Below are 60948 nucleotides of genomic sequence, written 5' to 3' on the forward strand. Positions count from 1 at the left end.
ACAGTTTAGCAGAATTGGCAGCAACCGAACAAATTTACTTTCAACCAAAAGACAAAACAAAGACAAATACTATTTCACAGTGTTAAAGAATACACAGTTTAGCAGAATTGGCAGCAACCGAATAAATTTACTAAGCAATCTAAGTGAAATGGCTAATCTAAGTGAAATTACGAGTAAATTTATCATTAAGTTAAATATGGAAAATCTTAAACTTACCTCGTTGCGTAGAGTATGAACCTCATTCTGCAACGATACTATCATCTCACGTAGAGCGGCAACCTCACCACGTAAAGTTGACACCTCCACACGCCATGCACCATCGTTATCGCGTAGAGTACCGATCTCCTCACGCAAGGCATTGACCTCATCACGTAACTCCCTTGACTCATCCCGTTGAGGTGGAGGTGGAGAACAGGGAGATAGGAGTCGTGGCATCTTTGCCGGTCGCCTATCATGAGGTGATGGTGGAGAAGAGGCTCGATGATGTGACGGGATAGGTGATGGCTCTCGTTCTAGAGATGTATAGTCGGGTCGATCGGGTGATGGCTCTAGGTGAGGTGATGGCTCTCGAATTGGAGGAAGTGGATGCTGCTCATCATCCGTGCCATCAAAAAAATTCTGACTAGCTTGCCACCAATCAGTGGCAAGCTCTTCCTCCGTGGGTGTCAGTCTTTGTAATGGAATGTTGGCCTCCTAAAATATAAAAACTCAAACAATGTTAAACGTCTACTATTAATAACTTGTTTATATATTATATGAAAGTATTTGTGTTAACTTACATTATTTATTGTGGCATATGGTATTAAGTCTTCCCAATCCAACAGAGTTTTCCTCTTCCAGGAAATAGCCCTGGGAATATCATTTGACGTTTTTATTGCATATGTACGCATGCTGGGGAAAGCCTCGAATATCCAAATCTACAAACAATATAATAACAAAATTAGTAATTGTTAAATAATTAATTATAATTTTAGAAACATTATATAGAAATTCTTACCTTAAAGGCCCAAACAAAGCCTGACAAAGTGTATTTGGACCCATCGCCCCGCAAACTTTTGCGGTCATCAAAGGCAGACGACAACTTAGTCCAGGTAGCTTTCCATATATACGAACCCCACGGAAACAGATTCCATGCATTCAGGTCCTCTACCAATATTATTAGCTCCCGATGAATAGGTTGTCTGGCCTCTCTACCTAAAAAGCCGGCATACACAAGTAGTAGAAGGCATACTCGGACAACATCGACGTCTTCCATCCGAGTGAAACCAGCTTTCTTATTAAATAATTTCTTCAGGTCGTCGACATGTAGGTTCGGCTTCTCCATTGACTCATCCGGAAAAACCCGGGATAACCATGATGGGCGGGCGATATGACGAGTGTACCGGCCTACATCATCGTGTCCGAATCGTAGACCAGTGATTAAGCAGAACTCCTTCCGCCCAAAGCAAGTATACGCTGGTGGAAAATGAAACCATATCTCTTCCTCACCACGTTGTATACTGTCGGGTAGATTTGATGTCATGGTCTGAAGCCACAAATGGGTCAAATTAGCATCTCCACCCGGATGCTGTACTCTCAGCCATGGCCCGAAGCAGGTTTCCTCAAACAATTGTCTTTGAGCAGGTGAAAGCTTCTTTGCAATTGTAGTGGCCAGGCTGACTTTATTTCTCAAGGTCAATTGAGCCGAAAAAAATTTCTACAAAAACAATAAACATACCAAGTTAGATATACCAAAAACTACACTGTGAAGATATACCAAAAACAATAAACATAAAAAGTAGTAGTTTATTCTTGAAACTAAAATTTGCAACACTGTTTTGTCTTTTGGTTGAAATGAAAATCGCAACGAGAGAATCGCAACGCGAGATGACAATCGCAACGAGAGAATCGCAACGCGAAATTAAAATCGCAACGAGAGAATCGCAACGCGAAATGAAAATCGCAATGCGATTTTGGTTTCGCGTTGCGATTCTCTCGTTGCGATTTTCATTTCGCGTTGCGATTCTCTCGTTGCGACAGTCATTCTCTCGTTGCGATTTTCATTTATCTCGTTGCGACTCTTCTGCAAATTGAAACTTGAATGGATTGCATTACTTCAACCAAAAGACAGAACAAAGACAAAGACAAATACTAACTTGAAAATCGCAACGAGAGAATAGCAACGCGAAATGAAAATCGCAACGACAGAATCGTAACGCGAAATGAAATCTAAGTGAAATGGTTAATCTATTATTGAAATGACCAGTAAACTTATCATCAGTTTCAATATGAAAAACCTACAATAATGCAAACATTTCAAAATAAAAATAATTAAAAAAACTAACCCTCGGAGGTTGATTTTCCATTTCTGAATATTGTGAGGGATTTCTGACCGTGAATGGTTGTGAGGGATTTCGCCGGAGATGGGGACGGAAATCTTCGGAGATGGGGACGGATTTCTTCGCCGTAGAGAGTGAGAGATGGAGATGGGACTGAGTTGTGATTTTAGGTTTTAGGTTATGAGTTGCGATTACGGGATTTTGTCTTAATATTCTTTTTGTAATTTGAAAATAAAATACGCGTAGCGATTATAATGGCGCTTTAAATATCGCGTTGCGATTTACGGATACGCGTTGCGATTTTATGTATTATCGTTGCGATTTACGGATACGCGTTGCGATATACGGATACGCATTGCGATTTACCCATACGCGTTGCGATTTACGGATACACGTTGCGATTTACGGATACGCGTTGCGATTTATGTGTTCGCGTTGCGATTTTCATATTCGCGTTGCGATTATGGAAAATCGCAATGCGAATTTGTACTATCGCATCGCGATTTTCAAGAATCGCGTTGCGATTTTGGAAACTGATTTGCGATTCTGGAAACTGATTTGCGATTCTGGGGATCGCGTTGCGATTTTTATTTCGCGTTGCGATTTTGTTGGTCATTTTGGCAAATCCAAAAAAAGTTGGTTAAAATCGTATATTATAACTTTTTTTTGGTCACTGAGGCGATTTTCTCTTAAAAAAATCCAGCTTCGGATCTAGTCAAAATTTTAAGGGACGACTTTGGATCGAGTCGGGTTCAGATAGAAGGTGAAAAAACTCCGACATGAGGATAATAATATAATTTTCTTAAAAATTTTATTATTTTTAATTAAATTCTTAATTTGTACCAAGTCGGGTTATGTTGGGTCGGATTTATATTCTAAAAAATAAGATTGGATCGGAGTTATTTAGAGAATATATATTTTCAGGTAAGATCAGATCGTATGTAGGATATAAAATTTTTAGACCAAGTCAAGTCGGGTTGAACAAAAAACCAACTCTAACCCGACCCGTTACCATCCATAAACTAAACCCAAAATGTAAAAAATAAAAATAAAAACACATATTTCTTATGCATATGTATCAATGTGATTTTAATTTTTTCTAAATATTATCTTAAAGATGCGCAAATCATGTTAGAAGTGTAAGCATTTAATATTAAGATGAGATTGAGAATTTTTAAACATATATTACTTTATACTTATTCTAAATTAATTGAAAAAAACATCATCTTAAAGATAAATTTTAAATTAGCATCTATTGCAGATAAATTTAGAATTGATTTTTTAATTTATTTTGTGATCATTATGATATTAGGTAGAAAATATGGCTTATAATACCTATATCTAAAAAACGTGTTTAATGTAATATTTTTTTATCTTAGTGTCACAAAATAATATCAATTTGAAAAATAATCTTAAATGGATATTAATGTAAAAAAAAATTAAGATGATGTTTTAATTAAAAAAATCATAATTTTAGTAATATTTGGATTAGAATTAATAAAAAAATATTTTTAAATTTGATTATTTTTAAATGATTTTTTATTGATAAAATCATAACGCGATTGTATTTTTTTTCTATGTTTATTGATATATTATCGTTTTAAGTTTATTTATTTCATAAATAAATTGTTATATTTATTTTATACGAAAAATGATTGGAATAGTTTACTTTTATAAATGTATATAATTAAATTAAAATTTTGTATCAAATTAAAGCTCACTTGTCATACTACACATGCACATAGATCAAGATTTATATATAATTATAAAGTTTCTTTTTCAATATATAAATAAATATCCATAATTATTTTTTATATAACTCAAACCTAAAATAATCATCATATTGTTTAGGTCCGACAAAATCCATTGGTCATCTTACATAGTCACAATGCATTACATCTTTTTAATTAACCAAGCCATCATTCTCGTTTTGACTTTATGCCGGCCGCCGCCGCCGTCACTGTCTCCGGCAACCAACGTTCGGCCATGTACGGTAGCTATTAAGCACTTTCCGCCACAAATAAATTATTTAAAAATAACATATAATGATTATCTCTTGACTAATTTATTTAACTTAAAAAGTTGTTTAACCTACGTTGGATCTTGTATTCAATTCTTAAATAATATATTTTTTAATTTTTTATTAACTATTATTTAAATAATAATAATAATAATAATAATAATAATAACATAAATAATACAAATTTAGGCTTTGAATATCATAATGTGTAATTTTTTCTATTTATATATTAAGAAGTAGGGGTGTTCATAATTAAGTTAGAACTGAATTAATCGATTGAATCGAAGTTTTAGTAGATTAATCGATAAGTTAATTTTAGGTTTGACCGATTAACGATTAAAAAAATTTTTAAACTTCGATTATCGGTTAATTCAATTCGAAATTAGTTACTTAACCGAATTTAGTTAACCGATCCATTAACCAAACTTAGTACAGTTCAATTAAAAAAATTGAAAAAAATTATATTTGATTAACGGTTAGAGAAAAAAATTTAGTTAATGAATTTTGGGTAATAAAATTAAATCAAATTAATCGGCTGAACACCCTTTTAAGAAAGGGTGCAATTAGAATTTCGTCCCTCGAGTAATTCTTTTCTTTTGGTCAATATTCAGAAGTAAAAGTCGTCTTTCTTAACAGTATCGTTTGAAAATAAATCTCTTCCTATGAGTGTAATGTGCCCCTTGAATAAATGATACAATTACCAACTCTAGTCCCCACGAGATACTTAAAATTTAGTTTAATCTCTTTTACCTCTTCACTAAACGAAACTTTTCAATTGGCCCCCTTTCATGAATTAGGAAAAAAAATCAATTTGAGTCATAATAATAATAATGTTATAGTTTTAGCTCTCAAAATTGTTATTTTATGTGGACTCTCATCACAAAATCCATCGCTTTGCCCGGTTCTTACATGTCCACAAATAAGATTAAAGAAATGAGTAATTAAAAGGATAAAATATTAACTATTTAAAACTTGAAACTATCGATTGACTACTAATTCAATTGGGTCCTTAATTTAAAAGAAATAATGGGGCAAGGTGCATGAACCATTTGTACGTAACTTAGTTGAAAAAAACGCATTCAAACCAAAAGGATTTTGCATACGTTTGACATGCTAAGATTTGATGGCTACAATTTTTTTTTTTCAAGTTCATCACAATGTCACGTTCTAATTAACTATTTTATTAAGTTCAATATTTAAATTTACGTAAATATATGATTAGTTGTTTGATATATTAAAAGTTAAGGTTTACATAAATTTAAATAATCCAAACTTATATTCGAATATAAACATAGAGGCAGGTGTAGATTATACTCGGGGTAAACAAGTGCATACCCTGAAATCTATTTTTTTTTTCCGCTAGTTAAATATTTTACTGATTGAGTCCGCTTTGAGAGTTTATTTATGCCTAATCGTTTTGTATTGTTAATACATATGGGTTCACCTTAAAAAATAGTTTCGATCAAAGATGATCAAACATAGATATCAAACATAAATACTTTGAATAAAATAAGTTCTCTGAGCTAGAGAAGGTAAGCACCAAGTGACTCAAAAAAAATCTATGTATATTGAGATGTTTTAAATTTACAGTTGAAGTAGGATTGTCTTACTATGAAGTGTGAACAAACCTCAAAAATAAATAAATATTTATTAAAAAATGAAGTAAAATGAGACTAAAAAATCACCCACTTTTGAAACCTAGTCACACAGTGCTTCAAAAAATATACCACAAATGCAACCCTTGCCACAGCAATGAAAAATAAATTACTTTTACAGTTTTACTCCCATCTAGCAGTGTTACTTGGACTTGAGAGTGAGATATATGAGTATATATCCGACACGATATGCTCAACTTTTCAGAGTTTTTTTTTTGTTCCCATATAATTGGAGGTCCAAGCCCCGACATCCATATTCGAAGAAGTGTCGCACAAATATCGAATGTGGATACTTTAAACGAAATAAAGAGTCGGGATAACATAAGTGGCAAGTGCATAAAACCTGATCCGTGTATTTAACAATTTCGTGGTAAGCTGAGATCCTGCAATGCTGCAACTTTTGAATCAAACTTCATGCATTGCTGGCCACTTTATCCTCAATGTGGATGCATCTGAAATATTAATGTCATATTCAGTCAATCATGAGCAAAGGACTAAAGCTTTAGGATGTCACAGAAATAAAACTTGATAAACTAAGTAGAGCAAGGCATTAAATCTATGTTACTCAGATTGGATACGAGTGTGTTCAAGTTTCCTAGATGCTTTAAGGGTCATATCCACGTTTCGATGTCTAGATATACATCGGACATGGGGTAATTCAAGAAAAAACATAGAGTTGGAACAACATAGCATTGGAGTAAATGCTTAATGAATTCAACAGCATGGTAATGGAGTTACAAACAAATATGGCAAATATTATGATCAGCTTAAGCACATTTGGACATGATAATGCAAAACCAGACTTTCTTACTAATGGTAAAATAGATGCAGTTGTGCAGACACTTCCAGTTATCTCTCAAATGCCTATTTTCATTGCTTCCTATTTTCTTTTCTTAATCCTACAAAACTCGCATTCCACATCTGTAGATCCATGACCTTACAGCATTGGTTTTTATGAAACCGGAAAGAAAATATCAGCTTGAAGTGGAAGCAATTTACATGAAACAAAACAAACACAAGGCATCGTTAAACATCAAGAAGCATAATAGCAGTTTCCACCAGCAGTCAGTCGAGGAATGCAAATTTATAACAGATGTGCAGGATCTCCATCAAGAAGAGATTATTTTCTTCAGAGAGACGTTTAAATGCCAATATGCCAAGTAAAAAGAACCAATTTAGAGTGGTCCTATGTCGTTAGCATGCTTACCGTGTAATGATACACATAAACCTCATGAAAGAGACATGTTCCTACTCCTTAACCCAAGTTTCCTCAATTCTCTTAACTCCTGAAGTATCCCTTGAATAAAAATCCGTCCCTCATTTCCATCTTGAAGAGATTTTAGACAATCCTCAAGAAATTTACAGTCGGCCACTAGTGCTTCCAACTTCTCATGAAGGTCGGAAATTTCGTTTTGAAGACTGACCAAATCATTTTCGTTGCAATCCTCAGAACCCTTCAGTCCATTGGAAACAAAATGATTGTTTCCCTTACTAACCACTTGATCTTTGCTTATTGAAGTACTTGACTGTTCCTGAGAAGGAACGCTTCCATTAGACACTGATGAAGCTTTTTCAACCTCAGGATTTGCATGTTTATCCTTTTCATCAATGAACTCTTGCGGATGTTGGTCTCCGTTTGCTGCTTTATCAAAATATTCCCCATCAGAAAAGTGTGGTGAAGTCACGTGATGAGCAAACCTGATAACTCTCATCTCCAAATCTCGCAGACGTTCATAGATGTACAACTTCTCTTCTTCAAGTTGTGACCATGCAGATTTGGCTATAGGATTATCATCCTTTACGGAAGATGTAGTCGTACTATACACAGAAGCCTGTCTATTGATTAAGTTGATGCTTGCCTCGGGTAAAATCTCCATCAGTGCTTCATCTGTTATGTTTAATCTGTAAAATTCAAGCTCTGATTCTAGATCTTGTATTTCTTTTTCCTTTTCTGACAGAAGATCATTAGCTTTATCCAGGGCATCTCCATCGTGATCCGCTTGCTCATCCATCATCCTTAGGTAATGCACGGTCTCCATCTGGAGAGCCGACTTTTCTTCTTGCAACCTTGTAATCATAGCCATAGCCTGATTGGCAGCTATCGCAGAGGCATTTCTTTCTTCCTCCAATTCCTTGTATAAGTCATTCACACACTTCCTATAATGCTCATTTTGCCGCTTCAGCCTTTCGATTGGATCTTCACCTTCAATTTCATTGAAAGTGATTTCATGCAAAGATTCGAGGCTGCCAAAATCACTTCTTTGAGTGAAGTAGTTATCAAAACTCTGAACCCCATAAGGATTGGATTCATCAGTTGCCTCAAAGTCATCATCACTATGACCTCGTAAATGAATTCCTTCTCCAGAAGAATTCTGAGCTGGCAATGACTGCTCTTTGTTAACGCCAAGGCTACCAAATTCACTTGTTTCCGTAAGGTAGTTATCAAAACTATGGACCCCATAAGGATTGGATTCATTAGTCTCCTCATCAAAGTCGTCACTATTATCTTGCAATTCGGGACAATTGTTAAATGATAATTGAATCCCTTCTGCAGAAGAATTCTGAACTGGCAATGACCGATCTTTGTTAACTCCATTATTATATGTGGGCATAGGTTCTCCCGTAACAAACATAGGTTCACTTTTTTCTTCACCACAGACAGGTGGCGTATACACAACACGAGGATGTACCAAAGCAATATCATCTACAAATCGATCAGTTTCAAAATCAGCTCCAGATGATTTGCTTATCAACTTCAGGGCTCTGTCCTTGTTGATAGAAATATTTTCATTTTTACTTGCTTCAGTAACATCTGCCACTACAAATTTCCGATATTAAGCCATATAAGATAAGGCCAACACATAAATAAACATATACACGTAGAGAAAGGGAGATAACTTACACTTTCTCGATGATGTTTCGTAAGGATTTTCTGTATCATCGACTGACATGGGCTTATCAACTTTCTCAAGGCAGGATGATGCAGGAATATCATCTAGAGAAATAACCTCTGGCAAAACTGAACGATTGGATCTCTGATCAGCCAGCTGCTCGTTACTGTCACAGACATCATTGTCGCTGAGGACATCAGGAGGAAAACATCTTACATCATAGTGCTCACTAGCATCAGACTGTTTTCTTTTAGCCGAATCACTGTACAGTCTTTTAGATGGAGCTTCCAGAGCAGAGTGAACTAGATATTCTTTTTGAATCTTATACATATCAGGAACCATACAACTGCTAACCTCGTCTTCAGAAAATGGAATCTCATGCTCCGATTCAGAAGTGATCTTCAGCTCAGTGTATCCATCATGAGACGGAGGATCAAATCCAGTTTTTCTAAAACAAGTCTCCGCTGGTGCAGAAGGCTTCTCCTTTATCTTCTTCGCATCACTTCGATGTCTTAAGTGACGTGGCAAATTAATGTTTGGCTTTTCAACCGCAATGCCACGTGATTTTATGAGGGGTAGTCCTTGGGCGTTTTGTCCCGGAGTCCAGGTTTCATTACAACATAAACACACATAATAGCCAAAACCTGCAGGATCAATCCCCAAGTTTCCTAAAGAAACCCTATGCATGTATGAGTTGGATTTGGTATCCTCAAAGTGTGATGAGAGACAATTCTCACACACACTACGACCATCAACCAGCTTCCCATGAATGCTGCAGGCAATCAACGATGAAATCTCTGATCTATGCTTGCTGCAAAATAGATTCCAATAATATCCGGGTTCTTCACTTCTGAAAACATGATCAAGCCTAGAGCATACAATGCAAGGCGATTGCAGTCCACAATAATGCGCAAATCTGGTCAGCAGGTAAGATAAGGAAGCATCAACAAACAGCAGAACGATCAGAAAACATTCACAAGCAGCGGACTTGAGGACGGTTGCAAACCCCTTCAAAATCCTTTGAATGTGTGAAGTATCGCCTACTGCCATTTCCCCAATAATTTCTCTAGGATACCACAAGGTTCATAACTCGATGAATACCATTAAGTCTTGATCGATGCATAAATCAGTTCTTAACCTTGCAATAAAAAGCTGACAATCCCATCCCCGATTCAATGCGGCAAGCTTTGATAACAAGATAAAGAAACAATCAATCAAGTCAGCAATAACCCCACTTGACAAAATGAACAAATATCAGATGCAAAACAAAGTTTCCAAGCTATCAAAAATGTACAAAGAAATAAAAATGAAAAACACACCCACAAATGCATATACTTGAACACACGAGACGATTGCCATAACGGTGTATTTCGCTTCAATTCATTCGACACAAATAAAGATAACAAACAAAACTCATTCTAAGAATGTAAGAATTTGCAACCATATCAAATTCAAACCTTCAAAGGCAATAACAATCAAGTGAAATAAATCCTTTAAAGGGTAAAAAAATCAAAATGTTTTAAAAGGAAAATGTGAATTTCTTGATAACCAACAATTAAAGAGGACAATGGAGACAGTTTAGAATTGAATCAAACAGTAAACTGCAATCAATTGACATGTGCAGTATAATGATTGGGATCATCAACCAACAATGACAGCAATTAAATTAAAATCAAAGACTTGAAACCTACCCTATTAATGTAAATAAACAAAAAAGAAAGAAAACCCAATAATCAGATCCATTGAAACAGCCAAAACAACACATAGGGAAGCTTTATAATCCAAAACCCAATATAAAAATGAAATTTCAACCACATATTTTTCATGATGAAAAGCTTGAATCCAATAAAAAAAATGAGAAAATGATACCTTATGGGGGAATTGAGATGGACGATGATGGTGAGGACTAGGAGGAGGAAGAAGGAAGGAGAAAAAGAAAGGAAAAAAAGAGGAAATGGAAAGCTCTTAATTTTTTCCCGAGAAAAGGACTGACCGTTGAATCCAACTGTTATGATTAATTCAGGAAAAGCTCTAAAATTTTACATTTTGGTTTCTCTATAACTATTATAAGCTTCTGCCTAATTAATCATACAAAAAAAACCATAACTCTGCTTTCTGCTCTTTTCTTTTCTTCTCCTTCTCTCTTCTTTTTTATAGGGGTAATGTAAACCAATGCCAATCATATGCGTTCATGGATGAGTCAAATCGAACTGTAACTCATCCGAATTTAACCCATTTTTACTGTCAAAATTAATAGGGTAAATTACAACAATCATCACTAAACGCTACTATCTCTCTAATTTCATTCATTACTTTAAATCTGTTCAATTTTCTCACTGAATTTAATACAATTAGTATTTTTTGTCATTCGACCGTTAAATATTTAATGAAATTAAAACGATACTGTTTTAGAAAAATAAAATTTTCACCAAAGCGACAACATTTTGCATCTATATAACAACTCATATATAACATCGTTTAATGAGAAAACGGTTGAGTTACAAAAAATGCTAATTGTATTAAATTCAGTGAAAAAATTGAATGGGTTTAAAGTACAAAGAATCAAATAGGAGAGAGAATAAAGTTCAGTGATGATCACTGTCATTTACCCAAAATAATAATAAGAGTTAATCATATCGTGTCCTCAAACTATAGTTTTAATTTTATATTGATCTTTAAATTTTAAGATATTCTAGTTACATCCTAAAACTATAAGTCTATAACAACTTGGAATAATTTAGGTATTTTGAAGAAATATATAAAAGATCAATAATTTTTTGAATAGTTTACATCCTAAAAAAATTTTCCTAAATGGAGACCTTGATGAAGAAATAAATATACACGAAATAATTTTTTGAATAGTTTAGATTATTTCGTGTATATTTTTTAAATAGTTTAGATACATCCTAAATATTTTTTGAATAGTTTAGATTATTTCGTGTATATTTATTTCTTCATCAAGGTCTCCATTTAGGAAAATTGTTTTAACATCTATTTGATGTAATTCTAGATTTTGCACAGCGGCAATTGCAAGTATTATTCTTATGAGTGTTATTATTGAAACAATAGAGTATGTATCAAAATAGTCAAGACATTCCTTTTGTTGGATACCATACACTTTATATTGTGTATATGACAATCCATTCAGGATGTAGTTCGGCATAAGAAGTCAGAATGCTCTCAAACTTTAATAATAGCAAATGTGGTAATCCTCTCTAATAATAGGACGATCATCAAATATTTGGCCAAATATGACTAAATAGAATATCTTATGTTGTCGTATCTTAAACTTCTATCCATACAATTTCATAAGCTTTTCGTTGTGGCTCATGACCATTGACGCCGTTGATTTTTAATCCAAAATATGAGAAAAAACAACACTCCATATTGCGAGTTTGATGAACCGATAGGATTATCCATTGCTTCGTTTAAGACGTTAAATTATAATTAATAATACTTATAACAATAAATCGAAATTAAAATTTGATTTATTCTACCAAAAAAATTAGATAGAAAACTAAAATTTTGAAACAAATCAATAGCAAAGTTGTTCAATCGACTTCTATTTTAAATAATAATCCGTTAAAATCTTGATTGCTTTTAAACATAGAATAAAAAATTATAATAAACATAAAATTAATTCTCGTTTATTTTTTAATTTTTTATCGAACATAATCAATGTTATGAAACAAAATAGTAACCAAAGTTGCTTTCACGATAATTTCTGTTAAACAGATTTATCCACTTTGAGATTTTAGCAAACTCGTTAAGATGGCTAAAAAAATCCCGAAATAAATTTTCATTATCTTGATTTTCTCATAATTTTCGAATCATCTCGGATTAAGAAAGATAGAAGACCAATTCCTTACGAAATGGAACCTGAAAAAATAAAATAAAATAAATTATTCTTTTTAAAAATAAATAATAAATATATAAAAATAAAAATACTCCTTTTTATTTTTGGTCTTTTGACCGAAAATAATTGAGGTATGTCGCTACACAGTTTTCTTATGACAAATTTTTAACCGCTCTTTTAGTGCTTGAGTTTGTTGGTTGTCTATCTCTCAGGATACAACAACTAGATAAGAAATTATAGTAGCACATCTATAGAGATCATGTACTATGTCATCGCCTTTATCTATCACCGAAAATTAATGGAAGAGTTATTTTTTCTTTCTTTTTCTTGAATTTTGAGATATCAATTATAAGAGATTTCAAAGAAAAATTTAATCAAATCAGATATATTTTAATATTTAAATTTAAATATATAATAATATCTTTTAATTTAAAATATTCAAAAAATATACACACCTTCTATTATTCAAACTAAAATAGATATTATTTTAGTTTAGAATATTTAAAAAAATAAAATCTATCTTTAATATTGAAATTTAATAAACAATAAATACCTTTTAATTTAATATATTTAATGATTAATACTAATATTCAAATTAATATATCATTTAAATACAAAATAATATAAATTTAATTTAAATATCAAATCGGTCGATAAAATTCATTAAGAGATGTATCATCACAGGAATGGAAAATTGAGAGCTCCAATATCATCTCATTCTTATCCTACAATCAGACTCTATACTAAAAGTCAGTATTTTTATCCTACAACTGAAAATACTTGATTCTCTCATTCCACGATCATTTAAAAAGAAAAGAAACAATTCGGAGCTCCAATTTCAACTTAAAAACACGTCTAAAAATAACTTCAACACGAACTTAAGGTTTAATATCCGACGCTTTTTTCTTCGCCCTACGTGGTCATCCTCTTGTTCTCTCATCTCTTTCCCCTCTTAGTCGTTGCTTTCTTCGCCGGTGACTTCACCGCCTTGGACTTCACACTCTTCGACGGAGCCTTCTTTGGAACTGATTTAGGAGTAGGAGTAGGAGCAGGAGCAGCCTTCTTTCCAGGAGACGTCCTTGTTGAGGTCCTCGCAGCCTTAGCCGGCTTGGCCTTCGGCTTTGCTGCAGATTTTGATTTCGTAGCTGCAGCAGCAGCCACCGGCTTCGTCTTTTTTGTAGTAGACTTAACCTTAGGAGCGGGCTTTGTTGATTTAGCCGCCGGTTTAGTCTTCGCCTTCGGAGCATCTTTTGTCTTCGCCGGAGCTTTGATGGCTTTCTTCGTACTCTTCACTTCCTTAGGCTTCGAAGCAGGCTTAGCCTTGGCTTTAGTCGCCGTTGGCTTCTTCGCAGGAGCAGAGGCATTTGCGGCCGGCTTCGATGACTTAGCCGGCGGAAGTTTAAACGAATTCTTAACCTTAACCAGTTTCCCGGCGGCCACAAGCTTCTTCAAATGAACGAGCAAAAGCTTCTTGAAATTCGCTGGAAGATTCTTCTGTTTCTCTTCATTGAATTTAGTGATGGCGTACTGACTCGAACCGGTCCTCTCTTTCAAACTTACGATCGCATCCTTGATCATCTATAACAGAAAAATCAAACATCAACACATGAACAGATTAAAGTTTAAAGGTTAAAAAATACATTAAACTACTATTCAAGCTATGAATTACCTCTTCGTACGACGGATGAGACGGAAGAGCTCGGGGCTTTTTGGGAGCCGCCGGCGCCTTCTTGGCCTTAGATTCTTTAGCTTTCTTTCCTCTGCCGGATTTCGCGGCGGGCTTCTCTCTGGCCGATTTCGGCGCCTTATCAACCGCGACGGTTGCCATTCGAGATATTAACAACGAAATTGGGGGAATCTAGAGATTCGGGTTAGGGATTCGTACGAAATTGGGAGGAATCGAAGGTTGATGCTTACCGATAACGTCGGCTGAGAAAGAAAGATATTTAATAGTCAAATGTGAGTGAGACGATATCTAAAAGACGAAATTTGATTGGTGGAAAGTACTATGACACGGATCGCTGTGGGTTTTAAGTTTGTATACTGACCGTTAGATTAAAGGCATTATCTACGGTCACAGATGTGAGGAAATAGGAGGGGAATGGATTGGGGGAAATGGGGAAGAATTGATGAATTTGGGAATTTTAGTTGTGCTTTTGATCTCAATTGATCTCATCCTAGATTGAGCTACAATTCATGAAATTTCATGAAGTTTTTTAAATCGTGTAGTTTATTATGTAAACTTTCTTATGAATGTTTTTATCCATACTTTGTACAATAAATTTGGAAGGGTTGATGGTTGACTATTCATTTTTTTATTTAAGTGAAAAGTTATAATTAATTAAATAATGGTCGTTGATCAATATTTTTTTATGAGAAATTTGAGAGTATTAGGAGAAAATAAAAGTATAACATGAGGAGTACTTTCAAATTTTTATTTTAATTGTGACTGATAAATATTTATAGTGATTTTAACTGATGATATGATCATTATGACTACTAATAAGTTAACAAACTAAATATATATTACCATGCATTAAAGATGACTCACAGGTTATGATATTTTTATGTCCGACGGGTGATATGTTCCTTAAAAGATCTTGTAGGTGTAGGATTTTAACCAAAGATCCCAACTGACGTAGAAAATATTAATACGTGGCTTAATTTGATACATGTGTTCAAAATCGTTCATCATATTTATAGAATGCCTTTCAAAAGGACCTCAATTTTCATTTTAGATGAAATTTAAAGGAGTCAAGTTGTTAGTAGGAAGGCATTTGTTTAGAATCTCTTAACTTAAATTCTTTTTGTAACGAGGGTTTTAGGAATCTTGTTGAGAGCCTTTTGACTTGATGGAATTTTATTTTTTTTATACTTTGTCATTTTCAGTTTTATCGACTGTTATTTTACGTTTTATTATTTGGGCGAGCCTTTAGCACTTTTTCTTTATTCGTAGAACGTTTAATTCTGGTTGGAGGTATATTAACGCTTATTTGGTGGAGGATCTTCTTGCCCTTTGCGTTAAAATTTCTAGATCTAGATGAAATTATCTATGCATCCTTATATACACCGAAAAGATTCTTAATGCTTAACGGTGTACCGAATAGGCTTAATATTACTCTCAATGTAGGGTATGACCAAAATTTTATTAATACTTCAAGACACGTTATATAACGGTGTTTTCGTTATTTGTTTAGAGTTCTTTCACGTCCCATGAATATTATTCGAAGATATCTCAACGCTTAATACAAAGTTATACTTATTATTTCGGTAAGTGCGAAGTGAAATTTTACTTGCCTCGTGTTATTAGACGGAGGTTCTTCATGCTTAGAAAAATGATTTTGTTATAGAAGTTTTCAAGACAGAAAATCTCATCGCTTAAAGTGGAGATGTAATCAGAGATGCTTGTAAACTTTGGCGTAAACATAAATGGAGATTTTCTGGCGATGTATTATTTAGTGTCGAAACATAACGCCATGACAGAGCGGAGATATATCCATCATGTCATGGTGTAATGGTTTTTTCACACAATAGATCATTTCACGTTGAGACTTTGTTAGAGTGGAGACTCTTAACTTTCTCTGTTGATTTTAAGACATGTTCTTGTAGCATAAGAAATCTCATCTCTTTAGTATTATATTGATTTAGGTATATAGGATGGTTGATATTAAACTTTATGGACTCATTTACTCTCTTTTTATTAGATCAATGATAATAAATCAATGTTTAACTAGAAAATCTTATACAGTGTAATTAGGTTAGAGATGAACATTTGACTCAAATCTGATGAAATTTGTCCCAATTCTATAGTTTATTTTTATGAAAATTCATGATCGTTAGGTCTTTTTAAAAAGGTGTAACTGGGTTAGATTGTGTTTGAGTTCAGGATGAAAAATCTTTAATCCGAGATAATTTTATAATTATCCTTTATATATTTATGGATAATTAAAATAACAATTTTTTTTTACTTTTTTAAATTAATTTCAATGTTTTACCTGATAAAAATAATAATAATATATATGTGTGTGTGTTTTAAGTTGGGCCATATGTGAGGTTTTACCTAAAAACTATTCGATTTTAAGGTAGGGTGAAACCTTCTTAAATTCGAATCATATCAAATAACAATATGAAGGGATGTAATACTAGGTTAAGTTTGGGGGCTAAAAACTCAACTTGACCCGACCTATTATCACCCTAAACTAAATCCTATCTCTTCTAAAAAGTATTTTAATAAATCCAAATAGTATTGGACGATGATATTATAGGCCCAATCATTGTGGTTTGAGTCATAGGCCCAACCATTACCAAACCACGCTCCACAAACACGCCCGAAGCGTAAATATTAGCAATACACCAGCTTGTAATTGCTTCGACTTTCTTCTCCAAATCTTCTTCTCTTTGTTCACTTGTTTCAAGTAGTTGCCGTGAGTTTGAGTCTCGAAATCTCCTCTCGATCATGCTTGCTCGGCTCGCGTCCCAGCGTTTTCTCGAGATCCGTCAAGCTTTCCGCCAATCTTCTCAGGTATTCATCCCCCTTTACTTCTTTCTCGTCATTTCCGTAATTTTCTGCTCATCCAAACACCTCCTCGATCTCATTTCCCTCTTCCGCAGGCGTGTCGATCTTTATCCACGGCCTTGAACTATGTAAGTTCCAATCTTTCAACATTACAAATTTTCCGGGATTTTCCGTTATTAGAATAAAGATAATGATTGAATGAATTTCGGTTTTTCTTTTTCCCTGCAGCATCTTGATACCCCAGATAACAATCCCGACCTTCCATGGGAATTTTCCGAGGCGAACAAAGCTAAGGTTAGTACAAATTCAAATGCTTGCAATTGGAGTTATGGTTATATTTTCTCCATCATTGTAGTTTGAAAAGCTTATGAATTTGAAGGTATTAGTAGATTGGGTAAAAATTTGAGGAGCTCTTGTGAAATCCAATAAGTGTAAGATATTGAAATCGTCCCATAATTGTGTGCAATATATGTACGGACTTAGGAATGAGGATATCGACTTCCAAGGATCTTTTGAATACTTAGGAAAACATTAAAAAAAATTAACATTATTGTATCTGTCGATCACACCGAGTCCAATTATCATAGGCTCGAAGAATTCTATGATAGTAGAATACATGTTTTTCTCTCTTCTTACATCAATCTCTTTTGAATTTTATGTAAGTTGAATCAGATTTAGATTTACCTTTGGTGTTTTAAGTGCCTTAGTAATTTGTAACGTTTTTAAAATCCAAATTGATTATGGTCTTACTCCAAACTTTTTTATGCAGGTCAAGGAGATATTGTCTCATTATCCATCCAACTACAAGCAATCTGCTGTTATTCTTTTGCTAGATCTTGCTCAGCAGCAGCATGGAGGATGGCTTCCTGTTTCAGCAATGAACGCTGTATGTGGCATGAATAATGTTAAATAAATTTGATTGCATGCATTAATACTCTGCAGTTTGTACGTTTCAAACTTTTAGAAAGTCCATGATATTTAGTTATTATGAAGAATTAGACCTATGATTCTTTTGGACTTGAAAACTAACCACCTTTTGAGGCTGAGTGTGGTATTTTTTGGGCTTAATATTAAATGTTTTTGGTTTCTGGTTTGCAATAAATACGCTGTTTTTAAGCCAAAATGCTTTACAACCTTGTACTTTATGACATATGTATGGTTTTTAGGATTGCTTTTCCATAAACTTTTTGTTCAAGTCCCTTTTAAGTACTTTTGACAACTTGAATAAAAATTTCCCAAATCATATTTATTATATTTTCAACAATTTCCGGGGGGATCTATTTTCAGATAAATTACTAATGCCCTTTTAAATACCCCTTTTTCCATATTTGGTAGCATTTATGCATGTTCTATGTTGCTGGTAAACTCTGAGCAATCACTAATTTGATACAGCTGACTGCTGACATGATACTAATATCCAGAAAAAGGGATTAGTAGTGTTAACCAACCAGCAAAGTTGCTTAAGATTGTCCTATTATTGTGCTTCATTTTTACTGCACCACTCAAAGCAGAAGGGGAATCCTTAAGCATGTTAGTACTGGACTAGTAGTACCTGATCTTGTGTTAATATACAATGTGATGTGACTGAAGATTAAAGTTGATGAATGTATAGGGCCTCTGAGGAAAGGAAAAGTTGATACAACTTTAGGAGTACAAAGCAAGATAATTACAACTAGAATTGTTTGAGCTGAGGTTCAATTTGATTGTTAGACTGAAATACATAACTGTGTCATTCCGATATTTGGTTAGATCTTTTAACCACTGTAACAGTGCTTGCTTTAATCACATTTTGTGGATCACCTAATAATATTCAGGTTCTTATCTGTGGCCAAGCAAATTAGTTAAAATAATATGAAAGGGTGCAGTCCTTTTCTTAATGCAAAAGCGCATGAGTTTTGTTCTGAATCAAACATGCAATGGCTGTGCAGGTTGCGAAGGTTATAGAAGTTGCTCCTATTCGTGTTTATGAGGTTGCAACATTTTATTCAATGTTCAATCGGTCAAAGGTAAGAATTATATCTTTATTTGGCACCTTGAAGCCTCTTTATGGCACTGTCAAACGACAAAGTTACAGTACCTAGTGTTTGGTCAATTGTTCTCAGGTCGGGAAATACCATCTCTTGGTTTGTGGCACAACACCTTGTATGATTCGTGGTTCACGAGAAATTGAGGAAGCCTTATTGAATCACTTGGGAGTTAAGCGCAATGGTAAGTTTTGTAGTTATTCATACTTAAATTTAGACCTCTAGCAAAACTCATGTCAGAGTTTGACATTTTAGATGACATAAATATTGAATACCTATTGTTTTGGTGTTCAGAGGTAACGAGGGATGGTTTATTCTCAGTTGGAGAAATGGAATGCATGGTAAGTCTTTTCCTTTACCTGTTACCTGTACAGATCTGTATTTTCTAAATTAACCTTTTTGCTTCTTTTTTATGGTATATATAGTACGAATGGAAGTAATCATATTTATCAGTTTATGGCGAGTGTTCCCAGAGGATTTCTGGAGAACAAATGCATGAAAAGGGTTTCTTCCTACAATACCAGAAATTTTGTTGAGTAGCTCACTAGTCGGAACGCATGAAAACCTGTTTATGATAACCCGTAGGGTGTTTTTGTTGAGAAAAATGCAATTAGGAGTTCGCAGTCTATTCTATGCTGACCTTTTTTTCATTATTAGAGTGGCAAGTGTGACATTTTACTAATTCCTGCAGGGATGTTGCGTAAATGCTCCTATGATCACTGTTGCTGATTACTCCAATGGATCTGAGGGATATACTTATAATTACTATGTGAGAATTCCTTTCAACTTTCTTTTGTGGGGGAAAGAAGCTCAAATGTTGGGGTGTTGAATTGAACACCAAACCTATTGGATGCCACCTTTTATTAATGGTTGCATGAACTAACAGAACTAAACCGGGTTTAAACCTAATCTTTCATGTTTAATAATGCAGGAAGATGTTACTCCAAAAAGAGTTGTTGAGATAGTTGAGCTGCTAAGAAGGGGAGAGAAGCCTCCGGTAAGTGCAACACGTTTTCGTTACTGGAATTTATCGGTTTTTGCTTCCATAGTGATGCAACTAATGCAAGTTTCAATTTCTCTCCCATATTTCAGCATGGCACTCAAAATCCTCAGCGAATCAAGTGTGGACCAGAAGGCGGAAATACCACTTTGCTGACTGATCCAAAACCTCCCCCATGCCGAGACCTCGATGCCTGCTAATGGTAACATGCCAGTGCTGTCTTGAATAATGCAAAGCTTGGATTCTTCCAGGCGTCTTTGGGTGTATTTTCTTGTTCAAATTGTCAAAGATCAACCACTCATATAATTGAATTTTCCCTGCAATTTCAACTTGGTACAAGCTACGAGACGACTCGAATTGCTTTGTATGAAATGACCGATGTTGATGTCCTCGCTGCTATAATTAATTGTTGTGGGTATTCAAATACCTTGACCATCGGATTTTCTCCGTTACAACTGCCTTGAATCATCACTGAAGGTGACGTTGTTTAGTGTTATTCAGATTTGGTAAAGGTGATGTAGTTCAACATATTTGAATACGAACATAGAGGTATGATCCTCTACAAGACTCCGAATACTTAAAAATTTTAGAGAAGAATTGAACATACTTAAAATAAGATTACAAATTTTCGCTAAAATCATAATTTCATAAATATGTTATAAGTAAACATTTTATTATGCGTTAATCATGTCTTAAAGTATTATATTTACGACATTTCATGGACATATGTTAATATAATTATAAAATAAGATCGCATGACTGCGTGGATAAGATGACGAATAAAACTTGAATCGAGAGCAGAAAATGCAATGAAAGAGGTGGCGATGGCGATTTCGACAAGATTAATTAAATAATTAAGACTTATCGCATGGGATCCTAAAAATAGCGACGAAACTTCTTTCAAGTCGTCGTTTCGTCTGGCATTCACATTTTTCAACTGCTTTCGCTATCTGTATTCTTTGGTGGTGGATCTGAATTTTTTTTAAAGGTGGACATACCTATATTTACAATATAGGATGAATAGAATAAAATTTTAAGATGAACAAAATCAATAATTAAATAAAATAATTCGAATTTTACATAAAAGCATTTATATTTGAAAAAATTTAAAGGCGAGCATTTACCGACCCTAACGGCCATGTACATCCGCGAGTGGTCTTTCGTCCCTAATAAAGCAAAAGTGAGCTGTGCTGAAACTCTTTCTTTTCCACCACGTTAAAAGCTGCCGAGAATAAACGACGCCGAAATTGGACGTGATTGATGCCTCTGATTTTATGTATATTCACAATACCTGTGCTCGTAAATTATCACAACTGGTTCGATTCTCGCCTTGACCGATAATTATTTTGTAGAAAGAATAATTTAGATTATTTTGTAGAAAGAATAATTTAGAGAAATAAAGTACCAGTAATATTACGGATAACAATACGTGAAATTTCATAAAATAATTAAAAAATAAAAATATGTACCTTTTTATGAAAAGTCTAAAAAAATTACGTTTGAAAATGATTTTTTTTAATATTGACGATAAATTACAAGAAATTTATACGATAATAAATTAAATCCTAGAGCATTCTTTCTATACATATATGTATAGTTGTACTAAGACAGTAATTATAATAGAATAAAAATGTATCATCCTTTGTATTTCCTGTGATTTTATCCTTTTGAGCTTTTCATGTAAATCTTGGTATTTCTTTATTTTTTTTCTTTTTTTTATTGTGTTTATTTATTTGTCGATAATCGTTCTGATATTAAAACAGATTATAATAGATTTAACTCTTTATGTTTTCCTATCTTATTTTTGTAATATTATATTATATTTTAGTTATTTTTATATATTCTACCTGTATTTATATAGTAAAAGGAGGGCCGACATTGAGGCCGAACTCGGTTTCCTTCAAAGAATCGTTGGGTAAACAAAATTTCTTCATTCACACTTGGCTTTATGTGTACTCGACGGTCAACCGTCAAACCATCAATTCTGATTTTTTGTTCTAAATATTTGTATTTTCAATCCAATACTTTTAAATAATTAAATCAAACATTAGATTTTATGTAGGTTGCTTCATCATGTAAATATAAGCATAAATATAATAAAATTTATTAAATGTATTAAAATATTTATTTGTATTTAATTTTAAATATTAGTAAATTTATGCATGTTTATAAATTAAATTATTTAAAGAGTTCTACCATTGAAACCACTCTTTAAATTCTAAGATGTTAAAAGATAAATAATATATACTACTATTATTATTATTATGTTAAACAATATTATATGATGTTTATTATGACACAATTTTTGTTAAAAAAAGTTTATTATGCTACGTTTGTGTACATTAATATGCATTTTGATATTAAATTTTAATTTTTATTAAAAGATTTCTAAATTCAATTGAAAATAAATTTAAAAGTAGGGTTAGATATCAAGTTATCAACTATCTATTAGTTTAATAAGATTAGATGTTAATTTTTTTAAATAAAATTAGAATTTGTTCTTCATATTGTGAGTGAAAAAAGATTATATTAAAAAATTATTTTATAGTTAATATAAAATAATTGATCAATAAATTAAGTATCGATAATTATAAACAAAATAAAATAAAATAAAATAATGTTAAAGCAATTTTTGATATGTCAAGAAGGATGGTACGAAGGCGGAAGTATTTTCGTCGCCGTCTTTCTCGTCGTCGTCGTCTCTGCATTCAGCAACTTCCGACAGGAGACTCAATTTGATAAGTTGTCGAAAATAAGTAACAATATCAAAGTTGAAGTTGTTCGAAGTGGTCGTAGGCGACATACATCGATATTCGATCTCGTTGTTGGAGACGCAGTCTTTTTGAAGATCGGAGATCAAATTCCGGCAGATGGATTGTTCTTGGATGGATATTCATTGCAGGTGGATGAATCAAGCATGACGGGCGAGAGTGATCATGTGGAAATAGATGCATGCATGAACCCTTTCCTTTTTTCGGGTTCTAAGGTGGTCGATGGATACGGTCGAATGCTCGTAGTGTCGGTCGGAATGGACACCACATGGGGCGAAATGATGAGTTCGGTAACCGGTGATAAAAACGAACGGACGCCGCTGCAAACTCGCCTCGATAAACTGACCTCTTCGATCGGAAAAGTCGGTCTTGCAGTGGCATTTCTAGTGCTTGTAGTCTTATTAATTCGTTATTTCACTGGAAATACGAAGGATGACTATGGCCAGACAGAGTACCGTGGTAGCAAGACCGATGTCGACGATGTCTTGAATGCGATTGTTCGCATCGTTGCCGCTGCGGTAACGATCGTGGTTGTGGCAATCCCGGAAGGTCTACCACTGGCTGTCACTCTTACACTTGCTTACTCGATGAAACGAATGATGGCTGATCAAGCAATGGTCCGAAAACTTTCGGCTTGTGAAACAATGGGCTCGGCTACGGTCATTTGTACCGATAAAACCGGCACCTTGACATTGAATCAGATGAAAGTTACACAGTTTTGGCTCGGGCAAGTGTCCATTGAGGATGATCTTGCCAAAGGAATTGCTCCAAATGTTCTTGAATTGTTCTACCAAGGAGTTGGTAGCATCTGCGAATCGGTATCGGGATCCCTTCCCGAGTTTTCGGGCAGTCCAACCGAGAAGGCAATTCTATCTTGGGCTGTTTTAGGCTTGTGTATGGATATGGAAAAGTTGAAGCAACAATACAGCATTCTCCATGTTGAAACCTTCAACTCTGAGAAAAAGCGTAGCGGGGTTTCAGTTCGGAGAAAGGCCGATGAATCGATTCATGTACACTGGAAAGGAGCTGCAGAGATGATTGTAGCAATGTGTTCACAATATTATGAGAGCGAGGGGATTAGACGGGCCATGAATGAAGGCGAAAGGAGCAGAATCCAAACTATAATCCAAGGCATGGCAGCCAGTAGTCTACGGTGCATTGCTTTTGCTCATAAGCAAGTTTCGAAAGAAGAAGCGGAAGATTATGATGATCGGAACGGAAAGACACATCAAAGAATAAAAGAAGATGGTTTAACGTTGCTCGGGATCGTTGGTTTAAAGGATCCGTGTCGGCCAGGGGTCAAGAAAGCCGTGGAAGCTTGTCAATCTGCAGGGGTGCGCATCAAAATGATTACCGGGGACAATGTTTTCACAGCAAAGGCTATAGCTACAGAATGTGGAATTCTAGGACCAGATTACCGGGAAGGAAGCGGAGAAGTCGTAGAAGGTATCGAGTTTCGGAGTTACACACCTGATGAGAGACTAGAGAAGGTAGACAAGATCCAGGTGATGGCAAGGTCCTCTCCATTTGACAAGCTTTTGATGGTACAATGCTTGAAACAGAAAGGTAATGTGGTTGCGGTCACAGGGGACGGCACTAATGATGCTCCTGCACTAAAAGAAGCTGATATCGGGCTTTCAATGGGCATTCAAGGCACCGAGGTGGCCAAGGAGAGCTCGGACATTGTCATATTGGATGACAACTTCAGCTCAGTTGCCACAGTTCTACGATGGGGCAGATGTGTGTACAATAACATACAAAAGTTCATTCAGTTTCAACTTACCGTAAACGTGGCAGCCCTCGTAATCAACTTCATTGCAGCGGTTTCAGCCGGTGAGGTTCCCTTGACTGCGGTTCAACTTCTATGGGTGAACCTCATCATGGATACATTAGGTGCACTTGCCCTTGCAACGGATAGGCCAACTAATGAACTCATGCACAAGCCACCAGTCGGTCGAACAGAACCCCTAATTACGAATATCATGTGGAGGAACCTCTTAGCACAAGCCCTATACCAGATAACTATTCTCTTGATCTTACAATTCAGAGGTGAATCGATATTCAATGTGCACGAGAGGGTAAAGGACACACTTATTTTCAATACATTTGTTCTATGCCAAGTTTTTAACGAGTTCAACGCAAGGAAGTTGGATAAACAGAATGTTTTCGAAGGCATACTTAAGAATCGATTGTTTCTCGGAATCATCGGAGTAACGATCGTTCTTCAGGTCGTTATGGTGGAGTTCTTAAAGAAGTTTGCAGATACAGAGAAGTTGACACTATGGCAATGGGGAGTTTGTATCTTACTTGCGGCATTTTCATGGCCGATAGCTTGGTTTGTCAAGCTCATACCTGTTTCGGACGCACCCTTATTCGACATCGTTAAGCAGGCTATCACCTGCAGGAAACGTTTGACACCGCAGGCTCGAGACTCGATGTTGAATCCAGTAAGTCTCTGAAAGAATAAGCAAATAAACTGTTCAGAATCAACACTAACAACGATGTAATATAAGAAACAAGGCCGAGAGAGTCCAATCCGATCCTAACCCTTCTCTGTTCTAGAACTCATATCATATATCTTAGGCACATTCATTCCACCTTTGGAACTCGAAAATCCTATCTTACTCGGATCAGCCCAGTTTTAACACACTGCCAGCATTTGTTATGCGAACGATACCATGAACGGTACTCGAGCCGTCGTATCCCGGATTCAGTGCAGGAGGGGTTTGCTCTAACTTTACATTTGATTTTGATTCCTCTAGCTAATTGCCAATGATGGTTCTATTCTTATGTATGGATTTTTTTGGAGGTTTACTCCTTTGGGAGCTGCTATATGTGTATGCATATGCATATTTTATATGTTATATGTTATATGTTATATGTATTTGTATTTGTATATGTATATGTATATGTATATATACATGTATTTGTACACGTATATATATATATATAGTCCATGCTTGTAATATTGACGTTATTCAGAACAGAGCGATTCAAATAGAAATTATATTGTTTGAGCTTATTGGATTAGGATAGAATGGGTTCGTTTATCTAATTAAGCAAAGAGTGATTAAGTATGTTGAATAGGCTTGTTTATCTAATTAAAAAGAGGAGATTAATACTTACTTGAATAAACATATTATTCGTACTTGAGGTTGAGTAATTAAAACATTTTATAATAATCAAATATTAGTATGTAATCGATTGATTCCGTAACTATTCAATTTAAATATTAAAATTAAAATTAATAATTTATATTGTTCGAAATTAACTTCAAAACGTGTCAAATTTGATTGTTTTATTCAAACCTAATTCAAATAACTTATGAGTAAAAAAATTTCATTTGAATCTCTATCTTGTTAATAATCATCGGTTAAAGATTGTTTTAGGTTTTGTCTTTCATAATCATTAATATCTTTATTATTTGACTTATCTAGATCGAATATTATAGAAGTACAATGTTATGGGATGATTTTCTCAACCTAATGTCTTTCGTTCAAAACGTTAAGATTTGATCCCTGATTTCATTTAAGAAATCTAACGTCACATCCTGTTAAACCCGCATGTAGTGTTACTAATAATTAAGAATAGTATTTGTTTGGTCCAAAATTTCATACATGCTTTAAGGATTACACGATTGGACTATGCAAAGAGAATTTTAACACCAACGTATTCCTCCGCAATAGCCAGACCAATTCCAACAAACAATTCAAAATCCCCAAACACATTTTTTAGCTATACAATTTCAACAGACACTACTAAAAATTCAAAATCTATTTACATTAAAAAAAACAGTAGAGAGAGATTTTCAAAAGAAATATCCTTCACTGTCAAACTTACAACAAATCCGTGGCCCTGTAATTCTGCCTTTGACGATGGAGAGCACAAGCCGCCGGGCATATGCTTGTAATTTTCAACATTTATATGGAAGATTGGGAGGAGTTTCCCATCCCCTTCCTCTTATGAAGTTACCTGGCCAGCCCTGTTGTCTTGGTTTTCCTTTTCGAAAAATCACATTATGGCTGTTCTAACAGTATCACCCCAGATTAAAATATTTCAGGTTGACACCGGTAACGTCCAAGACAGCAAATTTCCAGCGGAATTACCGCTCAGCAACTGCTTCATGTAAGCAGTTATGTGAAGGGCAGTAACCGGATGTGCGTGGAACTTCAGTTCCTTGTGAAGCATCAACCTGTATTCTGGTAACTTAGACAACTGTAACACTCCTGCTCCACTTCTAGTGTATTTGCTTAAGGTGCGCACTTCCTCGGTATAGTGAATCATGTGCCAGACCTTAATGGCCCCACTCTGTTGACTGGTTACATACCAGTTTGTATCCAGCCAATACGAGAAGGTGCAGCTCGTCAAACATTGTATAGTGTCGGACGGCAGCTGCGATGTGTTAATTACTGCTAGACAATCTCCATTGATGCCCCAAACAGCAAACAGAATTCCAGCAGCTGTCAAAATTTCCCCGGTTAAATCATTCACTTGGACTGCAGAAATAGGTGCTGGGAACTTGGGAAGCTGCCTGATGAATCCGAAGGAGCTAAGGTCCCATATTATAACACTGCAATCATCCGATCCACTCACAATCAGCATATAAGGCTCACTGACATGCTGGCGAGTGATTTTGGCCTTGTGAGCACAAAGCACATTCGCCAACTGTAACCGTATCAAGGCTCGAGGACCCTCCGTACTGATTCTCCAAACGGAAACCGCACCATCATCAGCGCCAGTGACCAAAATCTAACCATCACGGCTAACACCGACACACAGAAACTGGTTCCCCCAATGAAGATTCTCATGTACCGAAAGGAGTAGATCTTGGTCATAGGTCATAAATCTCAAGCTGCGGTCAGGAAAACCCCATGCGACATATTTGGTAAATGTTCGATGCTTCAACGAAGTACTTGCCCCACCAATAAGAATTTTGTCATTGAGAGTTGCGATCTGAGTAATGGAAGATGAGCTTTTCCGTATTGCGTGTGCAACAAGATTAGCTGAATGCTTAAGAAGGTGAGGAGGAACCTTTCTGTCAGACTGCCTTTTCACGGGGGGGTTTTGAAATAATTGCTTCGGTGTCTGTCCGAAATGGTTAATCTGAGCTAGAATGGAAGCTTTCAATAAAGGATCTGTAATTGGATCGATATCAACACTCCCCTTGTATGTGTAGTGGTAGAAAACATTGACAGCTTGTTCAGACGCCTGTCAATTGTAAAAATTTATAGAGAATCACAAGCAGAACAATAAGAAGACATATTCTAGGAGTGACATGAACTCATCCAGAAAGGGAGCAGAACATTGACATGAACAACCAAGAAAATGAAGGGCAGAAAAGGAGCACATTGGGACCATAATAAAGACTTTTCTTTCTTCAAATTAAAAACAAAGCAAAAAGAAAAAAAGGAAAGAAGTTGCTACCTGCAATGGCAACTCATCCAGAAAGAATTATAGCATATTAAATTAGCGGCAAAATCGTACCATTGAAAACTTGAGAAATTTTGTTATATTTCTCAAGCATGTGAGTGCGAGTCTTAGGATGAGTAGCAATTATTAGAAAATGCAGGAGATAAGAGGTCAAAATATGCTTCACAGAGAATGCCAACACCAACCTTTCCTCTTTGTTTATATCCAAAAATGAGGTCTATCCAATGGTGCAGATTTTCTGAGTCAAAAGCGGATTCCAAGGATTCTCTTTGCCTCCGTATGAACTCCGTAGCACTACCTTTAGCCCAAGGAGGTAGGCGAACATCACCAACCCTCAATGCCTTTAATTCTTATCCCAGAAAATTTTGCTGAGGCAGCAATATGCTGCACCCACATTGTTCCTGCACATTGCTCTAGTACTTTATTTATTATATGTTTCAATTCGACCATCTTTGTTTGCTAATTGCAACATTGATAATAAGAACTCAAGAGTTTTCAGTACACTTGCTGGTTTTGGGAAAGCACCCATGTAAGCACGGTCAACAATCATCCAGCATAAAGCATCTAAGTTTGAAGACTATTTGGTCTCATCTAGCTTTTTCTCATCTTCTTCATCATCACGCAAGAGACGTCTTTCAAAGAAATTCATTAGTCTGCTGAGAAATAAACCTTGGAAAACCAACACAGATTCAGCTTCAACAAATAGCGGAACCATTTCCAAGACACTATCCACAGTTTGTGCTGCTTTGATTTGCTCCGTTGAAGAGTCAACTAGTACTTCAGCCAAAAAATCTAACATAGCACTTGCCCCAGCAGAACAAGGGCCAGCACTGTAACCAGAATCATTTACTTCAAGAAGCAGCTTTGGACTAACAGAAAAAGTCATATTTGCAGCTGTAGGCCCTGAACCAGACTTCAAGTCTGAGGATTGATGAGCCGCACTATAAGACGTAGAAGAGTCCATGGACACCACCTGTTTGCACCAAACTGATTGGAAACCACCTGTTGAAATAGTTGAAATACTTGTATCGCCTGACCTTTTTCCCGTAACAAGTACACCCAAGTGTGCCTAGAGAAGGAATCCACAAAGGAAATATAATACCTAAACTCGTTTGAGGCAATGTGAGGAGGTCTCCACAAGCCTATGAACACTAATTCAAAAGGTTTAGAGTACACTATTGTAGAATTAGAAAATGACAGCATTAATTTTCCCTAACTAACACACATTGCACAAAGAATACCATGTTTTATTAAAAAAATTCAAACGAATAGTGCTACATTCATTACTTAATTGAAACAAGACATCAAGAAAAGGATGCCCAAGACGACCATGCCAAACATCGTGTTCAAGAGCTTCTCCAACTGCAACGTTTGATTTAGGGCTTGAACTCTTTTCAACCAAGGCACATGAATCAAATCCATAAAGTCCTCCAACCTCTTTTCCTCGCAACAACGCTGCTCTTGTAGCTTCACCCCTTACCACAAAACCATGAGCATGGAACTCCAAGAAAACACGATTGTCTCTAGCAATCTTGGACACCGAAACAAGATTCTTGGTTATTTAAGGAACATTCAGTATATCAAATAACTTCAAAGAACGTGAAACAGTTTTTAAAGAGGACCTGCCAACCCTAGCTATATCCAAAGCCTTACTATTACCAATTAAGAGCTTACAAGGGCCTGTATAGTCAGCTCCATCATCTACCTGCGAGTCATCAGTAGTAACATGGTGAGTAGATCCAGAGTCTACACATCACTTTGTAGAACCACCACTCGTCTCATGCACGAGTATTGTCACCACGACTAGTAACTGAAGTAACATGAGCCATCGACCACATATGACAACCACACGTATGCATTGGATTAAAATGACACACATTAGCATATGAAGATTAATTCTTAACATAGTCACAGTTGCCTGAGCCAGAAACTCGGTGAAAAGTTTTGTTGAATGGATACCAACATCGATCCACAAGATAGCCCACTTTGCCACAGAGCTGGCACTGTACCTTGCTCCTACCACGTCCACGACCACCTTAAAAAGTCGAAGCCTTCCCAGATCGATTGCTATTAGACGACGTGTCCCAATCAGCAGTCCGGTTCGTGGTCACCCAACCAATGGAGGTATGAGCCACGTTAGCATTAATATTGAGGCAATCAAATTGCTCGAAACTTTTCTATTGGGTTTCAACGTCCATAAGAACCGAGATAATTCCCTCTAAAGTAAATGGTACTCTCGATTGGAGGTTATCACCTGAATAACCAGTCGATATTTTGGCGGCAACCCGTTAAGGATGGTGCAAATCCGTTCAAACTCGGAGATCGGACTGTCACCGACTACAACGGCGTCACAGATCTCTTTAACATGCGCGATGTATGCCCTCATTCTAAGATCGCCTTTCTTGACGGTCTTCAACCTATAGTACAAATTCATCAGAGTTGTCGTTGACTTGCTCGCAAAGAAGGAGTTCATCGTCTTCTACACTTCAGCAGCCGTCTCAGCACCCGCCATTTAAGGAAGTAACGTCGGATTGATAGTGGAGAGTAACCACGACACGAGTGCACTGTCTTCTGCCATGAAAACTTCAAAATATTCATTATCCACCATCGTTCCATCATCCCCATGAACCAAAGTAGACGGAGGTTGAGCCACATCGGTGAGTAGTTTTTCAAGCCGATGACTGCGAACCGCCAACATAATTTGCTGCTTCCATAAAAGGAAATTGTACTCGTCAAGAACGATACTCACCTTCTTGTTAGTGAAGGTCTTCCTAGAAAACCCAGACTATTGGAAGTGAGCAAGCCTTCTTCTTGCACAACAAGAAACGTGAATTTATCCCAGAAAGAAAGCAACTGATACCATGTTAAACACCCTCGTTTTGACAGTGAACAATACAAACCACATGTTCAATTTATAGTGCAAATGAGGTAAGCATAATAGCTTTTGAACCTCTTAACAGCCTAATCTAACAACCTATAATTTTTCCGCCTAAGTTGCTTTCGTATCTTTGACATAATTCAATTTGGACCACTTAAGTAAATCTCTAACGATCATAGTAGAAAGGACTTACTTTTGTTATTTTATGATGGAATAACAAGGCTTTACAACTTATTATGTTTTGAGAAAGAGGAAATCTACGTAATTTTTAAGATAAACTATACGTTTAATGCCTAAACTATTACTTTTATTTTGTTTTGGTACCCAAACTTTATTTTTTTTCCAAATCATACCTAACATTTAATTTAAGTTTTATTTTGTTATCTCGTCATTAAAAACTTAACTATGATGTTGACGTATTACCATATGATAATATCATGTCATCTTTGAAAAAAAATAGCATATCAAAAGTTTTGTTAATTTTTTTAAATGACGAGCATCAAATTAAAACTTAAACTAAACGGTAGACATGATTTAAAAAAGTTTAAATACCAAAATAGAATAAAAATAATAATTTAAATACTAAACTTCTAATTTACCCAATTTTTTAAACAATTTTTATATTAATATATAAATTAAAATTATAAATTATATCATGGTCATGACCTCTTTGGACCCCAATGGCCCTCCGTCCATGGGCTTCCATCACTTACTTCCTTCAGATATGTTATGTATTTGATCATCTCTTTTTTGTGTTGTAGGAGGAAATCATAAACGAGACTAATATATATATATATATATGGAGGGATACATTACTTTACATTAGGCGGTGAATTTATAATTTTTTTAAGAAAGATAAATTTATAAAATTTTAGAGTGGTGAAAATAAACTATCAATATAAAATATCTAAAATATACGAGAATTTAAAATTTTTAGAGGTGAATACCCTTATCAGCCCCTTCAGTCCATCCCTAGATGTACATTAATATACATAATAGGTACAATGCTATTCGGGTTTTATATCTTTTTCATTCGTTGTCACTCTTTTGATTCGAGTAATTATATCATTTGAGTAAAATTTCAGTCCATCCCTAGATGTACATTGATATACATAATAGGGACAATGCTATTCGGGTTTTATATCTTTTTCATTCGTTATTACTCTTTTGATTCGAGTAATTATATCATTTGAGTAAAATTTATTTATTTAGTTTATATCTTTATATTTATGTTTAAATATATATCGAACACGGATATTTAAAAAAAAGTCGAATTAACAATTTTTTTACTGTTTGATATGCTTTCAGAGTGTTCGAAGCAAGCAAAGCAAATGACAAAGAAGACCGTGGATCATACATTCCATTATGGTCTCAAAATTAACCTAAACAAAGGATTTCAACAATATCCAAAGTCGAATGTCTTGAACAAAATGGCAAATCATAACTTGCTATCATGTATTAGACTCAAATCAAAATTAGCAACCACATCCTTGAATTTATTTAATAATCACATAATCATAAGTTTAAAAAATATAACAAACCTATAATTAAAATAAAATTATATCACAAACAAGTACTTAAAGTATATTTTCTTCTTTATTTAAGTATCTAGAGTATTTTCTGATCAAAATAAATATATAAAGTTATTTTTTGGTAAAAATAGATATCTAAGTATTTTATGTCAAAATAGACACTTAAACTATTCTAACCTTTTCATTTAAGTTCTGAAAAGTTGACACATAACACTAATTAAAGAAAACTTTAGGTATCTAGATAAAAAGATTGAACATTTTAGGTATTTATTTTGACAAAAAAATATTTTAAGTACTTATTTTAACTAAAAAAATAACTGTGAATATTTATTTTGACCAAAAAGTATTTTTAGTATCTCGTAAAGAATTTAAATTAGAAAATAGGTTATTGTGATCATTATACTTTAAATAGGGATTAGCCGGTAAAACGCCTAATTCTAGGATATCAACGAAAATACCAGTGTAGAAGGGTAGTTTCGTCAACAATGGAAAAAGGTTTATGAAATGCTTTTGACTTGAAGAGTTAGTTGATCAAGTGTACGGACAAGAAAAAATCGTTTTTCCCGTGCTGTTCTTTTTGCCGCCAAATCCCCATTTCTCTTTCCCATAAAACTCACCTCTCGAGAAAAAGCGGAGAAGGTATGAAAATAAAGAGAAAAAAATCTCACAAATTTCAACGCCATTTACAAAGACAACAGGATCGAGTTTTCTCCGATCGCTGAGTTTTCGTCGGTTCAGGAAATCCCGGTTCACAGAGGCTTCGCGCGCCATTTTCAGGTTTCATTTCGTTTCTTTGTGTGATACAATATTCAAGATGGTACGCCTTGTTGACGTTTTTTCCCCGAATTTTTAGACTGAATTGAATCGGTAATCGGCGAGGAAGGAAAATGGCGTCCCAACGAGATATAGCAACGGCAGCTGCTATTAATCTTCTCTCAGCGCTCGGATTCCTCATGTCTTCTGCAATATTGAGGATTCAGCCTTTCAATGACAGGGTTTATTTCCCTAAATGGTACAAAAAGGGGATACGAAACAGCCCTACTCGATCCGGAGGTTCTGCGTCAAAATTTGTCAACTTAGATTGCAGTACATATTTTACTTTCTTGAATTGGATGCCAGCGGCTTTGAGAATGCCTGAACCCGAGCTCATTGATCATGCAGAACTTGATTCTGTTGCCTATATTCGGATTTACCTTCTCGGGTCAGTTTTTAGATGCCTGTGTTTTATTGATATTTTTCCATTTGATATAGGAACAAATAGTATGGGAATTAGAAATGAAATAGTTATGATAGATCCGTGAGTACCATTTGCAATTTCATATTGTTCTTTTGCTGTGGATGGTGCAGTATAGACAAACTATGATTATGACGGTATTTTTTGTACAGCTTGAAAATATTTGTCCCCATAGCTGTCATGGCTTTTGCGATTTTGGCCCCTGTCAATTGGACAGGGGATACATTAGAGCATTCTAAGGATATAAATAATTTTAGCGACATTGATAAGCTCTCCATATCAAACGTTCCAGATGGATCAAACAGGTCAGCAGTAGTTGTTTTTATTCAGTTATTCTCGAATGCTGTACCCTGCTTGTCACATTGGAATTCATTAATTGCAAACTTGGAAAAACCTGGAGTCTCAGTTTGACATATGTTAAATACTAGACCTTTCCAATCACAGTAGTGTAAGTGTAGCAATCAAGGCATAATGTGCGACAGGTTTCTATTATTTAAATATGTGTTGTCTGTATTATTGAAGAAGTGGGATTCAAACAAAACTATATACTGAGTTACCATACAAAAAATTTCCAGTTCTGAAACTTGTTTCTTACTCATTTTGGTTTCTTCAACCTGTTCTCAAAGTCTTTATGTATACATTTTAGGTTAAATGGTTGAAACTTCTGGTGTCATCATTCTAATACTAGTGAAATGAAAAACTGCGGTTTGTAGTTAGCACTTTTATTTGGAAGGTCTGTGCATGAGGGGCACATTATTTTGGCTTTTAAAGGAATATGAGTATTATAATATTGTCTTAAAATCCAGCATTAGGCCTTCATCCAATCAATACAGTGCATTGTCCCTTCTCCTTTTTATCTTTTAAATGAACTTGGGTATTATAATAATGTCTTAAAATTTTGAATTTTGCATTTCTCTGTTAGGAGAAAGTCTCAACTTATCCTTTTTCAGGTTGTGGGCACATATTATTATGTCATATGTATTCTCGTTCTGGACGTTTTATATGCTATACTCAGAATATGGAGTGTTAGGCACTATGAGGTTGTATATAATGCAAATAAGCTAGTGGCATTGGTTGCCGAGAAGCGTTCCTTACAAAATTGGTATATTTACTACCAAAACAAGTATGAGAGAACTTCAAATAGGCCAACCACAAAGGTAATATCTTTGCATGAAAAACTATATTTCGCTTCATTTCTGTTCTTGGCGCAGTTGTTTGTTTAATATTACACCAACTGGCATTTGCTATTCCATGTTAATTCTCTGCTGTTTAGTTCATTGTCCAAGTTTCTTGTTATTATAGACAGGTTTCATGGGTATTTGGGGCAGTGAAGTTGATGCAATAGATCATTATACTTCTCTGATTCAGAAGCTGAGTGAAGAAGTAAGTACTGTGGCGACTGAGCTGGGATTCTTTTTTTCTTTTTAAATATCTTTTTTTGTGTAAAATCTGTCGTGTGATGAGGTAATACTTATTAGAATTTCCTATGAAGAGTTCATATCTTTATTGGCCTATACCATTCCTTTTCTTCATTTAAAAAAAAAACTAAACATATCTAACACCTGTATCCAACATATATTTGGATTTTTGTATGGTTCTCTACGGAACCTCCAAACACATAAGATAAAAACTTAGACGTACCCTTGTGGGACATGTTCCATATTCAACAGTTACACCTGAGTTAAGTAAAATGGATATTGGCTATGGCTAAGTTGTCTATCTTGGTTAAGCATTCCCTCGTCGACATCCTTCCAGGCACATGAGAAAAAGCTTTATTTTCTATCTTCTTATTCAATTAAGGCAATATTAAGATGATATGCAGTTTACCTTCCAGGCAACGCAATGTTATCTCCCTCATCTTTTTTCATCCCCTTAGTATTTTCTTTTTCTGCAGTTAATGTGCAGTTTAGTTACTCATGACAATCTGAAATTCCCTCACTCTTATCCAGGAAGCTGCTGAAAGGGAAAGAGTCTCGCATGATCCTGATTCTATAGTTCCAGCGGCATTTGTTTCATTCAAATCACGATGGGGGGCAGCGGTTTGTGCTCAAACTCAGCAAAACCGTAATCCTACAATTTGGTTGACAGAATGGGCTCCTGAGCCTCGTGATGTTTATTGGGATAATTTTGCTATACCATATTTTGAACTCACCATTCGAAGGTTGATAATGGCCGTTGCTCTATTTCTTCTAATTTTCTTCTTCATGATCCCTATAACTTTTGTCCAGTCACTGGCCAACCTTGACGGGATTCAGATGGTTTTTCCTTTCTTGAAGCCATTGATACAAGTGTAAGTTTCTTGTCTCAGTTTTCTTTCTATTAATTAAGCACCTCCTCATCTGCCCCTCAATATTTTCCTCCTTATAACTATAGTGTCATTAAATATGTTGTTTCCACTTTTCATTTTGCTTGAATTCCGAGCAATGTAGGTTTCCCTTCCCTCCTTGCAACAAGTACTATGTTGTTTTGAGACTTTTAGTAGCTAAAACTTTCCAACTAATCTGAAACTTCGTTTCAGGGAGTCAGTCAAATCCGTCATCCAAGGATTTCTCCCTGGGATTGCACTGAAGATATTTCTTGCTTACTTCCAAAGATTCTTATGACAATGTCTATAATAGAAGGATATCCATCATTATCATCTTTGGATAGAAGATCAGCTGCGAAGTATCACATGTTCATTCTTGTCAATATATACGTCCCCAAACTATGACTCATGTTTAAAAAAAATAATTTTTGAGATCTCAAACTATCAATATTGTTTCATACGGATTCTTTCAGTCTAGTCATTAAATGCCAGTTTTGATGTGATGCGGAAATATTTAAAACTCATAGATCAAATTTTAAATATTGTGCACTTATTCCTTGGACGACTTAGATTTGATATGTTAAGAAAAAGTAATAACCCTATTCAATTTTAATGACAGTTTGTTTTTTAGAATGACAGATTCAAACTGTCCATGCTGCATGGGTACACGTGTTTAGAATTTGACCTAATGTTTGATCTATGTATTTTAAATATGTTTCATGTCATTTATGATCTGGCATTTAATGTTCAATCAGATGACTAGACTGACAGAATGACTTAATTGAAATGATATTCAATAATTGGAAAACTTAATTAGAATGCTTTGAAGTTGGTCCGCTTTAGAATCCAAGCATAGCTTAAATGTCTCATGCAATTAACTCCTAACACTTAATGATATTCCCATCAAGTATACCGAAATAAATTGATTGTCGACAACCATGGTTATTTATGTCCTTGCGATAGAAATTTGTGCCTTCTTGCACTGAATTCAAACGTGTGACACATGCACACGCAACCATAATATTTCTAAAATTGATGTTGGAGCTGGACCGATGAATATGTCTTCATTTTTTATCCTTTAGTCCCTTCTATTTTCTTCTCAGTTGCAATATTTTACGCTTTTCTCTACAATGATCTTCCATAATGTGTTTATGATTTGATATTCTGCGGACGAACTCTTACAACACTACGTCCGTACCATCTAGTTTGTTTCAACTTTTCATTTTTCTTGAAATATCCATATATAACACTCGTATTTGATGCTTGTCCGACACAACCGAGTTCAAGTAACAAAGATAGTTGCAAGCACGAAACATGGCTGATCTCTTTCTCATGCCATATGGAGGTGTGATTAAATCATTTTGCTACTTTGTGCAGAATCCCGGAAACCATTGGGGAATTTATCCCACTGAAAGCCAATTTTTTCATAACTTACATAATGGTGGATGGATGGGCAGGGATTGCTGCAGAAAGCCTGAGATTAGTACCTTTGATTCTGTTCCACTTGAAAAATGCGTTTTTGGTTAAAACAGAACAAGACAGAGCTGAAGCCATGGACCCTGGTTGCATTGACTTCGCAGTAAATGAACCAAGGATCCAGTTATATATCTTGCTGGGACTTGTTTATTCTCCTATCACCCCTCTGATTCTTCCTTTCATCATCATCTTCCTTGCTTTTGCCTATGTGGTGTTTCGCAACCAGGTACACTACTGGCTAAACCTAATCCTTCTTGCATGTTTTATGTTATATGGAGCTTTACGGGTTCCTTCTTTACTGAGATTAAGTGTCGTATATGAGTATGTGTTTGAAACGAATATATTTATTTTTTTATGTTATTTCATAAAGGGTCTCAACGTATTTTCATGTTAACGAGAGACCGTCTTAAATGTTAATATGAAACAGAGATAAAGATATCACGAAATATATGAGTTGATATCGGATGAAGCATATTTTCTTAATAAACAAAATTTCTTTTTATGCTTTAGTTCTATTAAATCACTGGGTTTTATATTATAAGGCTGAATTGCACTTCTGATTACAATAGGTTCAACTTCTAATTGTTGTATTATGTATAAATTGTGTATTTAGTTTTTGTACTCTGATTTAGTTAATTCTAGTATATGTATTGAGAACCGACAATCGAAACACTTGAGAATCGATGGTCTGAATCCGGTTCCGACAACCTTGGCTACGTAAAATATACATTTTAAATAGAATTTTTACACCGAAATTACTGTGAATGGTGGTTCTTGTTTGCGGGTACAATGAAAGATAATCAACGTGTATGATCAAAAGTACGAGAGTGCCGCTGCATTTTGGCCAGACGTGCATAAGCGAATGATTATAAGTCTAGTAATATCCCAACTTCTGCTGCTGGGATTGTTGAGCACAAAGAAGATTGGCAAATCCTATTTCGCTGTCCTTCCCCTCCCTGTTCTCACCATCTGGTTCTACACTTTCTGCAAGGGCCGCTTCGAGTCAGCTTTCGTTAAATTCCCATTGCAGGTACCTTATGTCTCATTTCTCGTCTTTCTACACAGATGTTTCGAATTCTGAATTGAAAAACCAACTGCAGGAGGCAATGATAAAAGATACACTGGAACGAGCGACGGAACCCAACTTTAACCTAAAAGCATACCTGAAAGATGCATACATCCATCCAGTATTCAAAGGTACCGACATGGAGAGGCCGCTGGAGTCCTTGTTCGAAGAAGAGGGCCCCCCTTTTTCCCACAACCAGGATTGCCAACAAACAGTATCCATCAACTACTGCCTCCCCTACTAGTTCTCAATCTTGATTTACTTTCATTTTCATTTCCCTAGCCTAATATAATCATCCCCTTTGCTCCTCAATTTTCAATTTATATTGTATACATGTATGTCTATTTGTACGTTTGTATGACGTAACTTTGACTTCTCATTACTTGGGGCCTGGGGGTTCTGCTTTGGTATTCTCAGATTCTTCTGGGTTTGGGAGATAAAATATTTTAACAAGTTTAGGGTTAAATTTAAGGTTTCTTTAAGTCTCTCTTCTCAGTTATTCTATTAATCCGAAAGGTTAAATCGATGTGATTTCCAGATTATCGGTTCAATTGATTGAATTAGAATATTCGGTTATGCGAAAAAATTAAACAGGATGAATCATTAGTGTTGTGTTTCAATTGTATCATATCACAAATAAGGAAAATTAAATAACTAAAACTTGAATCAAGCAAGAATCAAGCATATTTACAAAGAATTGTTTCTTCATTTCCCTGTTTTAAAGCTCTATTACATGTAACGATATGCACCTATAGCAAGTGGCATGTTTGGGTTATTGTAAGGTACCTGAAAATTTAAGCTCCGGTTTTGATAATCAATTCAGCAGCTGTGCCGGCAGCATCGGCACCACCAAGTCCAAGCAAAGCTATTGCCAGTTCTTTCTCATTCCACTGCCTCAATCCGTTGCTCAGCCTTTTCAAAACATCAACATTGATATCCAAAACCCACTTGTGTGTGCAACCCACCAGAAGGCTCAAAAAGCCTGTTACATATGCACGCCAAGCGGCAAAATCACATCCCAGCGATATTTTCCCGTCTAATGCGCTCGCGAGAAATTCTAAATGCATGGCAAGTACCTTTGGTCTCCGTTTGGATGCAGATGAGGCCGAGTCCACGCCCCATGCAAAGGTACCACAAAGAACAACGAAGTAGGCAAGTGCATAACCGCATAGCATGGAAACTACACCTCCAGGTTCCCAGTGGTCGGCTGTATGGGTTGATATGAACCAAGAAGGTAATGTTTCTTTGATCAATGATTGGACTAAGCCTAATCCACCGGAGAGCCAAATCAATGAAGCCCCAAGTGCAGCAGCAAGTTTGACTCGTGTCATTGCCTTTCCAAGAGAAACTTGCCCATATCTCAGTCCGAACTTCGTCTTCTTCAGTTTCTCCATTTTCTTCCTTGACAATCCACTCCTGGCAATCTCTCTTACAGAAGATATTAAAAGAGAGACAATTTCTTCGTTCATAAACATGATATCTCTGACTTTCCGATGCGCTCGTAAGTACATAATACCTGGGGCAACTGGAGCCATTCCACCGGCAAAATGAGAGCCAAATCCATGGCCGAGGACTGCGCCCACTCCACCGTTGCTGCAAATGATAGAAGGGCTTAATCCAAGAGTAGACGTGAAGCAACTCCTAAGAAGCTGAACCACAGCATCGCTGTTGTGGTGGAAGACAGTACAGGAAGCTGAGAATACGAGGAAATCATTCCACCGCTTAACCTTCTGAGCCCATAGCGCAGAAATGATGGGCATGCACGGCCAAGGACAACCTCCACCTAGGGAATTCAATGCTGGGCCTATTAAACAGAGGAAGCGCTCGGAGGTTTTATCAAGTTTATAGGTTATCGCGAGGCTAACAAGGGCAGCCAAGGGCAAAGGAAGCATAGCCGGAGAGCTCCCCTCTGCAAGCAAAAATAAGAGATGGAGATAGAATATTAGCTGGCCAATCAGTCAAATTATAGAACATGCTTAGCACAAAACTCATCTTTCGGACATTTTTAAAATTGCAAGGGTCCAGATATATCAGTGGAGACAGATCTGTGTCTAAAGAACATGCAAGTCGATCCTCATTTTGGATTCACATTCCATTTACGTTTCCATTTGGTGTTCTGAATTCCAGATTTGATCTTTGCTTTCATTTTGCTTTACTTTTCTCCTTTTCTTCTAAATTACATTTAAAATTACATAGAAAAGTTACAGTGGGCAGTACAACGGAAGCAACTTTTTTCTTGAAAGGTCACTTCTGGGGATACAAATCGATAGAAAGTTATCATTATCCAAAAACTAATATTTGGGAAAGGGGCACAAACATGATGGTAGGAATAATACCTGTTGCAAGGCTTGGGAAATCAACACCAGTGGCAGCTATAATTTTTTTTATTTGTTGCTCGACAATGGATAAATTCGCCAAGGGACTTGGCCAATCTGTTCCATTCATAAAAACTGGCTTCCATATACCTCGTGTTACTTCAGCAGAGAAGTAGCTAACGATAGTTCCCAAGGTTGCAGGAAGGAAATCCGCAAGATCTTTGAGTCCTGAGATATTGCAGGCAGAAAAAAGGGTAAGTTGCAGACGAACAAAGATATTGAAGAGCAGGATACCATTTCCTTTGTAAATTGATGACTATAGAAAGCAGGCTGCCGGCACACACACTGTTTATGAAAGATTCAGGATACCTTTCAGCAACTTAAGAAAGACTGATTGTTTCGATTATGCCACACACAAACTGTTTGCAATTACTCCTATCCTATGCCCTACATTATATTCCCATTTATTTAGTTTTCAAAAATTGATTTAGATTGTCAAACTAAATCTAATATCATGTTTTAGAATAGAAAACAGACTCGCGGTTGTATAACATAAACTTCATTAGAATACCGGCAATTAACCATAGGGGCCACTTTACAAAATTACCACACTGACCCAATGGATCACGAAGAACAACATATAATTCATATTCAAAAAGTAATTCCTGTAATGTCACCCCAGCATTCACATGTTACGAGATTGAACCCACTTTTATCTCAACAATAAGATATTTATCTTAGTCTATTCCTAAATAAGCTCTTGGTATACTAATACCAGATCCTACTATACCTCTACCAATATTGTTTTCCATGCTCACTCTCTATGTTGCTCCGACTCTTCATTTACAGTTATGTCCAACATATGGTATGGGAATATAACCTCCAAGCATCCTCTGAATACATGGAAACGCTTAGAACCTGTGTAGGACACATCCGTGTCCAATTTTTCCGTCGATGTCCAAGTAACATAGCTGACTTTTAAGCAAGGAGAAAGGACATACCTGTCGCTAGTTCACGTGGGGCGATTCTTCCATGGGCACAGGCTGTCAGAGCAGCATCAAGCACATATGGAGTTCCTTCCAGGATATCCCATGCTGGCAGTTTTAGTCTTATCAAGATATCCTCAGCTCCAGTTGCAGAAGAACTACTACTCCCAGAAGTCGTAGAAGTTAAAGACTGTGAACCCCTGCCTATCTTCCTGAACATCATATTGAGCAGCGCATCAACAGTCTGATGAACAGTGGTCCCTTGTACAAGTCCTGAGAGGGTTGAAGCAATGCATTCTTGATGCTGCCGGTACCAGCATTTTAACTTGGGAAAGGAATCCATAAATATGAGTTCCGTAGGGAAGTTCAAATTTTTTGAAATTCTTTTAATTTTCAAACGATCCTTCGGTGATTTTCCAAAAGCTGATATTTTAGAGTTTCGAACCAACAACAGGTACTCTGGACTTGGTTGAGATCCTACTGGTGTTGCATCTCTCATCACATGTTCAACGGGTGGATGATCAAACTTCCACAACCTCAGTAAGAGAGTAAATGCATTGCTGAAAACCGCATGAGTAGTCAGCTCTTCCCCTGTTGGCAGAGTCCATGAAACATTCGGAGCAGTTGACCCAAAAACCTCACAAAGGGGCATCAATGCACCAGCAAGTAGTGGAACCTGATATCAAATAATGTCGGTGAGTGGAGCTCATAGGACTATACATTGTGGATATGTGCCACATGGATGCATCATTATTCAGTAATGCAATTGTCTCTGTCAATTCAGAAAGCAACAGCTTCTAATTCTTAACGGTCCAAAATTAAATCTAATTTCCCTCAGTTGTACACAGATCTAGGGTTGGCAAAACAATCTGAACCCACTGGTTCCAACCAGCCCTGACCCTGTAAGGACCTCTCTTTTTTTTAAAACAAGGTGCAGAGTGAGGTGGGTTTTTTTATTATAAGTTTTGAGATCGAGTCACAGGCAGTTTTAGACCAAATCTTCCTTCATTTAAATTTATAACTATTTTTAGTCATAGGTTAACCAAATTTGAGAATGAGTACTAGTGACGCTTCACTCCTCACTGGAGCAAAGTGGTGTGTTTTTGTTGATAATCTGAGTAGAAGAGTGTCAAGGAAAGCTTTATGGGAGCTGTTTAAGCACCATGGAAAGATTACCAAAGTGTTTATTCCTTTTGTTAATAGTAATAGAAGGCCAAAGTACAGAGATGCGACGTTTGCTTTCGTCCATTTCGAAACAAAGGAGGATATGCTCAAGGACATTGAGAAGCTTAATAACTCTACGATTGATGGGAAAAGGATATATGTTGCGGTGGCGAAACATCAGAAGAGATGAGCAGAAGGAAAAGATGGGGGGTAAAGAAGAAGCTCCAAGGAGGAGTACAAGAGACGTTCCAAGGAGGGGAGCAGATAAATCAGCATCTTTTAACAAGTTTTGCGATGATAGATCGTACAAAGAGTCATCGATGGGAGTAAAGAAGGATCATGCGGGTGATGGAGAAATGAAGAAGAAAGAGGATGGGGAGGTTAAGAGTCCTCTGAATGTGTTCATACCTATGGAAGAAAGGGAGTGGATCAAGCTGTCATATACAAGTATTCTCAAATCCACTGTTGATTTGGAGTCTATCCAGAAAGTAATACAAAGTGATGGATTCAATGTCAAAGTGGCGACCTAGGGATATGCAAAGAATGTGTGCATTATCACTTTCCCATCGGAGGATGAGAAGAAGAAAGCGATGGAAAACAGAGCAAAGGATTTAGAGTTCTGGTTTGAAAGGTTGGTCCCTGTGTATCAAGAGGGAGGAGTGCCTAAGGCCTTTTGCTCAGTCTCATTAATAGGTGTGCCTCTGAACTGCTGGTGTGAAGATTTCTTTTTGAAACTGGCATCGAGATAGAGGTCTCTGGTTAAGATACAAGATGAAACTCTCCAGAAATTCCGTGCAGCAAAGTTGGTATTAAGAGTGGCGAGTCCGTTTGACATCCCTGAGTTCATTATAATAATCACGAATGGGAGGCCTTATAAAATCAAGATTAAGGTTGATTCGCTGGAGGATAGCTACACAGATGTTATTTGGAATGAAGCAAAAGTAGATTCCTCATATGAGTGGGAAGATCATTCGTCGAGAAGTTATTTGAAAGATGACCAAAATCTGCAAGAGGGTTTGTTTCGGGAGAACAGGGAAGACCATCAGTCAGATCAAATCTCGCAAGATAGGGTGGAAGCAAGGTTGCAGGAGAATCAGAACGGCGGTCTCCTAGGAAATAATGTGGTGTTTAATGCTCCAGTTGTTTTGGGTCAGGATGCATTAATGATTGGCTCGGGAGAAGAACCAAATGACTTTGTGGGCCTGCCGAATCTAAGGAGAGTGGAGGAAGTGAACGTGGGGTCTTTTCTTAACAATTCTGGTGGAGTATATTTAAAAATGGGCCGAGAAGGACGGGCTCTAGCCCTGTAGCTTTTGAAGATAACTTAATTGGGTCTAATGAGAGACCTAATCTTCGGGCTACGCATCCAATTGATGGGAGAGGTGCTCTTAACCAGTTAAGGGAATCTGTTGAGAGAGAAAGATTATCATCGGGATTCACCTAAATCTAAGTCTCTCTCCAGTTAGGAAGCGATCGTTTTTTTTTTATAAGATTTGAAGGTCTCTTTAAAAACCTCCTTCTTGATTAATGGAGCTTGTAAAGAAGCTTCTTAATCATCGGAAGGAGGAAAAGAGTGCCTTATAATTTCATTGAAGAAAATAAGAATTACAACCTTGGAAAGAAAAATCCAAGTAGAACCCTTACAACAATTCTTGAGCCTTAAAACCGAACTATAGAAGTCAACAACATAATAATCAACCTATACCAGCCTTTGCTAGAGCATCGGCATCCATATTAGCTGTCCTTGCAATCCATCTAACAACCCCCCCGACAGTTTTAAGACACTCAACAATATCTCTAACAATGAAACCATAAACAGCTGGACATGAGACAACCTTATTGATCCAGTCTACTGCAACTCTGCTATCACTCTCTATGATCAACCTATCTTTAACCCTCCCTAGGACAGAGGTAAAGAAAGAGATACCCCTTTGGATAGCTTTAAGTTCCTTCAATGTTGGAGGTCCAGAACCATCCGGTTCCTGAAAAGAACCAAGGATTGCACCAGAATGATCCCTCATAAGACCACCCAGACCTGATTTTTCCCAATCACAACTAATTGCTGCATCCACATTCAACTTGATGAAACCCGTAGGGGGAGGTAACCAAGGGGTTATGGAAGACTTCAAGAAATTGTAGGACGAGTAAGAATCCCCTATAGAAGGATCAGAGATTAAGGAGTCCTTAGGAATAGAAACATCCTTATTCTTTGCTAAATACCAGGAAGCGATCGTTAAATTGTCAAGTGGACAAACATGCTCCGGTGGGGAGAGATGATAGCAAATTATTCAATAGGGTGTATAGTAGATCGAGAAGAAATAGGACGTCCATGGCCTCAGAAAAGGAAAGTTCTTGCCCCTCAGTGTCTTCGAGAAGGTTCGTCGACATGGAAGAGGCAGAAGCTACGTGGAAAATCAACATCATGATGGGTATAACCTTTAGGGATAAGAAAAATGTGTTTGTGGATAAAGTGGCCAAGTTGAAAAAATAGAGAATTAAGAGGAATGGGAGTTAATCTCTCGTTTCGCTTGAAGGTAATTTTATTTTCTTTTGATGATGAAGTTGTCAATAATTTCATGGAATGTGAGGGGTTGGGTAGAAAGGAAAAGGCTAGAGCAGTGAGAAGGTTGATTGTGGAGAAGAAGCCATCTTTTGTGTTCATCCAAGAAACGAAAATGGAATCAGTAAGTCCAATGTTGTTGAGAAGGATTAGGGCGAAGTATTTGCGGGGAGTTGTAGTGTCGCCTTCGATTGGATCAGCGCGGAGTATGATAAGTTTGTGGGATGAGAATGTTTTTGTTCTAAAGCAACAACATAGTCACAGGAGGTTTATTGCGATTTGGGGAGAATATAAGGAGGCCGGTCTGCAGTGTTGTTTTATAAATGTTTATGGATCTGTCTGTGGATTCGGAAAAATAGGATTTTTTCATAGAACTTATGTCTTTCATTGTACAGCTGGATATTCCTTTCTGTATAGGGGGTGATTTTAATGTTTACCTGAACCAAGAGGAGAAAATTGGTGGGCCATAGAATTTGCAATCGATGAGGATATTTAATGACTTTGTGATGCAGGCGAATTTGGTTGATAGAAGAGTTTTCTGGCATTACAACAAGGAAAGAGTTGTCAAATCGGGAGTGGGGAGGCTATTCTTTTCTGGCATGATGTGTGGGAGGGGGTGTGTCTTTCAAAGACACATTTCCAAGGTTGTAAGCTCTTGCGGTTAACAAATGGGGAACAATCTCGGAATTCAAAAAGCATAGTCAAGCAGGGTGGATTTGGGACATTCAAGTGAGGAGAAATCTTGCGGGTTGGGAGTTACAGCTTTGGCTCTATTTAAACGCTATTTTATGTAGTGTTGTTGTTGATGATTCGTTGGAAGACACCTCTGTGTGGAAAGAATAACCCGATATTTAATGACTTTGTGATGCAGCCTCACCAACGGAAGAGTTTAGGATTGCTAGAGGGATTCGGCAAGGGTGTTCTTTGTCCCCTTTGTTATTTAATTTGGTCGGGGAATTACTAAACTTGATGTTGTCCAAGGCTGTAAATTTGGGGTTATTTTATGGTTTTGAAATCAGGAAGGCAGGGAATTCTTTCATGCTATCACATTTACAGTTCGCGGATGATTTGCTAATTTTATGCAACGCTTCTTTGGGTCAGCTAAAGAACGTAAGTAGAGTGTTACGTATTTTTTAGTTGATGTCGGGCCTGCAATTGAATTTGGTGAAAAGCAGAATGTTGGAATTAATATGGAGGAAAGCGTTACTAGGGAATGGGCGGACGAACTTGGTTGTTCAGTGGAGGAGTTTCCGATTAAGTATCTTGGACTTCCTTGCTGCGAAAAAGAATTCAGCAGTGCTTTGGGAGCAGGTTATCCAAAGATTCTACAAAAAATTAGTCGGGTGGAAAGCAACATCTTTGTCTTTAGCTGGGAGAGTGGTTTTAATCAAGTCAGTACTCAGTTCCTTACCCATATATTTCCTTTCCATTTTCAGACTACTAACCCATGTTTTGAAGAAACTTAATTCTATTATGGCTAAGTTTCTTTGGGGAGGTTCGGAAGATAAAAAGATCCATCAGGTGAATTGGTCAACCTTGTGCCAACCTAAACATTTGGGAGGTCTAAGCATTTTAGATTTAAATCTTCTGAATCGAGCACTCCTTGGGAAATGGTCTTGGAAATTCGAGACAGAAAAAGACACTTGGTGGAAAAGATTGGTGTGCAGCAAGTATAATGTAGATCCGAGAGCTATACGAATTGAATTTACAGCATCTCATAGAGCATCCTAGATTTTGAAAGGGATACTGAACAATAGTGAGAAGAATGATGAGTTTGGACAGTGTTTCCAAAATCACATAAAATTTCAAGTTGGCAATGGTGAATCTCTAAGGTTCTGACATGATACTTGGTTGGGTGGTTATCCTTTAAAGGTGCAATTTCCGAGAATGTTTGTTTTATCAGTCAATAAAGAGGGGAAGATTGCTCAATTCAGATGTCGGAATCAATTGGGTTGGTGCTGGAACATTCCATTGAGAAGGAACCTTGTTGATTGGGAGGTAGAGCAATGGTTAAATCTAATTTCTTTGCTGCAGAATCTTCCTTGTGAAGAGGAGAAGAACAATGGTTGCATATGGTCGTGGAATGGAGAAGGTACATATTCAGTAAGATCATGTGTTAGGTTAATGTATGAGCGACAGCTTATAAATTCAGTTTGGATGAAGCAAGTGTGGCTCGGGGTAGCACCCCCGAAAGTGGAAACCTTTGTATGGCAAGTAATCCATCAGAATTTGGTTGTGAAATCGGAGCTTGCTAAACGAGGTGTTGAAGGCTTGGAAGATGTTTTGTGCCCTCTTTGTCGACTCGAACCCGAAACAGTTTTGCACCTTATGGTATCATGTAATGTGTGGGATGCTGGTGTATTTTTCTGCGTTTTTAGAAAGTTACAGCGGTGCTGCCATGTAATCCTGCTGATTTAATAGTGGCTTGGATGGGCTTAGTTCAAAAACTCTCACATTTGGAGTTCATACCAGGTGCGATTATGTTATCTGTGTGGAAGTGTAGGAATGAAATTATTTTTAAGAAGGGTCATTTGATTCAGTTCAATTGTCATTCCTCATCAAATTTAGATCGGTTCCATGGTTTGTTGCACAATTTCCTAGTGCTAATTCGCAGTTTGATTGCTTGGTGAGTGACCCATCGCTGGCAAATATTCATTGAAATGCCAAGAAGGTGATATCCTCTTCACCTGGTTGATCCCCTCCTCTCTTAGGTTTTTTGAAGATAAATGTTGATGGAGCATTGGAGGAGTGGCATAGAGGTGGAATAGGTGGTCTTGTTCATGACTCAAATGGTAAGTTGTTGGGATTCTTCTTGGAAAAGGTGGGGCTGGCCCCTATTTTGGCATAATTGCTTGCAATTAAAACAGGATTACGTTTCTTCTTTGAGAAGGAGTGGGAACATAAAGGGAGGTTGATTTTGGAATCGGACTGTTTGAAGGCTTTGGAGTGGATCAATCCTGGTTCATGCCCAGCTTTGTTCGAATCTTTGGTCAAGGAAATTTGTGTTGTGGTGGTGGATAAAAGTGTAATTGTAAGGTATGTTCAGAGATGTTGTAATTGGAAGGCTGATGAGCTTGCAAAGTCGGGAATTGGGTATTAGTTAGGGATAGGTTTTTGTTGGTTGTCTGCAGATTGTTATGGTCATTTCGTGGATGTATTTTGGTTGTGTTTGATTGTAATGTACTCTTGATGTACTTGGTATTTAAGTAATAAAATTTTGAGACACTCTTTTCCTCCTTCCAATGTCCGTTAAGCTATTTTAGTAGCTTGACAGTTATGAAGGGGGTTTAACGAGACTTCCCATTTTTATAAAAAAAAAAAAACTATTCTTAGTCATAATTTCTTAAAATTTATAAGAGTTTATAACATTAATTTGGTTTAGTCTTGTAAAAAATAATACAATATGTAAAATATTAAAATCCATTCGTAACTAATTTGCAATATATGAGAAGAGGATCTTTTCAGTAAACTCTTTGAAAACTAGTTCCATGGACCTTTCTTCAATTCATACATCACAAGAATACACATGTAAGCCAGCAGAAAAAACGAACGACGAAAAGTAAAACGTACCATGCCATGTAAAGAGAAGATCTGGACACAATCAACCGATGATATTCCAACAAGAAGAACATTCAAAAATGGGGCGTAACTGATCAAATGGCTCTCACTCCCAGAATAGTTGGCAGGAACTTGTGGTGACAACAAACTTGTAATAAACATAACAGCTTGTTCCTACAACAAGCGAGACCCACATAAGCTCCACAAATAGCACAAATGGAAGAAACTTTAATGGGGGAAAAAAGAAGATAACCTAACTTGTGAAGCACTTAAGAAAGATGATGACGAACAGAAACTGTGACAGTAATGCACCTTCTGGAAAGTGACCTATGGTCAAATTACCTGTATATTCCACCCACGAACTAGAGATGCCCCACAAAGAATGCTAGCAGCAGATATCTTCTCATCATTTGATCCTTTGGTTGCAATCTCGTATATTTTCTCGATCTCTGGTAAGCTTCCATCAAATCCATGAGCTTAAATTCAGTTGTCTTAGCACTGGGTAAATTTACAAAAAAAAAGAGCATCTCATATACCTGGCTTCAGGAAAAACAATGCCGTAACTGAAGACCAGGTCATAGCTAATATATTACACAGATGCTACACTTGATCAGTCGAGATACTTTAAATCCCCATTCCCAGCCCACCCCAACTCAGACACATTACCACACAATAATGAAAATGGTGTATCTGTGGCACTGAGACATACATTTCTAATTTCTGTATGAGTTTATTTGCTTAAACATGACGTGGATAAGAACTTAATATAAAATAAATAAAACAATCATACAGAAATAGAAAGAGAAAATGATGATAAATGAAGTTGAAATAATATTAAACCCGAATTTCAAATAACCCTTACGTTGTCCGTAATAACTATAAGCTATGTTACTCGAACTCAAGTGTAAGCGTCGGACACGAGTATGTATCCAAAACAGGTATGGCTAGATTTTTCTAAATTTTTCTACATATTTGGAGGATCCTTGGACGTCATATCCCCATATCCAAGTGTCAGACAATGGTAGTTCATGGAAATTGAAGAGTCCGAGTAACATAGACTATAAGGTATAATGATATAATTGACATGACATCTTTCTACCATCCAATTCATAAGTTCTCACAGAAGCAAAAAGAATCACCATGTTTGAAAATAAAATAAAAAATAAAAAAAGAAGATAAAAACAATTCCAGTGAAGCCAAAAAGCATTCTGGTAAAACCAATGGTATAAGTACTCTAAAAAAACCATCCATTCCTTTTTCAGATATCAGATCGTTAAAAAGGACTAAAAGACAAATCTATTAGATGATTTTATGGTCACTGCAATAATGCAATTGAACAAAGAAGGGGGTCACAACTCTTTCTAACAAGGATAGTGTTGTGGTTCAGAGTATGTCTTCAGTCATGAACCCCATCTTAGTGCTTTAACTACGCAACCAAGCCAACTGCCATTCCCATTCAGTAAAGCAGAGACAAAAATAAAAATATCTAAAGAAGATACATGTCACGGCATACCTAGAAGCTGGAGTAGCAATCAAAGCATTTATCAATGCCGGAGTTAGAGGGGATCCTTTCATCAATGACGACCAACCAGGCACTTGACTAGGAACACTATGGGGTATATTTGCACGTGCATTCACATAGCCTGGCCAGAGATATGCTGATGTGTCTAATAGATTTCTGGCAATACAAGCCTCAACAATCAAATGTCGCAAGTTTCCAGCTGCAATAGATAGATAATATTGTAAAATATACCCAAATCGGAATATTACACATGCAAATTGGAAAAAGCATTAGCTAGAAAACAGAACAAAATTAAAGGAAAGAGACAGCTACAAAACAGACAAGAGAATCAGAAAATGGGGCAAACATGTCTGAAATGAATGGAAAGAAAAAGATTGGCAAAGTTTTCAGAAAATATAATATCTAGAAAGAGAGAGAGAGAGAGACTTGCAATGATTGCGCTCTAGCAGAGTAGCTAAATAAAAAAACAAACCAGATCAAATAATCAAATCCCCCTATTTTAGTTGCATGATTCAGTTTTACATAAGAGCATACTTGAGGGGAACATTCATAAAACTTTGAAATAATAAAATAGTAGCTAACATTATTCTGCATGCACTTCATACTAGGAATTGGCACTATCAATTTATGCAAGATCACATCCCAAAATAGCCTGAAGTTGACTTCTACAAAAACACATCTCAAAGTGGCCTTAATAGATAGGTAACTCCATATCAAAGGATGAAGGCTAACGGTGCTTACAGCAATTCATGGGCATGTCATTGACGCTCATGCACTCATAGTATCCATTACCAACTGTAAGACCAGAAACAAACATAATTGCTTTGGCAGCAGTCTGATTGGCTACTGAACAAATTGACTGAGGTGGAGTCAATAAAGCCTCATAATTGATCAACATCTGTAAGCTGGATATTAAATCTTTACGACATCTTCCCGTGATTTGCTTCTCTTTTGTTTGATTCATTCGGCTGCAATCACTTTCATCCATTAATTCACTTTCCTCTTCCTCAACAATATTGGCCACCACAAGTGTGGTAATAGAAAATAACATGCACAAGCAGGTGTCAAGGCGAGGTATTGGACCCTCACTTATGTCCCTTTCCTATGAAACAAATCAAATAGAAAGGAATTGCAGATCAGTTTAAACACGTGAAATACTTGGAAATGAATATAGAAGTATAATGTTATCTAGACAATAATGTTTATGCTTCTCTGAAATATTACTACACCGTTGACAACCAATTTTACTGATAATGGCCTAATCAGTTCCCAAAATCATTTTCTTCTAGTAGATATACTATTTAGATATCCTAGTATTTGCCAAGAATGTGTGAATTACCTACTTGGTTGTCACAACAAATCACATAAAATTCCCTCAGAAATTGACAAGAAAAGAAGACCCAAATTTAGAGCTTCTTTTAAAGCAGAAAGTCCAAAGCCACAAACAACAAAGATTGTTTGCCCGCATCAGACACACGTGCGCACACTTTTATCCATCTAGAAACATGTATGCATATATGCTATATCATACATGTATATAGACCTGATAACTCTGGACAAAATATGATTACAAGATACATGAACAAATAACTAAAACAGGACATGATGGAAATACATGGAAGTGCCAAAATCTACTTAATATGAATTATTATCATATCAAAATTTGTATAAATATATAATATCTTAAACACAATTTTGACAAGTGAAAATACATATATACGACGAGAATACAGCAATTGCCAGGTCTACATATACACAAAAGTACATACATAGATATATGTACTTCTGAATGTATGTTTGGAATCAGTAAGAAATAGAAGAATGATTGCCCTCTTTCAACAAGAACTCAATCAAGTTTGCAGAAATTCATACCCTCTGAACAAGCCTCAAAGCTGCAATCCATAAACCTAGAAATGTATCGTGCCATGTTGTGCCATTGACTGCCTGTAAAGCCTTTACTAAACCTGCAAGGTTGACTCTGCCTTAGTAACATTATTGAGGTACTAGAATCTTTTCGGCTTCAAGTGATACAATGTATTGGGCATCTGAAGACAAGTTTTAACTAGTACCAGTAAGCGTTTCAGTGGCACCAGTTGCAGCCACCTTTGATCCATCCATAGCATCCTCAAGAAACAGATCAATAGGAAGCCAAAGTGCAGAAGGACTAGTTCCGTGATACTGACCAGATGAAGATGTTAGAGACCCACTGCCCATGACAACATGAAACTCTTGTCGTGATATTGTTTTACAATCTCTAGATAGAACTTTATGTGTATCAGATGTCAACTGCAGAAGCGTCTCCGGTGTTATGTTTGGAATTTCGCAATGACATTGACTTTGCTGCAAGAACTCTTAATTTCTGAATGAAGGCTTCCCAATGTGATGGCCTAAGAAGAGTAATGGAATCTAAGTGTCAGTCACATCTTACTCAATCAACTCAAGGCATTGCCAGGACCCCGTCCAAGTTCAGTAAATCAAATTCTTCAGTAAATGATGACATTACATAAAGTGAAAAGGCGCCAAATGAATTGCTGGTAATTTCTCATTTGTCTCTTATTCGTAGGATATAACTAGCACTATAGCCCCTCAACAGAAAGAAAGATCAATAACAGATAAAGGTCTTACATGTTTCTCCATGCCAAGAAAAGAATCCTTGAAGTCACTTTATTCTGCAGAAACTCCCCAATTATCTCAATAGCTATCATAGTATTTCCTTTATACAGCACATCATGTTGTTCATTTCTCATCTTATTACAGTTATCAGCAATATATATGTCCATGTCTTCAGTTACAGTAGGCCATATTGATTTCTTTTCTGGTATATGTTCCAGTAATCCTTCATCTTCTAGAGATGCATCAAGCAGTTGCAATACAATTAAAAAAACAAATTCAACTAGAAGCAGACCAGGTTCAGACACTTGAATGCCAAATATCAGGGAAAGATGTAGAACATCATCTATTGATTTCATAATCCTGTAATTTCAACATAAACTTGCATTAATACATATTGCAGTAGCTTAGCCTAGTGTCTGTGAAAGGATATGAAGCATAGGAAAAGTAGAGAAGTTTATACAATCAGATCAAACCATTTTCATAAAATAGAGGCTGACATGAATTTAGGTAATAATATTTCTTAAAAGAGGGGAAAATATTGTAAAATATCTCTAACTAATCTTGGATTTTATTCTAACTAATAAAGATGTCAACATGAATGGCAATTCATAAACAAGCCATACATCTACAGAAACAAAAGGGGTGAAATCAAAGCTTACGTTTGGTAATTTGGCCCGTTGATTTGACATTTAAGTGAAAAGGCATGTCTCCTAAGGAGTTCCATGTAAAGACGATATGCTGTAGGATGAAACTTACGATTTGGAATGACCCTGTCGTAGAACCAAATGTCAGTTCAGTAAAAGAAAATAATATATAATAGGCACCTCCCCATAAATCATGATCTCACTGGCCAGCCATTGTTGAGCAATATTTGCGGGTGGAAGACTTACAGATAGATGTTTTGTCCAAGAACTGAAATATAGCTATCTAATGACTGCAGTGTAACATAAAATTCCAATTGAGCAGAAAATTTCTTCAGAACCAAGATAATAAGAATAACAACAGCAACAACAACAAATCCACAATATTGTCAGATACCCTCGAGCTTTTGGTTACTCACAAGCAAATGGACATTAAAAGTAAAACGTTTAGACTGCTAATAGCCATTAAAGAAAGAAAAAACAGAATCAAATAATAAATTAAATATTTAACTTTTGATGAGGAAACATGGTAGCTTGTTTATTTTCTTAAAACATCAGCCTTTCTCATTTTGTTGCTTTAATTAAATAACGCCATAAAACAGAGAGATAGATTGAAATGAAAGTAGTTGTGATAAATAGGTCCTTTCAATGATGAATACAAATCCGCCATAAAACTTGAATTCGGCCATGCCCTCAGCGCCACCATCCACTTCGCCATGTATGCATGCTATGCATACATGAATACGAATAACGGTAATCATCTTTTACACCAGAAACAGAATTTAAAACAAAATCATAATAGACAACCGTTGTCACTGATTCCTACATGAGAGAAGTTTCAACAGAATCTACAGCATCCTTTATTCACATGAACTGCGGAGTCCTATTGTGTTTAAAAGTGAAATGAAGTAAAGCCCAACTGAGCTCAAGAACCAAACCAGAATACAAGTCATCAAAAAGATCTACTAAAAAATGCCCATTAATAATAACAAAAAAAAAACAAACAATAGTCATACATATCATCAACAGTAACCAACGCAAATACAAGCACCATGCCCTTGAGCCAAGTTTCGGTTATGAGAGTTCTGTAAAGAGCTTCCCAGGCAAGCTATCATATACGTACGTACGTATGTATTCTAAAACAAGGTTAAAGAAGAAAAGAAAATAACCTTATAGAGAGAAGGGCGAGAACGAGCATAGAAGGAGCCAAATTGGCAGTCAAGGCCTTCTCCAGGAACTTCCACGTGATGGGCAAGTTATTATCCCAGCAGATATGGGAGACAAGAAGGTGAGCCAGGTCGATCGAAGGCAGTGAAACCCCAGCTGAGTTAAGCCTAGAACTCAGTTGAACCGCCCAAAGAAGTGGGTCACTGTTCTTCTCCTGAGCCGACTTAGTCTGCTCCAGAACCGATTCCCATACCTGACCCTCCGCTACGGAAACCGCCATGCCAGCTTCTGCCGCCGCAAATTGGTGGTCGGGAGTTTGTTTGTACTAGTCTTTACAGTGGAGTTAGTCGACTAGAGAGAGTTGAGCCAATGAATCTCCGTCACTGTCCCTTTAAACCATGGCAGCAATTCCAAACTATGGGGTCACCATGATCGAATGAAAAATTATCACAACGTAAATCAGAAAAGTGGTTTTTTCTTTTTTGGTAATATGATTGAGAAGCAGTGAAAAGGGAATTTTTTTTCTATTTTGATTTTGACCCAAATAAAAGGAACAGTCAAATTTGGGAGCTGCTTGGTTTTTCATTCATATGCGTGTTCTACTATATAAATCTAGGATTATCCATCAGATCTAATATAGTAAACTATTGTGATTTGTGAATAAATAAACAAATCTCTCATCCAGAGACTAGAGCTTGATCTGATATAATCCAACCCTCAATTCAATTATTGACTAGTCCTCGACGAAGACGTAGTAACTTTTATTATTTAAAACTTAAGGGTAAACTACACAATTGGTCACTAAAGTTAAGTCAATTTTCATTTTTCTCACTTAAATTTTGAAAGTTACAAACGTTATCGTTTCATAACAAATTGATCACTCGACCGTTAATCGTTGTTACACCATTCACAGACGATTGATGTGGCATGTTTACTTGGCTTACCTGGTCATTTGGCCACATCGAACCAGGATTGGCTGACTATTTGATAGAAAAAATAAAAATCAATTTTAAAGAGGATTTTAATTTATAAATCATGGTTTAAAAAGAGAAATTTGAAGGATGGGTGCTTTGCTACAGACTTATTTGTAATCCTTCGCAGTGAGATTAGAGGAATGGAGACTTAAATATAGAGACATTTAGGAGTGGATGAGACATTGAGAAGTGGATGAGTTGCAAACCATTTATATTGAACAAAACATCTAATGCGATGTTTTAATTCTTTGGGCAGTTAGAGAATGAGAAGATTTCCCCAAATGTGAAAATCACTGAGTGTGTAACAACACATACGCTCAACAGCTAATCATTTCACCCATGAGGCTTCAAGGCCACCAAGCAAGTTTATCTATCCCTAAGACTCAAGCAGCCACCAAGCAAGTTTATCTACCCCTAAGACTCAAGCAGCCAGTGTAACATCCCAAACTATGGGTTAGTGACCAAATTGTAAAGTTTTAGAATTTGGTGACTAAAGTAGAAGAATGAATTAGTTCAGTGATTTATTTGGAAGTATTTCCTAAAAGTGTTAGTAATTATTAAAGGAACTAAAGGGTAAAATGGTCATTTGATCATTTAAGGAATTAAAAATGTGATAGTGGGGATATATATTTTTACACGTGGGAGTGTAGGAAACCAAAAACAATGTCTCCAGAATTCTCTTCTCCTCCTTTCTTCTTTGTGCGTGAAGCTCCAGCTCAAAGTGAGTTTCTTAATTAGTTGGTTATTTGTTGAATTAAAAGTTGGTTATGATTCTTAGGTGATACTTAAGCTTAAGGAAAGCTTAAGTTATCTTAAGATCAAAAGATAAATGAGTTAGAGAAGATTAAAGATTTGAAGTTCTTGAGTGAATTTCCAGAATGGAGTTGATAAGTTGAACTTGAAACTAAATTTGACTTGTCATCAGCTTAATTAAGAAGTATTAAGTGTTAGAATTGGATTTGAAACATGTGGAAAATAGGGTATGATTCTTGAAATTCCTAAAGAGGAGAGGATATTAAGGTTAAAGATGAGATAAATGAATATTAATGAGTTTAAGTATGTATATGTAAGTTAGGAATATGAAAGGGGTTGAAATATGAAGGATTTAATCCAAAAAGAATGAATTTTCGGGTTCAAAAAGAGGATTCTGGGCAGAGTGCATCGATGCATATTCATAATGCACCGATGCATCAAGGTTAAAACCCAGAAATTGTTTGAAGGTGTATCGATGCACAGGTAGTGCATCGATGCACTATTTTAATCTAAAAACATCGAATGCAATTGGTGCATCGATGCATAAGGCATGCATCGATGCATCCCAGTAATAAACAAACATCGAATGTATTTTATGCACCGATGCACAGGTAGTGCATCGATGCATCGATACACTGTGCAGTGCATCGATGCATACCTTCATTAAAAGATGAAATGAGCTTTTCTTTTAGCCTAGGAAGTGACAATTTAGAAGATATCAATTAGTATATTATATGTATCAATGTATTATTATGATGTAGATATAGAATAAAGCTTGTTTCGGAACAATCTAAGGATTAAGATTGATTCAAGCAAACAAGGCTAAGGTGAGTGCACATTCTCTAGTATGAGGTTCAAGGGAAAATAAGACTTGTGATAAGTCTATTTCCAATAGTGAAAAACATGAATTCATAGAAGTATGTATTGTTCTGATTTATATGTGTGCATGAGTATATGTGTTATTGATATGAATATGGTAAGTAAAAGGGATTAATGGTGATGATAAGAATAATAAGGATAATGAAATGATATGTATATGAATATAGGTATTGATGTGTTTGTATGTATTGTAAGATGATATGTTTATGTGATAACATGATAAGATGACAATGATTTACATGTCATATGAACACATGAGAAATGTTATGAACCATATGAAAGAGAAAGTATATGTGATACATGAGGTGAATCCTATGTTTATATGAATATGAACTCATATGAGAATTGACATGAACTACGTGATTACATGTATATGTGAATGAAACCATGAGCTTATATGAATATATGATATGGTTACATGAATATGTAAAAGGATATAAAAGATAATGCCCATGTTATGTATCATGAGAGCTAGGGGTATAGTTGGCATGCCAAGAGTCGAGGGTCTATGTGGTCCTTCGGAACATATATGTATTCTTTGGAACATGTGTGAAGTCTGGTGAGACACATACTTGATCCTTGGCATATGTATATAATTCTTAAGGAATGATATGTGGTCCTTCGAGACATATATGTATTTTTTGGAACATGTGTGAAGTCTGGTGAGACACATACTTGATCCCTAGTATATGTATATGATTCTTAAGGAATGATATGTGGTCCTTATGGACATTATTATATGGCACTATGGTGCAATTCTACGCGGCACTCCGGTGCAATTATATGTGGCACTTCGGTGCAATTATATGAGCTGCGGTGACATCATTAGTGCACAACCTTTATGTTAATATATTTAGTTCTCACATGTGTATCATGGGCTATTAAATAGATAATATTAATAAAGTGATATGATAATATGTTTGTTTCCTTGTGGAATTTCATGTGTGATATTGATCGTACAAATGGTAACTTATAAGACCATATGATGAAAGGAATCAATGATAGTATATATATATAGTTTACATGACATGATATGTATATGTGCAGTTGGTTATGGTATATGTTATATGATATGGACATAAGAGATCATAGGAACATGAGATAAGAGATATGAATGATAATGACATATATGTATGCATATATTTGTTACATGTAAATAGGGGTGTTCAAATAACCGAACTAATTCGGTTAACCGACCGAACCGAATTAGTTCGGTTAATTCGGTTCGGTTAACGAATTAGTTCGGTCGGTTAACGATTAAGAAAATTTTTAGAATTCGGTTAACGGTTAATTCGATTTGAATTCGGTTAATTAACCGAATTAACCGAAATTAAATTTTAAATATTAAATATATTATATATAACATATGGGCTCAACCCAAATCATTTAAAATCCAATTAATAATTTAAGATCCAATAACTTTTAACTTAAATCAATATAATTAATTAAAAATTATATAAATTTTTATTTTATAATTATATATTATTTAAATTATTTGTAAACTGTTTTTAATTAAAAAATATTAAATATTATATATAACATATGGGTAAGCCCAAACCATTTAAAACCCAATTAATAATTTAAGATCCAATAACTTTTAAACTTAAATCAATATATTAATTAAAAATTTATCTAAAATTTTTATTTTATAATTATATATTATTTAAATTAATTATAAACTTTTTTGAATTAAAAAATATTTAATTTTTATATAAATATAAATTTTAAAAAAAAATCGGTTAATTCGAAATTAACTGAATTAACCGAAATTTATTCGGTTCGGTTAATATGTTCGAAACAAATTCGGTTCGGTTAACGGTTAAAGAAAAAAAAAGTTGGTTAATTCGGTTCGGTCGGCCACCGTTTTAACCGAATGAACACCCCTACATGTAAAAGTATGAGTGGTATGAAATGATAGTAGTAATTGTTTAGTATGATTATTAGTTACCGTTTACCTTATATGTTTATATGCCTCACTAAGTCTTTGACTTAGCGTGTAAGTGATTTACACGTAGGTTTCGAGAGAGTAAAGACAATGTGGAGCAAGACATGTCAGTTCTCCTTACTAAAGGTCAGATCAGAAAAGATGTGAATAATATGTATTTTAGTATAAAGTTCTAGTTGGCATGTTTTCAAAAGAATATATTGTTTAAGCTATGAAAAGTTTATAAATGTTTCGAATAGTTATATGTGAATAAATAGTGAAATATACACGCTATGATTGGTTTTGTAATAATGAAAATGTCTTTATGTAAATTAGTCATTTATATGTTATAAAAGTTTTAAATTACTCACTATTTTATACAAGTACATGTTTAAAAGGTCAATGACACCTCGGATTCGTATCCGAGTCGGATACGGGTTGGGGTGTTACAGCCAGGACAATGATCGGTGTAGCCTACTGATTATAGTATGCCGATTCTGAACAAATCAAGACCGTGGGAATGAGATCCCTTAGAATTTGAAGAGTTGGTTCAAAAACTATCTCAAAAGATGAGTAGACAGAGCTCCCAAGATGAAGGGGATGCATGCGAGTTAGCTTTGATCCTCAACCTAGTGCTCCCACCTAAATTTAAAATGTCCAAATTTGAAAAAACAATGGAACCAATTGTCCTACTTCCATCTCACGATGTTTATTCGAAGAATGATTGGATACACCAGTAATGATCAAATATAATCCACTACTTTCAAGATAGCCTCTCGCGGACCACTTCTAAGTGGTCTAATCAACTTAGTCGCACTCAAATCCGCTCATATAAGGATTTAGTTCATGCTTTTATAGGTCAATACAAACACATGATTGAAATGGACCTGACCGAACAACGCTGCAAACATGGAGATGAA

General features: G+C 35.9%; 4 protein-coding genes and 2 pseudogenes across 6 annotated transcripts; 3 read left to right on the top strand and 3 right to left on the bottom strand.

The window, feature by feature from the left end:
• Positions 1-5899: 5899 nt before the first annotated feature.
• Positions 5900-10996, bottom strand: LOC120172458 (myosin-binding protein 3-like). 2 transcript variants are annotated; one of them, XM_039179912.1, is made up of 4 exons: positions 10754-10996; positions 8896-10069; positions 7201-8811; positions 5900-6445 (listed from the first exon to the last, which is right to left on the bottom strand). In XM_039179912.1, exons 2-3 carry the CDS (start codon positions 9932-9934, stop codon positions 7223-7225), a joined length of 2628 nt encoding a protein of 875 aa, XP_039035843.1. In that variant the 5' UTR covers positions 9935-10069; positions 10754-10996; the 3' UTR covers positions 5900-6445; positions 7201-7222. The 2 variants fall into 2 exon arrangements, with proteins under 2 accessions (XP_039035843.1, XP_039035842.1); XM_039179911.1 differs by having other exon boundaries at positions 8896-10118.
• Positions 10997-13511: 2515 nt separating this feature from the next.
• LOC120172509 (histone H1-like) lies at positions 13512-14568 on the bottom strand. The gene is made up of 2 exons (XM_039179958.1): positions 14410-14568; positions 13512-14318 (listed from the first exon to the last, which is right to left on the bottom strand). The coding sequence occupies exons 1-2, from the start codon at positions 14566-14568 to the stop codon at positions 13677-13679; spliced, it is 801 nt and encodes a 266-aa protein (XP_039035889.1). The 3' UTR covers positions 13512-13676.
• A 2536-nt stretch (positions 14569-17104) lies between these two features.
• LOC120172459 (NADH dehydrogenase [ubiquinone] flavoprotein 2, mitochondrial-like) lies at positions 17105-20685 on the top strand. Of its 2 annotated transcripts, XR_005520970.1 has the most exons (11): positions 17105-17262; positions 17352-17384; positions 17485-17550; positions 18026-18142; positions 19185-19262; positions 19359-19464; positions 19575-19621; positions 19972-20049; positions 20212-20277; positions 20373-20554; positions 20587-20685. XR_005520970.1 is itself a non-coding variant. In XM_039179913.1 (10 exons), the coding sequence occupies exons 1-10, from the start codon at positions 17197-17199 to the stop codon at positions 20478-20480; spliced, it is 765 nt and encodes a 254-aa protein (XP_039035844.1). In that variant the 5' UTR covers positions 17105-17196; the 3' UTR covers positions 20481-20576. The 2 variants fall into 2 exon arrangements, 1 of the variants encoding a protein (XP_039035844.1); XM_039179913.1 differs by lacking the exon at positions 20587-20685 and having other exon boundaries at positions 20373-20576.
• Positions 20686-22897: 2212 nt separating this feature from the next.
• On the top strand, positions 22898-27657 carry LOC120172510 (calcium-transporting ATPase 12, plasma membrane-type-like). The gene is made up of 2 exons (XM_039179959.1): positions 22898-25460; positions 27560-27657. Exons 1-2 carry the CDS (start codon positions 22898-22900, stop codon positions 27655-27657), a joined length of 2661 nt encoding a protein of 886 aa, XP_039035890.1.
• A 6121-nt stretch (positions 27658-33778) lies between these two features.
• LOC120172511 lies at positions 33779-39216 on the top strand (annotated as a pseudogene).
• A 439-nt stretch (positions 39217-39655) lies between these two features.
• Positions 39656-56067, bottom strand: LOC120172457 (annotated as a pseudogene).
• Between the last annotated feature and the right edge of the window lie 4881 nt (positions 56068-60948).

The sequence above is a fragment of the Hibiscus syriacus genome, unplaced genomic scaffold, assembly GCF_006381635.1.
Source record: "Hibiscus syriacus cultivar Baekdansim isolate YM2019G1 unplaced genomic scaffold, ASM638163v2 tig00111851_pilon, whole genome shotgun sequence".
NCBI lineage: Eukaryota > Viridiplantae > Streptophyta > Magnoliopsida > Malvales > Malvaceae > Hibiscus > Hibiscus syriacus.

Excerpts from the sequence above, each read along its gene's own strand:
- LOC120172459 (XM_039179913.1), top strand. The coding sequence starts at position 17,197 with ATGCTTGCTCGGCTCGCGTCCCAGCGTTTTCTCGAGATCCGTCAAGCT. Across the intron at positions 18,143-19,184 it reads CTGTTTCAGCAATGAACGCT|GTTGCGAAGGTTATAGAAGT; the intron begins GTATGTGGCATG and ends ATGGCTGTGCAG. Across the intron at positions 20,278-20,372 it reads GAAGGGGAGAGAAGCCTCCG|CATGGCACTCAAAATCCTCA; the intron begins GTAAGTGCAACA and ends CCCATATTTCAG.
- LOC120172510 (XM_039179959.1), top strand. The coding sequence starts at position 22,898 with ATGTTAAAGCAATTTTTGATATGTCAAGAAGGATGGTACGAAGGCGGA. Across the intron at positions 25,461-27,559 it reads GGCTATCACCTGCAGGAAAC|GTGCTGGGAACTTGGGAAGC; the intron begins GTTTGACACCGC and ends CTGCAGAAATAG.
- LOC120172509 (XM_039179958.1), bottom strand. The coding sequence starts at position 14,568 with ATGGCAACCGTCGCGGTTGATAAGGCGCCGAAATCGGCCAGAGAGAAG. Across the intron at positions 14,319-14,409 it reads CTCATCCGTCGTACGAAGAG|ATGATCAAGGATGCGATCGT; the intron begins GTAATTCATAGC and ends TTTCTGTTATAG.
- LOC120172458 (XM_039179912.1), bottom strand. The coding sequence starts at position 9,934 with ATGGCAGTAGGCGATACTTCACACATTCAAAGGATTTTGAAGGGGTTT. Across the intron at positions 8,812-8,895 it reads CGAAACATCATCGAGAAAGT|TGGCAGATGTTACTGAAGCA; the intron begins GTAAGTTATCTC and ends GGAAATTTGTAG.